Raw genomic sequence first — 72,089 nt, forward strand, 5'->3', positions numbered from 1 at the left:
CCAATGCAGCAAAGCACTTCCTAGTCACCACAGCTGTGCTGCTGATTGGGAGCAGAGTCTCAGAGTTAAAGAGGCAGGGGTAAAAATAGAGTTATCTCCTAATGGACCCAGCTTTGTGTACAACAACCTCCTCTTAAAGAGCATTGCAGGGTACACCACCCCTTCAGAGTGCTATACTGATAACGTTAGTGTGGTAGGCCAGGAACAGTCCTTGAAAACAGGGACTTGACCCCATGGCATTTATTGTGGTGTGGTTGCATATCTGCCTGTTACAGCCATATACAATATGCCTGGGTATTTTAGTGTTCTGTGACCCCTCCAAGTATAACAGAAAGGAAAATAGAATCTGTAACGACTGTAGCAAATCTCTGCGAAGTCCAGGGAGGCTTCGCTCCTAGAAAGCAGAGAGTAGGTTAGGGAGTGGAGAACAGCCATTCAAGTGACAGACTAAGGTCCTGAGCCTGCAAGCTCATATGTGTAGATGAACCATTGTGTCTCTATAGGGTCTCATGGACTTGGTGGGGTTCTGTGTAAGCAGAGGGGTCCACCCACATGTCTAAGATGGTTGGGTTGGAGCCCAGATTATTAGAGAGGAAGTATGGCCCAGTGGGTAGGGCATCTGACATGCGTTCTATTTCTAGTTCACAACTGGCCGGCTGTGTGATCTCAGACAAGTCACTTCATCTCTCTGTACCTCCCACTTTATATTTTGCCTATTGTCTATTTAAATGATAAAGTTTCTTATTATGTGTATGTACCGGGTCTCCACTATGCCTACACAAATAATAATCATAACCAATAAAAGGAGATCCTTCCTCCCATCCCAGTGTCTCACATCTCTTACTGCACCATGTTTGCCAATAAAACACCTTATTTTCATGTTCACCAGGCTGCTCTGAATTTGCTGTGTCATAGAATCACAGAAATGTAGAACTGGAAGGGACCTTGAAAGGTCAGATAGTCCAGTCCCCTGCACTGAAGCAGGACTAAATATTATCTAGACCATCCCTGAGAAGTGTTTGTCTAACTTATTCTTAAAAACCTTCCGTGATGGAGGATTTCCTGATGGCTCACCTAAATCTCCCTGGCTGCAATTTAAGCCCATTACTTTTTGTTGCATCTTGAGTGTTCAGCAGAACAATTTATCACCCTCTTCTGTATAACAACCTTTTACGTACTTGGAAACTCTTACCTGATTATGTCCCTCAGGTCACAGTGCATATTACTGGCGAATAAAACTGAAGATTGCCTCTGAGAAATGCCAACATTTACAATCACACACAGCCTTAGACACACAATGTTAATCACCCAGCTTCTAAAAATTCGGAGTTCATGTGTTGGGAAACCCATATTTCTAATTCCCAGGAGTGAGTGTCCGGCAGCACTACAATCCACCTTCTAGTCTGAAATCTCATTTCCACACCCAAGTCCCATTTACATCATCAGGAATTGCACAAGGACATGAAAGGCATTGGCATGAGTTCTGGAGGAGACTCCATAAGATTTGGAGACAAGGAACCTTACAAAATAGCAGCTGCACTAGCTAAGCAGATGTACGGATAGTCTATAGATAGACAGCACAGCATCAACCCATCTGGAAACGTTCCTAAATAAAAGCAGGGCCCCAATCCTGCAATTAGACCCATGATGATGGAGCCCTCCTGATTTTGATGGGACTCAGCCCTGGCATTGGTTCTGCCTGAGTGGATGCTAGGAATGGATCGCTAGTGTAGGGACCTGGCTCTATTCAGGCTTGGAGGCCAAGGCTATGTGTGATCTATTGCCATTTCTCTCATTCATTCAAATGCCCTTTGGGAGACGCGGCAGGGGAAGCCGAACAGACGATTTCTACCCTTTTTGCTGGCAAGGCAGGATGTCCAAGAGGCAGAGCACAACCCAAGAGCAAATGCTCCTCCAACAATAGGCAAAGCAGAGGCATGGGATGTACCCAGAGAAAGGGCAGCATGCATAACAACACAAGCAAGAGCAGCTTCCATCTAAGCACAGCCAGCTAGAAGGGCAGAATCCCCCTGGCTGCTGAACAAAAAGAGTCTTCTCATTCCAGTAACAGACCAGCTGGTGAGGTGTTGTTTTTCTCCTGTTTGTCCAAGGGACACGTGGCTAGGTGAAGGATGTGCACAGCTCACCAATAAAGTTGATGATATTCCACAACTTCTGCTTATTTAGCTGGCATGGGGAGAGAGGGGGTGGTGGAAGGGCATTGAGAATCGGCTTCAGCCACAGAGAGATGCAGAGAGAGTCTCTGCTCCTGCCATGCAAGGCTAGGAAGTGTTCTTGGTGGCACAGGAACAGAATGGCACAGACCTGGAATTTGAAAATCCCCAAAGGCAAAGCCCCAAAATGGTCAACTCGGGGTTTATTATTTATGTTACCATAGTGCAGACGAGACCCAGTGGTGGACCAGAACCCCATTGTGCTAGGTGCTGTACACACAGAACAAAAAGCTGGCCCCTGTCCCAGGGAGCTTACAAAAGGCCCTGCTGCAACGGTGGAATGAGGATACTTACGGAAAAGCTGCCTCCATTTGCCTGAATTAGGTTTTTAAACATCCATATTAATTATTATTTGTTGTGTTATTATTAAAGCTCGTTAGGATGTGGCAACATGGGCCCCACTTCCACAATTCAAATCTCATTTATGCTCCTATTCATAGGCAATGAGCTGAGCCACCCTTTCCACCCCCAACTCAGAGCCCTGGCCAGAGAACAGATAGACAGAAGAGAGGGGCACCATGTGCCATGCTATAAGGGTGGACAGAAGTCAGCTCTAACAGAGCCTCTGGCTGGCTGATCTTGTGATTAAAGCACTGCACCGGTGATCTAGGAGGCCACAAATTTCCAGGCACGTGGGGCCAAATCTTCAGTAGAACTCAGGATTCAGATTTTTCCAGCCCTCGGCACCCACATGTAGGGCCCAGTTTTGAAAAGGTCTCAGCAACCAGCAGCTTCCCATGGTGACACTGATGGGCTGATTTTCGTAAGAGTACAGTAAGTTGGGTGCTGAGCGCTGCTGAGAAGATGGCCACTTATGTTGGTGCCCAACTGGGTGTTGAGCCCTTTTGAAAATTTGGCCCCCCTTGTGGATGCTGAGCTCTGTGGATAGTTCTGGCTACAATATAAGCCAGAATTATAAGAATGGGATAATAATTCTCTACCTCTTGGACGGATTGTTAGGATTAACCCGTTCATGTTTGTGAGGGACTCAGATACTCTGATGGGGGCTAGATAAATAGAAGCCAGCTCCAGAGCCGCAGGCCCTCCACCACTGCCATATGAGATCAACCATTGGGACTGCCTGAGAGCAGCTTCTAGAGGGGGATGTAGGGAGAGTCTCAGAGATGATGAGGTCATGGGAAGCGTTCCTTGCCATGTAGCACCCTTGGATTGCTTTCCAAATACAGTTCATCACCAGTTCTGAGTCTCTCGCTAGCAGCAGCAAACTCCTTGCTGAGAAACGATGTCATTTGTTTCGCCAGCCTGGGAGCCCATGGCTGACAACCACAAATGATTTTCATTCTCTATCCCTGATCCATATGCAGACCCCTTATCCGTATGGTTCTCTGTCCCATAGTCTGCCCTCATCCCTTAAGCAGAACTCCCTTTGATGTGAACAGAAATCTGTGCCATGGAGACAAGATCCACCATGCAAACCAGAGGGAGGAATGGTGCTCATGTAACGCACACACCTCCTGGGTGCGGTGCTCTGTCCCCTCGAGCGGCACTGAGACCATTTAGAAATTAATGAATCTGCTTCAGCATTAGCTAGGTGCCATGCGGCTTTTAGCTCATGCAGTAGAGGCTCATGCACTGAGGTCCCAGGTTCAATCCTGCCTGCCAACAACTGGGTCTGTTGGTGTTACAAGTGGGGACTCGTCTGGGATTTCAACTGGGAAGTCTCTGAAGCTTGGGACACACTTCCTCAGGTAGGGGATGTATGTAAGGTGTGGTGTTCTCTCCCATCTAGTGGCATCGAGACCATTTAGAGATTAATGAGTCTGCTCGACAGCTTTAGCTAAGGGCCATGTGGCTTTTAGCTCATGCATTTAGCTCCAGAGGTCCCAGGTTCGATCCTGTCCTCCATCTGTCAGTGTTACACTCACATGGAAAAATCCTGCCCTCTTGCAGATGAACTGCTGGGCAACGTGGAGACTTGGAGAAACCATGCTGATGGATCACACCTTCTGTCCTGGATGGAGCCCAACTGTTGAACCAGGGTGGTTTGGGCCCAAAGAAGACCACTGGTATGTAGCTCCTCCACCCCTTTGCCACAGAGGTGGGCAAAGACCAGGAGGCTATTCCAACTCTAGCCATGGTGGTGGAGCAGCTCCACCTGTTCCATGATCTGGACAGAGGATTTCTAGCAGCTTCCTTCCCCCTTGGAGTTCCTCAATGCCCAATCAAGTTACACAGATGGGTGGAGGATTTGGGTGTGTACCATAAAGTGCCAAATTTTGCTCTCAGTTATACCAAAGCAAAGCAATCTCATTCATTACTCTGGGGTTCTACCCCCTAAACTCTCCTTATAGAAAGATTGTGATGAAACTAGAAACTGGTGAATAATTTATCTACCCTGATTGCTTGTATGATTGACCCAGGAACAATTTCCTCCCCCTATAACAAAGGTGTTTCTAAGGGTGGAAGGTCATCCCTCAGTTGTTTCCAATAGCGTCTACTTAAAAGTGCTGCAATTCTGTTATTAATAAACTAGGATAATTCTACAATTTCTGTTTTATTGCATGACGGCAAACAAGTCAAGTGATTTATGAAACTGACCACATCACTAAGACAGAAGACAAAAACTTATTTTTTTTATTTACACTTTCATTGTAAGGGGCTGTGAAATGGAACAGAATTCTATTTACAAAATGCTCTTCCCAATGCAATAAGCTAGAGCATTTCTCAATGAGTTTGTGGCACTCATGTATAAAAGACAAAAGGTTAAGCAACACTGCACTGCCCAGTGGACCATCTGGTGAACATTAGAACGGTCAATAAATCATGAAAGTACCAGTTCGTCAAGAAAATTCCACTTCAAACCACTGATGGGAAAAAAGGGGATGGGCAAAACTAACAAAATTGGTATTTTCAGCTTTTCTAAAAACAGAAGCATAACTTTAATCTAATTTCAATTGTTTTATTGGTTCTGTTCTGATGACCATATGGTTTCAGCACGCTGAATGCTAAGCTCTCTGTCCCCCATACAAAAGCACTGGGAAATAATGCAGCATAAGATCTCTTCAGAAGAGACGCTCATCCCCTCTTAGTCCTTCTCCTCACCATGGGTGATAACATAACAAAGGTTCTTATAGTCAAGATTACCGGAGACATCTGGAGGGAAAGCAGCAAACATCTGGCTGATCTGCAAAACAAACAGGAAATAAGCATTACAAATGCAGGACGGTAGGACAGGAACTTGTACTGATCTCTGTGACCTAGGGAAATCTTTGTGCCAACTGGCAGAGGGTACAAAGGTGCATAACGGTTACAGAAATCCCCTGGGTCTGGGATCCCCAAGCGAGTTGGCCAAAATGTGCCATATAAAGTGTCTGCTGAAAGCCTGTGTCACGCTGGTCATCATAATCATTGTGGGATGTACATATGGAAAATATGTGGGGAGTTATGTTTATATACCTGTTCTCTAGGTCTGGGCAAGTTAGGGCAGAACACCAAAAGGTGATCTACAGACACTGTCAGGCAGGGGGCAAGAGATGCTTCTCTCTCTCTGACTGGTCATGTGCAAACTAAGCATTGTATGGTTCACAATAGATGCCTGTTTACAGTCCAAGCAAATTGATTGGGGAGGGCTGCAGGAAAAAACAAAAGCAGCAAGGGTTATTCTGTGTAGGAGACAAAACGATGAACTTTTGGAACTATAACTTGGATGCAGATGAACCCCCACTTATCTTCAGGAAAGGGAGACAAGTTGCCAGCAGGGATGGGCTCATGAAAGAAGAGTCTCGGCCATCCTGGTGGGAAAATGCTCTGGGAAGGACTTAGGAGAAAGTAGGACCATATTAGATAAGAGGGCATCTTGTTAGTTGAGTGTAGGCTCTAGAAGGTGTGCTATGATTTTATTTTCTGTGTCACCATTTGTTTCCAATATTTTAGTTTGCTTCACATGAATCTCTATTCTTTGCTAAATAAACTTATATTCGCTTTCTCTGTAAACAAATCTAAGTCCTGTGTGTTAAGTGAAGCTGTCTTCTAAGGTGTAACTAGTGAGCTGGGATGAGCTATTCCTTTCAGAGGAGCCAAACTAAGAGTTCTGTGACCCTTCAGTGGAATGGGGGCTGGGCTCTTCAGAGGGATGCTTGGAGGAGTCAGGGGTTGGTGTGTGTCTACTGCTAACCTGCACCAGGGTCAGCGGTGCCCGCAAGGGGAGCGCTTGCGTTGCCTTTGGCTGGGAGAAGCAGAGAGTTGACCCCTGGCAGGCATGCTTCCTCATGCTGTGGGCAGGTTTTAGCAAGGTGCTCGCAACCCAGGGTACACAATCTCCATATGAATTCCAACCCAGTTCAGCTTCTCTGAAGCCTGGTCCAGAGCCCGCAATGGAAAATCCTCCATTGACTTCAATGGTTATTGGAACAGGAATCACAACACAGCTGACCTAGTTAACCCACTCCCATTGGAACCCAATACAGCCTTCTAATTAAAAGAAATCTCATCATCATCCAAGCTAGCCCCTCACCCAATAGAATTCCATTCAGTACTCCAGTCTAGCCCCTCAACTAACAGACTCTAGTTTGAACCTCCTCTCAGAGCCCTGCCTCTCAGCTGGCAGAACCCAGGCTAAGTCCCACACAAAGAAGAACTTTTGATAGATTAGTTCAGGAATCCAACAAGATTCCAAACAAGATAATTCCCACAGAAATGCAGCCCAGATCAATGTTCCAGCCCACACCCAACAGAACTTCATTGCCTAGCTCACTGCAGAACAGAACAGCTGACTATAGGTCAGTTTTACATCTCCATGGAAATCTGAGGAATGCTTTTTGTATGTGATGCTGGATTTAGCCATGAAATAACTTAGGGGAGGTTTTTTGTATAGTTCCTAATTACCAGAGCTAGCATGGATCTCTGTATCAATCTTGACATGAGCTGAATTCATAAGGCAAAAGAAGGGCAAATGCCCATTGCTGAATAGCAACTAGAGAGATACTCGTATTTCAAAGAAGGTAAAAGGTCCTTACCTCTTCTTGAGTGAATCGGTCTGCCTGTGTCATAAGCATTTCTTTGATGCTGTTCAAATAAAATGAAATTACCTGGTTAAAGGAAGATAACTGCAGATCACATCTCAGATTGCAAGCTGCTTTCTGAAAATGCGTGTGACTGCATAAATTAGAGCTGCTAATCCTCGAAAGATATTGTAAGAGATTTACTGTGATATCTTGGTTCCAAGAGCCTTTCCCCATCAATGTCACCACATGGTTCTGCCAAGTTATTTTGCTTTGTAACATTTTAAGATTGTTTCCAGTTATTATATTTGTAATATAGCCATTTTCAATGCTTATCTTACCCTAACATGGTGGTTTTCATGCTAGCTGTTTAAAAATGTGTGTAACTTAGCAAAACTGAAAAAAAGAGCATTTTTGTGACGTCTAAGGATGAAAGAAACAGAGCATGAAATGAGAAAGAGGACATGAGAAAGAAGATTTGAAAGAACTCCAGCAGCTATTCCAAATCACCATGAGTATCCTTTTTTTTTTTTTTTTGCAACCACTCATTCCCAGAGGAGATTGTGAACTGCTGTATTTCAAGGTAAAGTATCTTAATCTTGAACTATTGAACTTTAACACAGACCTTATACCACACACAAACTCCCTCCTATGCAATGACATCAAAGAGCGAAAATACTCTGGGCCAGAACCTTAGCTGGCCTATGCATTGTTTCTGTACTAGTATACATGTCAAATAGGGGTGTGATTTTTTTATTGAAATTCTCAGATTCATAGAGTTCTAAGCCAGAAGGGAGCCTTAAATCATCTCGTTTGACATCTTGTGTATCACGGGCCATTAAATTTCACTCATTTACCCCTATATTAAGCCCAATAGTTAAACCACTACAACCCCTAGTGTAGATGCAGTTATACCAGTATAACCGTACCTTATACTGGTTTAGCTTATTCCCCTCCAGTGCAGGAATAGCTGTATCAGTATAAAGAACCCGTGTCCACTCTAGGTGGGGTAGTACTACTTTAACTATACTGGTATAGTTAAAATAGTACAACTTAGTGTGTAGATAAGCCAAGATCACTTTTACTTTCAACCTTTCCGCATCCTTTATTCAATTATTAGAGCGCAAATTAAAGGCGTGTCTTTATTGTTGTTGTTACCAAAGGATACTTGTGCACTCTCAGAAAGTCCTAGAGGAAATAGATATAGACCTAAATCTAGAGGAAATAGATTATAAATTGGTGACAGTGGGTCACAGTTAGATATGTAAGGAGAATTTGAAACAAGAATTGAATCCAACGATTTCCATTTCAGTTTTACATTTTTGAAAATGGAACTGATTTTGAAAAGCATAAAAAATAGCCCTGTGCAATGTCATGGGTGCGTCTTCTGAAAATAGAACCCTTATGAAATGAAAAGTGCCAATGAATAATACAAAAATCAGAATTTCTTTATGATAGAAGTTGTTAGGATATAGATATTCAGGCCTGTCTGTAAAGGCCTATACTCTAAGAATTTAGGTGTATTCTTATCACTTAGGTAGTTATAGAGGTATAACAGAAAGAATCAAAATCACTGTCTGCCGGTGTAAGGTCCTTCTCTTACTGTGACAGCCTGAGGTCCTGTTCTTAGGCTAAGGTCTTTGGCTAAGCAGCAGAGGCAGCCATAAGCTGGGAAGCGACCGGTCACATCCTCACATTCCAACCTAGTCACACTGAAATAAGGTGCTATTGGGCTGTTAGGAATACAATCCTGTCCTGATAATGCCTATGGCCTCCAGAGAAAGGGAAGTGCCTAGAAGATGTAAAAGGAAACTTAGTTTGATAGCATCCTGTCTGGCAAGAACTCACTTATCAATAGCTGGGATGTGAAATCCTCACTTCTGTATTGTTTTGTCATTATAGTTCCCACTTTGCAATGGTTTGCATAATCTCTGTCTGGTTCTGTGATTGTTCCTGTCTGCTGTATAATTAATTTTGCTGGATGTAAACTAATTAAGGTGGTGAGATATAATTGGTGACATAATCATGTTACAATATTTTAGGATTGGTTAGTTAAATTTCAGGAAAATGATTGGTTAAGGTATAGCTAAGCAGAACTCAAGTTTTACTATATAGTCTGCAGTCAATCAGGAAGTGTGTGGGTGGGGGAAATGGGAACAGGGAATGGGGGTGGGGAACTGGAATCATGTTTTGTTAAGGGGGGGAAATGGGAACAGGGAATGGGGGTGGGAAATTGGAATCATGTTTTGCTAAGGGCGGGAATGGGAACAGGGACACAGGTGTAAGGCTCTGTGATGTCAGAGCTGGGAAGGGGGACACTAAGGAAGGAAACTGGAATCATGCTTGCTGGAAGTTCACCCCAATAAACATGGAATTGTTTGCACCTTTGGACTTCGGGTATCGTTGCTCTCTGTTCATACGAGAAGGACCAGGGAAGTAAGCGAGTGAAGGAATAAGCCCCCTAACAGAAGTCAATTTGCATACAATATATATACTTCTGAATGTGCATATTGTTGTTCTTATGTTCTTGCTGGAAAGGTGCCATTTTGTGAGAAATTTCAGAGTAACAGCCGTGTTAGTCTGTATTCACAAAAAAAAAAAAAAAGGAGTACTTGTGGCACCTCAGAGACTAACCAATTTATTTGAGCATGAGCTTTCATGAGCTACATCCGATGAAGTGAGCTGTAGCTCAGGAAAGCTTATGCTCAAATAAATTGGTTAGTCTCTAAGGTGCCACAAGCACTCCTTTTCTTTTTGTGAGAAATGAAATTTCTGGATTACCAATGGCGCCTGAGGAACAAAATAGTGAAAATATCCACGCAAAATTTCTGGAAAATATTTTCCACACAGCTCTATATTTTAATACAGCTCTAGTTACGTTACAGTAAATTTCCTCTATTCTTTTCCCACGGTCTTTATTTAGCAAAGTCATATAAAGACTTTCCTTGTCACTAATAATTTTTGTCTTCTTAACCAGACCATTTGTTACATGACCATTGCTTTTGCAATGTAATTATCACATGATCTGCTGCTGCCAGTAATTAAAAGCCAGCAAGATAGTTCTCATGGAAACACATTGATAATTGGATATTTGCACCCTATAAAAAATAGCAGTAGAAAAACATAAATAGGAGGGCGCTGGATACACCAAGCAGCTTGGTGAATGGGAAGAAGCACTTAAAACTACTTCTTGTGTTTTAGGGATCCCAAATAAACTTCCATCTCATACAGGCTTGAATTAGGAAGAGAGCTGGGTGCGATGTGTCCTCTGTTCACAGGCTTAGAGTGTTTTTGGAAAGAAAAAAAGAATGTCTAATTATAATCTTCTGATGCATAGCCCGGCCACCCTTGGCATTCTCACAAGTAAGGAGGACTGAGTTACGGACCTATGCACATTTTCCATTATTTATTTTACAGGGAAACAAACACTCACAATTTCCAAAACTAGAAGCTATGTACTTTTTTTTTTTTGCATAGTATTTTTTTCTCCAAAAAAAAAAATTAAAAAAAAATCAAAGCCTTGTGGTGACTTTACAGAAACCAGTCAGTGCCCATTTGCCTTGATGTGGCACACGAGATTATATCTGTTCTGGCTAATATCGACTGGTTCTAATATTTAAAATATTTTGGTTGTTCCTTTGATTTCCAAATAATTTTAGAAAATTACCTTTGAAATCCATGGAGCAAGTTGCTTTTTAACGGGAGGAGCCCATCACACAATGCAGTCTTGGAAAAAGCTATATGGGTTCATGTAAGCACTGGTCTAGATCATGGGAGAACATCCCCAATTCAGTCCTATCCAGTCGAGTCTCCAAAGGGCCAGAAAACATTGAAACTCAAAGAGCCAGCTCCTGAGTTGGTGCAAGTCAACATAGCTTCATTGACTTCATTATTAGAAGTGGCTGACATTGACCAGACTCAGTTCAATCAATGAGAATTGGGACTGAGTCATCTAACCTTTCCAAAAGCTATGCCAGTTTACACCAGCTGTGAATCTGGCCCGAAATATTTTCTCTTTTTGACGTCGTTGTATAAGAGGGAGTTTGTGTGTGGTTAAACGATGTGGAGAAACAAAGTTTGTCATGGAAATTGGAAGTCTGTTACAAACTCCTGGAGCTTTTGGAAAGGTTAGAAAAGTCCATCCCAGTTGCCATCGGATGGACTGAGTGAGTCATTTCCAGACAAGAGGTGAAAACATGCAGCGGGAAGAGACATAAAAATCTCCAGAAGGATGTTAACTATATGAACCTAAAAAATAAGTTCTGATTGAAAGGTCTATGTGACTGAGTTTGGGCGAGCCATCCCACTGTTTTTAATATGGAGGAGTATTATTTATTAAGATATTAACTGTCGTATTGAAAGGGTTGGGTGAGCCACTGTAAAAACGATTGCAAAACCTTCAAATGTCTAAAATTTGGAAGCATATGAATAGAAGTTAAACCTCAAAGACATTTATGGAATTGATTTAATGGTTTGTTCTGTAATGATCAACATTACCCTCGGGTCTAATAAGTAAACATTATGCTCTGTTGTGGTGATGAACTAAAACCATTGTCTAATGTTAGCTGTGCGGAGGAAGTGGGGAGGGTGACCTTCTCCGTCAAGGAAAAAAAAAGTATCATGCTCTCTTCTTCACTTTTGGAGTCATTCCTAATTGCTAATTTGCCCCAGACTTTAAGAGGCTTCATTTGGACCTTGGCGTGTGCAAAGACTGCAGGCTCAGGCATAGGAAGGGGAGCAGCATATTTGGTATACAATATGTTGCTAAAGATGGTGGTGGGAAAAATAACATTTCATGGTTCTGGTGCCATCAGAAGATCGTATTTCAAGGTTGTGATTTCACTACCATGTGATATGGCCTACTAAGCAATAGGATAAACTGTACTCTGATATGTTGAGTAACTTCAGGTGTCCCACTCCCACTGCCCAGGAAGGAGCTCTAACCCAAACTGTCTGGATAATATTAGCCTAAAAACAAACAGGAGGGCTCTTACCTCCAGTTCCTTCCAATTGTTAGCTACACCCACTTGATTAAATTGGGTTGTAGATTCTTTAGGGAAAGGGTTGTTTCTTAGGGCTCATCTCCATGAACACTTAGTTCGTGGCAAGCTGGGGGTGCTAGCCTGCCATTGACTAACTGTCTGCATGGATCCCGCTGATGTGTACTAACAATTCATTTATGCATTTTGATCTAGTCCTCTTTGAAACATGACTAGATCAAAGCACATTAACAAACTGCCGTGCATCAGCTGAGTGCACCGGGACAGTAGATTGTGGCAGGCAAGTTTAGGGGAGATTCACACCCCAGCTTGCTGCAAAACGAAATGCCCTTACTCTCTGTTTGTACAGTACCAAGCACAATGAGGCTCTGATACTGACTGGGGACTCAAGTGTAAGAGAAATGAGTAACAGTAAATAAAGAAGACATTGTACACTAATTTATTTTTTTTTAATTTACTTGCACTATCCATCAGTTACACCAAACACAGTCCACGAATACTCTGCTTCAGGCTACACATACACATCAGGGAGTCTGAAAGCAGCACAGATGGCTGGAGGTTCACTCACGTTATCACAGTGTTGACAGAACCCCTTGATGTGTCATCATTTTATAACTCATGGCTTCCTAATTAGTATCATTTACAAAATGGACATTGTGAAAGGCCCCAAAACTGGCTGTTATAGCATAAGTAATTAGGCCCTTATTCGCAAGGTATTTAAGCACGTCCAACTTCAACCATGTGAGCAGTCCCACTGAACTCATAGGTCAGAGTTCCTTAGCTATTTGCCCTCCTTTAAATAATTTATCTCTTGGGCCTGATTCTCATTTATATTAAGGCACCTTTATGCCACTTAATACCCACTTTCAAGCTCCTTTACACTGCCAGATTGGTGTAGAGAGGCCTATTGTATGTAAATAAAAATTGGGCCTCACATCTTTATATAAGCACAGTTGGGGAGCTGTATTTAAAATAATAAATACTACTACTGGTAATAATTAATGATGGGGCTTCCACAATGTCCATTGGTGATCTGGAAAGCTAGAGAAAATGATCATCTAGGAGTAGAGGGCTCAAATGGTAAACATTTAACAAGGGAAGATCCTTTCTCCAAAGCTGTCTCCCTGTATTAATTAAGCTGATTGCTCTATTTTTAAAAGAGGACTAGCCTTCCCCTTCAAGTCAAGCCCTCTTTGAGCGTTCTGCACCAGACACTCATTTTCATTTTACATATGGAGTTGATCTATAAAGAATGGGTCGTGTGTTGATTTATATCCAAACCTTGAAAAGAGGCTATCTAATGGCATGCATGTGATTACATTTCCGCTGCCTCTTGCAATGTCTAAAGACAATAACATCTCTTTTTGTGGGGATACAAGGACATTTATACAACTGTCTAGTCTTTTGACTATAGTTTACAAAGCTACATGCTTTTCTGCCTGCCAGCTCATCTGCCTCTTAGAATACTGTAGAATGTACATCCTTTAAACTGCCCCTTTAAGCAGTGCACTTATTTTTTTTAAGGATTATAAATAAACTTACTAGTCTGCCTTTATGTGGCCTTTTCCTTCTGGGTCGAAAATCTTAAAAGCATTCAGAATGGTCTCTTCTGGGTCCGTGCCTAAAAGAAAATGAAATATAATGTAGATGTCTCTGTGTGTGTGTGTGTATGTTTGTATGGCTGTCTAATATTTGCTAAATAATTGCATTCATCTGAAAATGGAGCAAAATGGAGAACCCAGCAGTCGTGGGTTTGAAGACAAAGGTTTCTTAAGTCTGCAGCATTTATCATGTCAGATAAACAATAAAGGTGAATAGTTCAGTGTTCAGAAGCTTAAAAATAATAACTCATATCTATTCTGTGTCTGCAGGAGAGAAAACTTCCAGGAACTGGTCTCCAATATCAGTACCCAGAGGATTAGCAGCTTTCAGAAATGAAAATATAACAAACTGTTTCCCTGGCTGGCTTCCTTTAATCTTGTACTGTACGTTCCTTGTAAAAACACTTTTTGATGTTACTTGTTCTCCACTATATAGAGGAGAGGTTATTTCCCTCGCCAAAGGAAATGGGGCTCGTCACCAAAACGAAGTGTCAATGAAATGCAATGGAAACAGGATGATCAATGTACAATAGTGAATTGTCCTTATGTTCTGTATTGTGTTTCCATCTGAGGATCTCAAAGCACCATATAACCCTCACTGACAGGCCTGGGAAGCAGATAAGTATCAGTTGGAGAAAAGAGACAGTCTTTTGGCTAATGCACTAGATTGGGACTCAGGGGACGTGGCTCCTCTTCTCAGATCAGCCTTTCTGCTTGACCTTGGGCAGGTCATTCAAACTCACTGTGTCCATAAAAGAGAAATAATACTCCTTCCTTTCTCCCACCCTGGGTCTGTCTCTTCTATTTAGACTGTAAGCTCTTGGGAACAGGGACTCTCTTACTATGTGTCTCTACAGTTCTTAGGACAATATTGGTTTGGGCTTGTGGGTGGTACCATAATACAAATAACCATTAACAACAGTAGTACAAAATCCAATGTTCCAACAAGTAAACTGAGCCACACAGATAATTTAAATTAATTGGAATGGTGAGTCTTTGAAGTGTAATTATAATAGGAAAATGTGCTCTCAATGTAGCAATGCCATTATGTCACACAATGTAACAGAGACAGAACCCAGGAGCCCTGACTCCCAGTTCTTTGCTCTGTCTATCAATCCACACTCCCTGACCACTCCCCAAGAAGTTTCTTTCTTGCTCAAGGTTTCACAAGGATATTTAGCACATGGCTGTGCAGTAGATGAACTGACAGGGTGGCCCATAACAGTTTGGTCAATGATCCATAAACTAGAGGACTTCTTTCTAGGCCTTTGTACCACTGGCCATGAGTATTCTTCTGCAAAATTCTGGACACTAATTTCAAACCGCAATGGCTATGCGTTCAATGCAGTGAGTGTTGGTATTTAATGTTTCGATTGTCCCATGCAGTGAAACTTATCCCAGCTCGGAGGAGGGGGTTGCCTTTTAAGCAGTCACCTCTGCGTGGGGGATTTTTTTCCTCTTAGTGCGTTTCACATTTTCTACTCTGTCATATCCTTGGACTTCAGCTTTGAAGAGAAGCAGTGCAGCAGGCATTCTTTATTGATTAGCTAGTAAATAAAGTGGTTTCTTTGATGTGAGGCATCTCTGTTTTCTGTACAAATTGCATTATTCCAAATCCCTGTAGAAACAGCTCCATGTGGTTGGCATTAACATAAACTGAGTTTTGTTAGCTGTTCATCTGGCATCATAATATCAATATACAAAGCTAAAGCTTGTCTCAAAAATCCCAGCTCCCCTTTTATGACAGAAATCAATTACAGCACAACAAATTTTACTTAGAAAGCACCTTTCACCAAACTCTCTGAGTGGTACTTAGATAATAAAAAGTGTTGCAAACTTGCCATATCCACTTCCTCCAGCCCATTCTCCCTTTATAATTGTACTACAAAGACTCTTCATCCCAATTAGTTTTGATTGGGAATGTGCAGTCTTTTCGCTCTCCTTATTTTGCATGACAAACCCAACTAGAAGGGCATGACAAGCACAGCTGTGATTTTCCCTTTGACAAATGGAAAGAAGAAGAAGAAAAAAAAGCTCTCCTGCTAATAACCAACAGGAAACCTGTGGACAAGAGGGGTACACTTCACCCATTTACCTTCCTGTGCTGTCTCTGTTTTCATGCCACACAGTTGGCAGGGCTGGAATCCCACCAGGCTTCAGCAATTGTGAGAGGCAAAGGACAGAAAGGAAAAGAGGCACCTTGCCAAGCGCTGTGTGATCATGGACATTACGAATAGGCAGGAGTCTACACTAGTGCACTCCAGAAGGGTGAATCAAGATATCCAGCAGATTCCAGCTAGAGCACTGTGAAGGAGGCTGAGTGTTACCTTCTGAGGGTATGCCGACGTTGTAATCACCAGGTGCGTGATGATATACCTGAACTAGCTTTAATGTAGCTAGCTATGGCAGTTTGGTGCAGGCTAGCCCCACAAGTAATTACCCAGAATACCAGACTTGTACAGCCATGGCTTCACCGCTCCAGTACCCAAACTAGCCAGATTAAAACTAGCTAGGGTATGTCTACACGAGTTGCAATCATGTCCTGTGATTGCAGGGCTGACATATCCTAAGGGTCTAAGGGTTTGTCTTAAATAAATAAAGATGCACATGCCACTGTGATGGGCAGATTAGAGAGAGAACGAGAGATCAGATAAACTTTAAGAGATATTACTGGTTCTACTGACCTAACTCATATTAAGTTCAAGTCCACCTCAAACCTTACCACTTTCTGTTCCAAGAACAAGGAGCACTTCTTTGACCTTGACTTCAATAATATAGACACACAACACAGCAAACATGAAATAAATAATTCAAAAATATGTTGTTATTTTTTCAAATCCCAACATAATATTCCCCCTTGAGAGGAAATGGGAGGAAAGAGAGAGACAGCAAACACTAGCTATAACGCTTAATGGACTTCGGAAGGTGTTCAGATTGTAAGGGGATGAAGGTGGTACAAGAACCTGAACAGAACAGAATAGAACAGAATTACCTTGATGCGAAGGCCAAAGCTTTCTCTCCTCATTAATATTTATTGAGAAGATGACTGGAGGTGCATCTTAGCCACTGGGATCTTTCTTCTACAATTCTTGGCCATGTACAATGCAAAAAATTGAACTAAATTACTGGCTTCTGGTTAGAATCTAGTATCTGTGGCAGAAATCTCTGTATTTTACATGACATTGGGCCAAATTCCCCTCTGTTATAACTCTAGTGAAGTCAACTGAGATTAAATCAGTTTACTTTGGCCACTAATCAGCAGTGTCTGGGCCAAATCTTGGTCACACTGAAGTCAATAGCAAAACTCCCATTGATATGAATCACACCAAGGTTGGGTCATCTGTCTCCAACCTGCAGGAAAAATGAAGAATGGCCATGTGGCTAAGGCACTCTATCAAGAGTCAGTTCTCAGCTCTGCCACAGATTCCCTGTGTGTCCTAGGGCATGTCACTTAGTCTCTCTGTGCCCTAATTCCCTGTTTGCAAAAATGGAGACAATTCCTCTCTACCTCACAGGGGTGTTTTCAAGATGCATAGATCGATGTTTGTGAGGTGCTGACGTATTACAACAAAAAATATAAGTACACTGATAGATACCTCTCTAACCCACCAATGGTACATACCTTTCAGTTTTTCACCAAACATAGTCAGGAAAATAGTGAAGTTAATGGCACCTGGAGCTTCCTGCACCATGGCTTCTAGCTCTTCATTCTTGACATTCAAACGACCTGTAGTAGCAGAGATAATTTTTCATAATAAATAATCATTTTATTTCAAGAAGTGATTCCACACTACCCCCTTCCCACAGTCGTGGTCTGGGCTCAGCAGAACAGTGTTAATGATGTGGTAAGACATAAGAACATAAAACCAGCCATACTGGGTCAGACCAATGATCCATCTAGCCCAGTATCCTGTCTTCTGACAGTGGCCAACGCCAGGTGCTTCAGAGGGAATGAACAGAGCAGGTCATCATCCAGTGACCCATCTCTGGTCACCCATTCCCAACTTCAGGTAGATGTCATTCAAAAAGTCACCATCATAAAACAAACTGAAGGAGTTGGCTACAGGATAAAAAGGCAAAAGAAGGAATGGGAGGGGAAAGTAATAGATATGGGGGCAATAATAGCCAACATGGGGAACCATTTCTGAAGAAACTGATTCTCTTTCCGCATGGGTGAAATCCAGAATTTCAGCCCTCGTCCTAGTACACAGTCACCCGACATGAGATGGTTTTGTGATGACAGAATCATAATAAGAATGGACAGATGACTTGGGTAACCCTGTTTGTTCCCTTTCTTCCCTGCAGGACCTTGACTAGAGTTGAGATTCTGATAGCCCTGCTCAAATTGAGTCGTACCTTGCTAAGTGTGCAGTACCATTGATTTCAGTGGGCCTAGCTGAAGGGTGAGATGCTATCTGGCATGAATTAAGGGTATCAGAAACTGGCCCTAGGAAATGAACATTCCAGAGTAACATTAGTTACAGTTGGCAATTTCCTCACTATCACTATAAAGATTTGGGTAGCTGCAGTATGGACTCTACTGAAGTCTGATTCCACCACAGGGAGCACTGTGGATTTTAATCATTAACTCCTCTTGATAATATCCAGATGGCAAAAGCCCAGACACCTACATTGCTGTTCAAGCCTCAAATGCTGCAAAAGGGATGTATCTCCAGGTTTGGGTTTATGAGCCTTTTGACCTTCCACTGCATGGGAAGGCCCGATGTTGTAAGGTGTTAAATGAGCTCTAGACTTATGACTTGAAAAAGGCATTTCTTAACCTCATGACACACACATTCCAATCTAGGTCAGGGCACAGAGGAACAGACCTTCACATGAAGTTCCCACGTTGGCGTGGGAAGGATGGCGGCTGGTCCATGACAGAAACATTAATTGGTAGATATTTACAGGACTCTTAGATGAAAAAGGTGCAGCTCAAGAAGCCCAGATAAAAAGGCAAATCAGAAATGCCTGGCACGGACCCCTACTTGGGTGGGCTAATTATGAAAGGGTTGATGGGGAGGGATCAGTCTCTTAGGAGAGGATGTCAGCTGCACCACTCTCTATCACCCGCCAACGAATCCCAGAATGGCCCTCATTTAGCCTTTGAAAGGGGCTGCTCAGTAAACTTCCCTGCTAGAGATAGACAGCCAAGATAGCAGCTACCAGCCATAGAGGAGAAGGATCAAATTGAGCAGGTTTGGCAGGTTTTCCCTTTGGCTCTCTGAGCCTCATGCATATCTTATGACTCATCCAGCTCTAATTTTAATATAATCCTTTCATATGCGCTTGAAATTTAAATTGCATTTAGAGTACTTTTATTTATTTATTTATTCACTCACCTAGTGCGGCAAATGTATCTCTCAGGTCTGCTTTGTCAATGAAGCCATCTCTATTCTGATCCATGATGGTAAAAGCCTATTAAGAGAAAAGGGGCATTATGTTACCATTGCCTCTTGATGGCCCATTGTAAATCTTGATACTCATCAATGTGGTATTATATTTGTGTTAGAAAGGGGAATATTTATCTTTCCTTTATTAATCCACAACGTACAGCGTTATTTTGCATTACTTACTTTCAACACGTTAATGTATCTTGGCAAGAGATTTAATTAAACCCACCCAAACTTCTTCTTACTAAATTAACACTCGGAGCAGCATCTAGTTGGGTCTATGCCAGTGCTGTCAGATCCAGCCATTCAGGCTTTAACCCGTGAAAGCTTGGATTAGGGAAGCTCTAGTCACAGCTGCCACAGAGGCTGTTACATGGGTTGTGTACCCCTGCCTATATCACATTGCCCTGTGAAGCTAGAACAAGCTGTAAGACAATTAACAACAGTGGCCATCACAAACTGATACTGAGTTAAAATCAAAGTTCTGTGGGGGGCTAACAGGAAAGTCTCATAGAGGAAATAAAAACACAAAAGTGAAGGAAGAAAACTCAGAAATCTCGACTTTGATGTGTTATTTATTCAACCCAGGCTTGTTGCCCTTTCCAACACACTGTGGTCCTTCAGGCTGTGGTCTAATTGTTCCCTGAATGATTGACCTAAAATATCTCCTGTCAAGCAATTCTTGATAGTTTGCAGAAAATACACTTGTTGTTTTGTAGTTTTTAGCCAACACACAATTTTGGAACTTTAACCTCTTCTCCATTCATCATTAAATATACCAATCTGCCTACCTACCTACCTACATACACACAAAGGTCATAATTTAAAATTTTCTTATATTTTGAAAGATTTTAATGATTTGAGAGATATTTTCCTGAGCTTACAATGGCAACATTGGAAGAACCAATAATATCTCTGAAAGTGGTATTTATCTATCTATCTATCCATCTCTCTATCTATCCATCCATCCATCCACCCATCCCAGGGACCTTCTACATGCTTCCCAAAGATACACAATCAAGGGAATTCAGGCAGACTCATAATATCTGGCTACAGCACTCTTACTGGAGGAAACTCAGTACTCAGAGAAAACATCCTCAAATCACTCAGCACACAACAGGCCAGCTTCCCCCAAGACACTACCAACTTTCTCCAGAAACGCCACATTAACACCTCCTCAAGAACACCATCCTTGCCACCACTGATGTCACCTCCTTCTACACCTACATCCCTTACCATGATGGCATTGCTGCCTGCCTCAAATGCTTACGGGATAATGTACAACACTCACATATCCCTCTAAATGCATCACCAAACTCATTGATTTCATCTTCGCTCACAACAGCGTCACACTTAACAACAAACACATTGTCCAAGCTATGGGAACAGCCATGGGTGCTAAGATGGCTCTCCAATATGCCAACCTCTTCATGGGGCACCTCAAAGAAGAATTTCAGGAAAAATGCACTGCAAACCAATGATATGCCTGACATACATCACGGATGTTTTCATTTCCACCATAACTTCAACAACCCATCCATCAAACTCATTCTAGAACACTCCACACCACCAACTTCCTGGACATCATGACTAGCTTCAGCAACGGAACCCTACAAAAGACCCAAGAAACCCACAGATCACCACACTTATCTCCACAAATGCACACCAGACACACAAAACCATCTAGAAAAGGAGTACTTGTGGCACCTTAGAGACTAACAAATTTATTTGAGCATAAGCTTTCGTGAGCTACAGCTCACTTCATCCGATGAAGTGAGCTGTAGCTCACGAAAGCTTATGCTCAAATAACTTTGTAAGTCTCTAAGGTGCCACAAGTACTCCTTTTCTTTTTGTGAATACAGACTAACACGGCTGCTACTCTAAAACAAAACAATCTGTTGTCCACACCAAGGCACGCAGATACCACAGAATTTGCTCTGAACAGGAAGTCTGGGATACACACCTAAACACACTTAAAACAGGCTTCACTAAACAAGGACAGTCTGCCAGTGAAGTAGATCATATCATGGAAAGAGACACCCAAATACCCTGGGAGAACATGCTTCAATCCAGGGGGGGAAGAAAAACATTGACTGCACACCCCTAGTTGTCACCTTACCACCTCAGACTGGAACATATATGAGGTATTATCAAACAATTACAACCACATGTTGGACGGGGCTCACATCCTGAAATAAATTTTTCCCAAACCCCTTCTTCTGGCCTTCAGATGATGCCCCAGTCTCACCAAGCTGATCATCAGAAGCAAGCTCCCCACAGACCAGGATCCACCAACTCAAAGTGGTACCACACCCTGCCAGAACAACAGATGCAAAACCTACAGACATATCTCCACTGCTACAATGATCAACATCTCCCAAAACACACCTTTCAAGGTTCATGTGTTCTACATGCCTATATAGGCATGAACATGTGATGTATCTCATCCAGGGCATCAAATGCCCCAACAACGACTATGTGGGTAAAACCAGACAATCACTGCACTCTCAAATGAACTTCCACATTAAAATGATAAAAGACAAAAACACCATTTCACCCCTGGGTGAACACTTTTCATGAAGCAATCGCTCCAGATCTGACCTCTTGGTACTCATCCTCAAAGGAAACCTGCACAACCCTTCAAAAAGCAAGCCTGGGAGCTTAAATTCATAACTCTGCTAGACACTCAAAACCATAGACTCAGAGACACTGGTTTTAAGGCTCATTACAACAATTTGTAACACACCCATTGCCTGCTTACCCTGAATTCCTCACTTCATTATAAGTAGTCTCCTACAGCATGTGTAAACCCTTATGCTTAATACTCTACCCCTGAATTGCCCACTTCATTTTAAGTGGTCTCCCACCACGTGTTAACTCCTTATCCTTAACTATTTGTCCCAACTTGTATTTAGCTCCAACACTCTGGTTTCCTTCCCCAGACCTGAAGAGAGCTCTGTGAAGCTCAAAAGCTTGTCCCTTCCACCAACAGAAGTCGGTTCAGTAAAAGACATTGTCTCACCCACCTTGTCTCTATCTTTCTACCTATCTTTTGTGCCCATTTCCATGGTACTGTATCTTTTACCAGCTCTGATGTCCTCTTGTTTATGGATATACATTGACTATAATGAGAGGTAACATCCACAGGTACATATAGCTAGCTCACTCTATCTGCCGACCATAATTTGTATAGATTTGTAGTCTACAGCTCTCTCAGGTGCAGCCCCTTCCGTGATTCTGTTTTATCATCAGATCTCTATGCAATCTCACCTCAATTTCTCATAAAACCTCAACATTCAAGCTCCAGTGTGCCTCTGTGATCATTTACAGCAGTGTACATTCACAATCATTGATTCCTATGCCGCACAACCATCCAACGATAAGTTTAAATCTACTTCCCCTGAGTTATTTTCACTCCTCTTGCAGGGCTGACTGTGTAGAACAAGTAGAACAGAAGAAATGTGAATAGAACAGCTCTACACACACACACACACACAGAAGAGAGGCAATAGATGATATAAATACTACGTGTGCTTCTTGACAAGTGGCATTTAAAGTAACATGATCATTGTGATGGTGAACAGTCCTTCTGTACCTGGAAATAGGTGCACAAATAAGGCAGTTCTCATGCACTAACAGAACAATAATGTGTTCTGGTTTGTAACTCTGCAAAGAATGGTTATATTTATAATAAACCCTGGGTTTTATTACTGATTTTTAAAAAGTCATGTTTCCGCTTTTAAACTATGGTATTAGTGCCCAATTCTGCAAGCGTCATCAAGTGTCTACGGCCAGGGCTTCACATTGGCTCCAACAGTGCACTGTGGCCTCATAGAATCATAGAATATCAGAGTTGGAAGGGACCTCTGGAGGTCATCTAGTCCAACCTCCTGCTCAAAGCAGGACCAACCCCAGCTAAATCATCCCAGCCAGGACTTTGTCAAGCCTGACCTTAAAAATATCTAAGGAAGGAGATTCCACCACCTCCCTAGGTAACGCATTCCAGTGCTTCACCACCACCTAGTGAAAAAGTTTTTACTAATATCCAACCTAAAACCTCCCCCACTGTAGTTTGAGACCATTACTCCTTGTTCTATCATCTGGTACCCGAGAACAATTTAGATCCACCCACTTTGGAACCCTCTTTTAGGTAGTTGAAAGCAGCTATCAAATCCCCCCTCACTCTTCTCTTCTGCAGACTAAATAATCCCAGTTCCCTCAGCCTCTTTTCATAGGTCATGCGCTCCAGCCCCCTGATCATTTTTGTTGCCCTCTGCTGGACTCTCTCCAATTTTTCCAGATCCTTCTTGCAGTGTGGGGCCCAAAACTGGACACAGGACTCCAGATGAGGCCTCACCAATGCCGAATAGAGGGGAACGATCATGTCCCCCGATCTGCTGGCAATGCCCCAACTTATACAGCCCCATTTGCCTTCTTGGCAACAAGGGCACACTGTTAACTCAGCAGGACTAACTCATAATGGTCTGTACTAAACTCAGTGCTAGTCCATGATTCAGGAAAGTAATTGAGAATGTGCCCAATCTGAAGCACGTGAATAGTTCCACTGAATAATCTTCTGAGCTGATTATAGCCAACAGGACTCTTTTCATTGATTTTAATGGGCTTCGGATCAGGCCAGAAGTGTATAGAGTTGGCTGAAATTTGGGGGAGGGTGTGAGACTCTTTTTGGTGAAAAATGGCTTTAATTTTTAATTTTAGTCAAAACTCCCCAGTTTTTCCACCAGAAACTGAAAACTTACCAAAAATGGTTTTAGGTTTTGAGTTTGAATAGGGAAAAGTAAAACTAAACTTCTGCAAGAAATATTTTTAAACAATCATTTAAAATACTTCACACAAAAATTGGCATTTTTGACCAGCTCTAGTTTGTGCAGTTGGGTTTTAGATTGCAACCCTTTAAGAAAGAAAATGGGGCATTGATTATGTTGCTGATAAAAGCTGGTTAAGTAGTGCTGAACACTTACTGTTAATTCCACAGAAAAGATCAACAGTTTCGATGAATTTTCTTTGGTCATGTTCACAATCTCTTGTGTGGGTTCCAATGGTCGTTCATAACACTGAGCTTCAATAACGTGAATTCTCATGGAAAGTGAATTTTAAAGCCACGTGTATGAAAATGAATTGTATATATTCACACACCCCAAGAGTCACTCTGGAAGTGCTTTTGTTCACTCGGGGAACAGACATGATAGGAAACATCTTATCTGACCATCCAGAGCTAATCAACACAGCTCAAAGAATGAACATACAAAACAACTTGCAGTCAATATACAAATTAACAAAAGTCATGGGGGAAGCAATGAATAATTTAAAATGACAAATCTGAGAAAACTCTGATGTGCTCATGGACATTCCAGAAGCAGGAAAATAGCCTAAATACATCAAATAAATTATCCATCATTAATTATTCATTCAGCTCTTATACCCAAGTCATTAGTTTTGACTCTACACAGGTAACTGATCAAGAAATCAACAATACATAGTTAACCCAGACTCTTCTTGAACTGCAGGAGCCTGAATTAGTTAACCTTATGTGCATTACTGTAAAGTTGTTATTTTTGTGGGCATTTGGGAAGAGGTAGGTTGAGGGTTTCGTGGGATTTGGTTTCTGGTTTGGGGGTTGGGTTGTTAGTAGGGTGACCAGATGTCCAGATTTTATATGGACAGTCCTGATTTTTGGGTCTTTTTCTTATATAGGCTCCTATTAGCCCCCTCCCGCTATGCCGATTTTTCACACTTGCTGTCTGGTCACCCTAGTTGTTAGAGAAAGGTGGGTATTACGGAACTATCCATTAATTAAAGCCCTAGTTCAGGAAAGTATTCCAGCATTGAAACACATGCTTAAAGTTAAGCATATGCTTAAATGATGTCTTGAATGTAAATAGCCTTAAGCATGTGATTTTCTGAGTGAATTGTATAGTAATTTTTTTTGTATTGAGCTTTGTAGGTTTTTAAATAACGTGTAATACCTAGATCTTGAGTCAAGAAAGAAAGAAAGAAAAATTCATAAAAGTGAACAAGCAAAATGAGTTATCAGCCAAAACCACTAAGATGATTCAGAAAACAACTGTGTATTCTATTAAAGCAGATGAACAAAGTAACGACTGCAAACTAATCCTAGGCAGTGATGAGAGATGTATAACATAGCCATACAGGATAACAAAGTTGGCCCACCTCTTTAAACTCCTGAATCTGGGTTTGATCGAACATGGAGAATACATTGGAACCACCTCCTTCTGTCTTCTTCTTTGCCTTTTTTGGAGACTATAAAAGAAATAAAGAGATCCGGTAGGTAATAAATAACACTTGGAACACCAGGTAAGACAACCACACTTATAATGAAAGGAAATATGCATGCACAAGTAGCATGAGAGGGTTGTATTTGGTTATATTTTCTCCCACGTTTGATTCAGTACTTAGTTGTGCAACAAATATATAAACACAGAAAAATGCTGTTTGGTTACAGAACACAGGGTGCATTTTTACCAAGGAGTTTTGTCGCCAGTGGCTTTCTGTGGCCTGGATTGTAACCTGATAATCCAGCCTGAGTAAGAGGCAGTACATGGTTACGTTGCCCCAGGAGCAGTGCAGGAACCAGACTTGGAGAGCCACAAGCTGGTCTTTGCTTCCTCCTTGCTTCTTGGGGGCAGTGGTCTCTGCCAGCCCATTTGCTAGTGCTGATTACTTTCCTCTCAGTGCTGGCTGAGTTATGCTGGCTGGCTGGTTAGGGGTGGAAGAAGCTAAGACTCTGACCTCTCCCCCCCAACATCTGATAGCACCCCACCAGCAGCTGCTCCCTCCCCCTTCCCTGCCAGCTCTGGCAATGCAAGTAGCTTGCACTGGGGAGTGAGGAAGCTCCTTATTTTACTTTACTCCCCTGAATGGCCAGGCAGCCAGGCTCAAAATTAAGCCCTATATGGGTCTGTCTACACTGCAGCTGGTAGCGAGCTTTCCAGTCTGGGTAGACAGACTTTCGTTAGCGAGGCTCGAGTGAGCACACTAGAAGTAACAGCATGGACATTGTGGCATGGGCTGGAGCTCAGGCTCTCAAGCCTGGCTCGCTCCGAGCTGCAGTGAAGACAGACCCTATAAGGCCTCTAATATGGAGCTGTGAAATGAAAACGTGCAGTACTGAGTGGACAGATCCTTCCAAGGTACAAACACTGTCTACGTTCAGAGGAAAGCACACGCCCTAAGTTCTGTTCCAGCAAAAGAGAGCCAGCTGACGTGTAGTCAGACATTACATTCGCTCCCTTCAGTACTTGCATGGCCCCCACGACTACAGTATCTGTGCGCCTCACCATCTTTAATGCATTTGTCCTCACAACATCGCAGTGAGGCAGGTCAGTGCTATTATCCCCATTTTAAAGATGGAGCCAAAGGCCCAAATCCTCAAAGGTATTTAGGGGCCTAACTTCCATTGATTTCAATACCTAAATACCTTTGCGGATCTGGGCCCACATGTCTTGCCCAAGGTTGAGGGTATGTCTACACAGGGAAAAAAACCTCATCAGTGAGTCCAGGTCAGCAGACTCAAGCTAAAAATAGCCCAGTCGATGCTCAGGCTCTGAAGCCCAGTAGGTTCAGAACCCAACTTAGAACACCTACTTTTAGTACATGCCCAAATCTGTAGACACAAGTTCTGAGACTCACTACCATAGGGTTTTTTGCTGTGTAGACAGACCCACAGGGAATCTGTGGCAAAGCAGAGAGCTGAACCTGGGCCTCCTGAGCAGTAGGTTAGTACTAACCAGTGGACCCATCCTTAACCCCATTTGTATTATAGTCCTGTCTGCCCCTTAAGTAATAGAAAACAAAGAAAAATTCTGTTCTGTTTGGACTATGCTGTATAGAACAGAAGGCAAATTTCTCCTCTCACCAAAATCTGCCAAGATTCAGATGAGATCCTGGGACTGAGAGCTGGTCAAAGACATTTTTCCATCTAGCACTGCTGGAAATATATAGTGTCCGGTCAACTTAACTTGCCATGCAGATTTCAGCATTCAGCCATCCTGGTGAGAATCTCATGTTATGGTATATACTCCACACACGTACACACATTGTACCTATCTTCTGGAACACAAACTTCTGTACTATGGGAAATGCATGAGAAAATGTATTTGCTGGGAAGAAAAACAAAGACAAAATGCCACCCAAGACGTGGAAAGATATGTGAACAAATGGAATGTTTAATTAATGTAGAAATATTGATTTTGGAAAATAAACAGATTCCTTCCTCCTCCTCACAAGGAATGAGTGTGGGTTTGAGCCAAAATGGGCAGCATTTCACACAATTTGAGGTGCCTGGTGGACATTTTCAGCATTTCTAGTTAAAATGGAAATCTAGGGACAACCCCACTTATGAACAGTGTATTCATTCCCCAAGGTAAAAAGAGAACAGATGTTAGCCCATTGAGTACACTGATACCCCTTTAGGGGCAAATGACTTCACAATGTAAGCAGTACCTGCAGGGCTGGCCTTAGATTCTGGGAGAGGGTCAGGAGGATGGCTTCATAAGGGCTCCTCAAACTTAGCTGATCCATCTGAAAGGGCAATTTGTGAGCCATCACTAGCTTTTTTTTGCTGCAAATAAGGGCAGCCCGGTTGCTCAGACCATGTATGATTTTTTTTATTCACCCTGATAAATTTTCCTCCCTAATAATCAATTTACTTTCTGAAGGTTAACACCACAATGAAAAGGGCTAGAATCCTACTCCTACTCCTCCCAGGGCAAGGCCTGATTACGCCATGCAACGGGTACTCCCTGGCTAATTTTGGTGAGTTGTCTATATAGACAGCTCAGAGTGCATACACAGTAGGGTCTTTAAGCAGGAGTTGCAGTTTTATGAAATGATGTGGTAAAACCCAGAGATATGGCACATTGCCAATACAAAGAAAAATCAGCTCACTTTTTTAAAAAAAGAATGTTAAAGCCCATAGAGACTGAAGCCTATTTATCCACAGAACAAGTACTGTACCGGGAAAATTCAAACCCTTAACCCCACCACATCAATGATTTGTTAATAGACTTCAATCCTGACCCCTCCAGGGTTGATAAAGGATTGTTCACTGCCAATATTGACCATTCTGTCTTTAATTTTTCTGCTTAAAGTCCATGTATGGGTCCCAGTTAACACCTTTTATGATGTGGTTACCCGTGGAATCAGACTGAGACCACCAAATCATGGCACAGAGGCCACCAAGTAGCTGTCAGATGGCAGTGCCTTTCCATCACTGGTTCCAAATTCAAACTGTTGGATCTAGGGCTCAAAAGATTATCATCAGTCCACTGGGCTATCCAGCCTCCCAAATCCTTGCTTATGGGTGGTGTGTGTTGAATTACCAGGAGATCCATATTCACAGAGCAGCTTGACTCAATCGTGGGAGAATGGGAACATGAGGCAGGCTGACGGGCTAACGGCAGTAGATGAGACTTCACCTTGGTGGTGGTGTAAGTGAAACCCAAAAGGCAAATAAAAGAGAGCAGAAATGCATCTGAGCTGCAGAGTTTGCGCTTGGATCGAAAACTCCCCGCAGTTCTGCAGCGATTAAACCAGGATTTTGTCTGAGGCTTATCACTCCAAAACAATCTAATATTTTACCTCACAGAACAGTGAGCAGGGCAGCAGATGGGGAAGCAGAACACCTCATTTTTATTCTTGGATATATCCGTGGTTTACTGCATGGCCTTTAGCAAATCACTTTGCCACCTCGTGCCTCAGTTTCCCCATTTGTTCAATGTGGCTAATAATAACTTTGCTAAGTGCTTTGAGATCTACTACTGAAAAGTGTTAGATACGACTGTTAAGAGCTATGAGGAGGTGCAGGTTCCCCAAGCTGAGATTCCAAGGCCTCTGACAGAAAAGAGCCTGGAAGAATGTTGGGATGCCTGAACATGTCTGATACACTTCCAGCCTGGGTGTATTTATCACCCCAGTGTGAAGAGGACAACAGTTCCTTTTCAAAGGGAACCTCAGAGCCATCACACATCGCTGGATTATATCACCCGTGCTAATGCTCTCTCAGCTGGCTTGCGTTTCTAAGGATCTTTTTGATAATTTTTAGATGCTTTAAATAAAACCAGAATATGAAAAACCCTGACCATGAGACAGCTCAGGCTAGCCCAGCGCTTGCTGTGTTCTGGGTTTCCTTCACTGAGATTCTTTACATTTCTCCTGTCTGGTAGGGCCTGGGAGTCTGAGAGAACAAGGTTAGTGCACTGACAAAGACAGACAGAAACAGTAAGTCAGCGTCACCTCCGCCTCTCTGGGTGCAAGGTAAGAACAGGGATCGGGGGAGGGGGGGTTGGGGGGGTGGGCGGGAGAGGGTGTGTGTTTGTGTCTACAGGCAAAGAATTTCTTCTGCTGCTTTAAAGGTGACCTACACACACAAGCAACTTAATAACTGCGGTGGCTGTATGCCAACGTAAGTTAGGTCAATGTAATTTTGTAGTGTAGACTTGGCCCGTCCATTTCACACAATCTGGATCCTCTCAGTGGCAGGTGAGCCACACACAACCCATCAAAATGCAGGTCTTGCAAGGAATGATCTATTCTAGAGGAGTAAGCAGCATAAGCTGCTCTGAGAGCCACAATTCGCATTTCAAGCAGGCCACACAACAGGCTCTGAGAACTCAAATAAAAACCTGAACTATCAGAGCAGAGAAACACAGGATCTTTTCATCACCCCCTCTACGCTCACAAACAAATCCCTCCACTCACATCCCCACACACATCTTACACACAGTCCCTGACTCCCTCCATGATCCCTTCTATATCCCTTGAACTCCATCCCCCACACATCACACCAACAAACAATCTGTCCTGTTCCCTACAAAATCCCTTACTGTAGCTATCCCACTCTCTCTTTCATAAACACACACACACACACGCACACACACAGAGTCCACTGGCTTCCATCACACACACACCCACACCCACCCCGCTGTCTCCACGACAACCTGTTCAAACCCTGTGCCCCCAAATCTCCTCTGTGGTCCCCTTGCGCTACATAAGCACACAATACCTTTTCTCCTCTGGCAAGTATACACATAAACAGCCTCCTCTCAAGCACACAGAAATGAACAGCTCACCCCCTCCAACACAAAGTCCCCTACACCTACACACACACTTCCAAAGGAAAGCCACGGGCCAGATCCCCAGCTGGTGTAACTCGACCTGGCTCTATTGCGGTCAATATTTTTTAGTACAGGTGGTACATTCTAGGCAGTCTAGCAAGCTGCAAAACACATTTCATCAGAATGCGATCTATTTTTGGGTATATGATTCCCTTAGGCACACACAATTCGCTACAAAGTGTCACCGAGCTGAACGAACACAGGAATGTTGTTGGAATATGTAAAAGGTCTCTCTCGCTCACATATAGAGACATCACAGATCCAACTTGACTGAAAATTCCCTGGTATTAACTGGGACCTACAGACACACAGTTCTCAGAATTCCTTCCTGTAACACTTGTGTGGTCTGCTTCTTCTTAGAAAAATTATCTCCCTGAACCCTGCCATTCTCATTCTCTTCAATCCTGTATGTCAGAATCTAGTAGCACTGGCTGACTTCTAATTATTTTTTACTGTGTTGCTTTGTCTGCACTAATCCTTTGAAAGTAGCTTTACTGAACATCTGAAATATTATGATGCTATAAAACCTCTGTAATATTTATAAATCCCTTAAGACATCATAAAGGGGGAAAAACCCTCCTCACAGACTGCATCTTGCATAATTACATATACATTTCCCTCTGATTAATAAAAAATGATCTCTTCCTTATGTAAAGATATTCTCAGCTTTCTTTCATTAAGACAATTTTTTCTTTCAATTTTAAATCTGTTTCATGTGTCCATGAATTGTAAGGTGCCTCAGAAGATGGTTTCCCAGAGCAAAAGGCACAGTGAAAAGACACATCACGGACAATCTTCAGTAGCAATGAGGCTTTGGGGACATGTTTTGCCACATTCTGAGATCCACAGCATTGGCCAGTTTGGCCACAGATAGTCTTGGAATAATTATTCCAAAAGGCAGAGAACATTTTGGGAAAGGAGTTAATTCATCAGAATGAGAGGGAGGGAGAGAAAGACACCTAAAGGGGTGAAAAAAAAAAAAGTCAAGACCCAACACATGCCACCAGATAAATGGTTGGCTTAGGTTCTAGAGAAATCCATTAAAGTGTAGTCTATATATCTGAGGTCCCAGCTGGAAAATCGGGACAAATACACTCTCCTCTAAACCAATAGTGAACATGGTTTGGTTGCTGGCGTGTACAGGGCCAATCCATTTTCACTATGCGCAAGCTGATGTTACAACCTGGTCTTGAGCATGGTTTTTAGAAATTGTTTTGATTGTGGTTTGGTCCTGTTCAGAACAGTGGTTGGGCCACATTCATCTCCTGCTTAAAGGGAGCCGGGTTTGAACCATGCTTCAACAAGGGTGTTCAAACATAGGACTCTGGTGTCAATAGGCTCCAGATAGCAGTCACAGGTGCCAGGGGGAAATGCTACACTGAGGGAGCCTGAAAGGAGGCAAGAGAAGGAGAAAAATAAAGAAAAAGAGCTGAAAGCAAATAATTAAAGGCACAGTATTCCTTTCCCTCCTGTGCAGATAGGGAAACATCTAGCGCTCCAGCACTTGATTAATGATGTTTTAATAATTCCAGTGAAATTGCAGAAGGCAAGCGCAGAGCCAGCTACACAGATTCCATCTTGGGCTGAAATTCTGCCCTTGCTCTTTGGAACCACATAGGCTGGGACAATAGTGCAGAGGTAGCCATGCAGCAGGTCCCGGAGCCATCCTGCCAGCACAGGGCAGGATGCCCCAAGTGGGGCTGGGAGGGCAGGGAGTAGGCTATGGAGACTACAATCTCTGTAGTGCTCCTTGCCTCTTCTTCCATGTGTCAATGACAACATAGTCACAAATCTGCCTCGGCCACAGCAGATTATTTATCTTCGGGCTACTCAGCACTGCTAGCTACATTAGTTGCTGCCCCAGTGAAGCACCCAAGGTGAGACTAGGTTGGAAAAGAGACTCCCAGCAAGCTATTTCCCCCCTCTGGTGAATCCATGCTGCATGGGCAAGAGTTTACTCTGACTGTCTCCAGACCAAGCACATTTATTAATAGAGTGCAAAAGGGTGCTCTGAAAGTCACAGCTCATCCAGTGTCCCCAGTGCTGGCTATCTCCTCAGTCTGAGTGTGATTCTCTTTAAGAATGAGATCTGACATTGTTATTATCATTGCTCCTGTTAAAGTAGCTATGGAAAGAAAGAAAGAAAGAAAGAAAGAAAGAAAGAAAGAAAGAAAGAAAGAAAGAAAGAAAGAAAGAAAGAAAGAAAGAAAGAAAGAATAACTCCTACCATGGTGTTGCTGTTCCTTCTGCCCCTTCTGTGCCAACTAGCCAGCCAGCATACACAATGCCAATTGTTCCTTTATATACTGTCACCGAGGAGTAAAAATATGCCTGCTCCAAGTTTAGACAATAGATGTAAGATTGGAAAAGTGCAGTAATTGGATCCCAATACCATTCCAAGCATCTGTTCCACGCAGGGCTTTTGCTTTCACATAAATACTGCAGCAGATAAGTAGATAGGCAGTTGGGATACAATTGTACAGACCTTGCAATCAGCCAGAGCTGAAGGGGCTTCCCATGTGCTTCTAAACAGTGAATATAAGCACTCACTAAAAAGGATTGTAAATTGTCAAGGCTTCCTGGAAAGAGGGAAGCCCTGAGACTTCTTGAGAGTCTCGGAGAAGAAACTAGCAGTGATTTGTGGCCATCAAGTCTGCTCAGAACTAGAGAGAGGGGCTGGAACTGAACCATCACAGCCCTTCCTAGTGATACCCACAGGGAGACAAAGAATGTCAGCCACAGCCCAACCGTGTCATCAACCCGAACACCATTGTGGCAGTTATCTGATGCTCTATGTGTGGCCCATTTGAGAGTGGGAAAGTAACCAGTTTATAGGAAACTTACCTTTTGCATGACATGGACAACCCTGTATAGTTAAACCCCATTATTAATCATTATTTATATTTAACTTACATTTGTTTAAATTGAGACCTCGGTCCTGCCATGTGTAGCACATGGCAGGCTGCTGCCCCTGCCCAGACCTCCAGTAAGGTCAATGAGGCTCCCTGCAGATACAGCAGTAATTGGGGTAAACACTCGAAGATCATTTTATTGAAGGATGGCAACCGTTGTGATTTTCCTATTACTTCCACCAGTGCAAATAAAGGCATCCATGGGCCAGATCCTCAGCTAGTGTGAATCGATGGCAATGCATGAACTTCAAAGCATGGAACGCTAGGCACAGGTAGCAGGCTAAATATAATGTTGTGCCAGGACTTCCCTGGTTTATCTCAGGGGCCTTGTTGTAGATTCACTGCTTTGTTTAACTGAAATGCACAAATTGTTAGAAAGCAGGAAACAAAAGTACAAAATGTATCTCATGTTCTGTACAGTGCGTGGCACAATGGGTCCCCAGTCCATGACTGGGTGCCTCTTGGTGCTGCAACAACACAAATAAAAATAAAATAAAATAATTTTAAGGAAAAAATTATCTTCTGGCTATTGAAGGTTACTATAAATCCAGTGAGGCTAGAAATTCAAAAAATACATAGAGCCAAATTCTGCTTTCTTTTATACTAGTGAAAATCCAGAGTAAATCAAAGGATTTCAGTGGAGTTACTCTGGATTTACATCAATGTAACTGAGAGCAGAGTCTGACACATTAGCTACAATCTCCATTCATGGAAAATGATTCTAGCGATTTCACAGAGATTTCCATTATCATTTCCATATAGATCCCCCCACAAAAAACTATTTTTATTATTAATTGTTCTCTTTATTTATTGTAGTGCTTAGGAGCCCCAGTCATTGTCCAGGGCTCCATTGTGCTAGATGCTGTACAGACACTAAACAAAAGATGGCCCCTGTCACAAAGAGCTTACATGTAGTATCTAGAAGTATCTGTTTAGACAAATCCAGAGATATAATACTTTCATTAGAGGTGACACATATGTATCTGTAAATGCCAAAAGCCCAGTGTCAAACTATGATTGAGTACATCTCTCATTGCACACACACACACAAGTTCAATCCAACAACTCGTCAATTATTTTTGACTCTGTTAAAATGGGTCAGATCCTCAGTTCGTGTAAATTGGTATAATTTTATTCAAGTCAATGAGGTACAACTGTTGCCACTACCTGAAAATCTGGTATGTATATATGAAAATACTTCATGTTTCCCGTTCTGTATTAGAGCAGAACCTAGACTAAAGAGCAGTGAAATATACAAAGAATGAGGACAAATTCACCGCTGTGATCCATTTAACAATGATTCCTATGCTTGGAACCTACTTGTTGATCCTGTGTTCTATAGTCTCCCTTCCTTTACATCTCTTCTCACAACTCACTTCTTCAAGAAGGTTTACATAGTGCAGCTTCATATACCAGATACCACAATAATGGAAACAATATAAATGCCTAGGATAAAGTAGAAAATGCATTTTTTTAAAACCATGCTTTTTAGTCATGTGCGTTTGTCTCCCAAGTAGCTGTACAGTGCAATCTCATTGGCCCTGATTCAACAAGGTGTTTAAGCAAACTGAAGTCAGACAAACCTAAAGTTAGGTGTGTGCTTATGTACTTTGCTGAATCGAGTCCTTTGTCCTTCCCGGTGTCCAACCCTTTGCTGCGTGATCCACCTGCTGTTTGTATCTTAACTTTGATGGCAAGCTCTTCAGCCGCTGTGTTTAAAATACTGTGAACAGCTACAGTGATAACTAAGCAACAATGAGCAACGAACAATAAGTAAAGTAATGAATAATTAAAAACATAATAAATAATTATAATTCCATTGGCTTTAGTGAAATTGTCCTGGTTGCAAGTCCAAATTTAGGACAGCATGCATTATCCTGACTTGAGTGAAGTTACACCAGTGTAAACCCAATGTAGAATCAGACCCATGCAGTCCATACCCCTGCAGCTGCTTGGTAGACAGCAGTCCGGTGTCTATACTGTAGACTGAGTTCATTCAACTGAAAATTCAGAATAAGGCATTTGAGGATAAACTAATAGGATTTCAAAAGTTTACTGTGGTTGATGAGATAAAGGCTCTTTTTATTCAACATGTCACCCACTGATTTACGCCCCCATCCGGCAAAGCAGTTAAGCATGTGCTTAACATTAGGCAGTGAGCAGTCCTACTGAAGTCAGTGTAATTGCTCATGTACTTAAGTTAAGCACATGCTTAAGTGCTTTGCCAGGCCTGAGCTTGGCCTTAATCATAACAATAATGATACACTGGCAGTTTTGCCCTTGACTTCAGTAGTCAGGATTTCACCCTGCCTATTTTGATCTCTTTTGCAGGAATATTTGCCTTTGCCATTTAACCGTTGTGTGTACTTGTTAGCACTTGCATGACCAGAATTGTTTGTATTTTATTTTATTGTGATTTTTAGGGTGTTATGATGTATTATTATTTATTTATTATTATCATCATCATCAATTTGTGACATTGCTTACTATGTTGATCTTCAGGTTTCTTTCTATATTGCTTATTTTTCCTGCATTGATCTTTGGTTTTTCATGAGAGTTTCTACATTTAATTAATTCTTTCAAGCCAGTTTTTCAGGGTTTTTTAAATAAAAAAGACACATTAGACTAAAACCCACCCTGCATTATGTTTGTTACATGTGTGTAGTGAGAGCACAAGCTCACCAGGTTCCTCTCTGCTTCGTCTATAAAATAAATCCACAGAGGAATTCGGAGAGACATACGTCTTGGCTTTAAAGGTTTGCTTGCCTCTTGCAACTGCCTCCAAATTAGAGAAAGGCTCCAGACTGGAAAGGGGAGGGAGAAGAGGGGGATAACATGAGGTCTGAAAAAGGAAGGCTTGAATTTAATTGCCCTAAAAATTTCAAGCGTTCAATCTGGTAATTAGAGAGCTGGCTGATTCAGAAGGCAATTTCCTTTGGAAAAAAAAAAAAACAAAGATAATTGATGCTAAGTGAGTATTGTACCTGAAAAATTAAATACCAAACTTAAGTCTGCCTCTAGGGCCCTTTGTATTGCCCTTTTTTGATCTGTCTTTCTCCTTCTTTGTATTTTTCCCCTCATGTGGCTCATCAGAACAGGACACTCCTTTAGAGAGTCAGATTGTCACAGGGGCAGGTTTGATTTATTAGAAAATAAAATAATAACAGGAGTTCTCTGGTGATCCATTCTGGCTGACATTCTTCTGTTGTAAAGTCCCCATGTCTCCTTGTCCTTAAGGATGGTTTGATGTGCTACCAAGGTAATGATTTTCCTTACAATCTTCGAAATTCTTGCCAGACTGTCTCATGTTTAATAACACAGCCTCTGATGCTCCAAGATGATTCATGTAGGTAGACCCTTGCATGCAAGTGACTACTTGAATCTGCCTGCAGGATGGGGGTCTCAGCAGGTTTGCAGGGTACAGTTCAAAAACTGTAACTGTTTAGCTCTTCAATGCTCTAATGCTCAATAGTATAATAAATCAGAATACACAGCACTTCACACTGGCCTCTAAGGGAAGACAACCTGGAAAGAAGGAAGTTTCCATTCAATTTACAAATGCAGAAATTCATGCAGAGGGAAGTCAGGTGACTTCTCCAAAGTCATATGATGAGTCAGTGGCAAAATTCAGGAGTTCTGATGCAGTGTCCTCTCTACATAGGCGCTGGAACTAGGGATGCGGGGTGTGCTGCAGCACCCCCTGGCTTGAAGGGGTTTCCATTATATACAGGGTTTACACTTTGGTTCAGTGGCTCTCAGGACCCCCACTCTACACATTGTTCCAGCTCCCCGCCTCTCTAACCACTAGATAATGCTTCCTCTTTCCACAAAACCACCCCCCCTTCCCTGAAGTGTGGTCATGCTCTTAAAAATATCCTTTAAAAGGGGCTTCCATGTTCATTCCCTCTCAGTGAGACCATATCAAATGTCTTTGGCTGACAATGCCACTCTGTCAACTCAGCACTAGAATCTCATAACCTTGGTCCTTTTTTGCTTCTGATACCATCACCACCCGCACAGATCAAGTAACTAGAAGTTAGCCAGCAATCCTTTTTGGTGATCTGGGAGGCAGAATGGAAGCCAGAGCCCTTTCCCAGTTCTCTGGGCCCTCAGCATGAATAGAAATAACACTAAAACTGTGTGTGCTATATAGAAAATATGTGCATGTGAAAGAAATTTTGAGATCAACAAATCTGAAAACTGAAACCTTCCCTCCTTGATCTATAGAACCCAAGGCACATTCAGTGATGTGGGCTTCCTTACAACATTTTGCCCTTCTAATGCACCTCAACCCTGAACTGGTAGGACCAGCTCTAGCAAGAGAGAATTTTAGTCTTTATGCACCAGTCAGACCTTGGTCCCTGTGGGGGAAATTTAGCCTTGTACAGAAAGTCCTATGCATCACCTCAAGTTCAGGCTTAAATGGGCTGCATGTTGATTCTCTGAAGAGGGGTGAGTTACTGCCATTATCTGGTGGCATGATCTTGCTATCTTTAGTAACTATATGGTTACCCATCGCTGTAGTATCTGAGCACCTCACAATATGCTCTGTGAAGTATCCCCAGTTTACAGATGGGAAACTGAGGCACAAGGATGCTACATGCTTTGCCCTAGGTCACACAGGACATCTGGGGCAGAGCAAGGAATTGAATCCAAGTCTCCTAGGTCCCAGGCTAGTGTTCTAACAACTGGACCATCTTTAAACCCCTTGCTAGGAGGAACCAGACTGAGGGCTTGTCTATATGGAGAGCTAGTGCGCAGCAACCTAAGGTATAAATGTACAATACTCTAGTGTGCCACGTGCTAACTCACCATGTGGACCCTACTACTGTGCACTAAAGGTTCCAAAGGTCAAAGCGCACCATGGAACTTTTTGTGTGAGGTAGCAGTGTCCGCGAGATAACTTAGTGCGCAGCATGCTAGAGCACTGTACATTTACGTGGCAGCTTGCTGTGCACTATCCCTTTGTACAGCCATGCCCGGAGAACACGGACTCATTTCACCTAAGCCAACAATTGCTAATTCCTTAGTCACCACTGCCAACCAGAGCTGGAATTTCAAACGAGAAGTGAAAGACACTGACTTCCCCTGAGCCATCTACTCTTCCTCAATTAGCTTAAATTAATTAGGGTCTCTCTTTCCTTTCAGAGACAAGATGGCCCCCTTTTCCTCCTCCTCCTTCTTCAGCAGTTGGCAGCTGATTAACCCCCTGCTAAAATTACACACTGAAGCTCAGAAAACCCATTGGTGACTCTTGATCTGATTACTAAATTTCAAAGACTAGCAATGAGTCTCAGTGATGTTAATCTTACATGTACTGTAACTGGGACTGCCGACACCAAAGAAAGAGCTATTACAGATACCACTGCGAGCTTTTTAATACATTTAACAACTATGAGTTCCACTGAGAATTCGCTTCTCTTCTTCTATTGAGCAGGGATGTGTAGACCTATTTGGAAACAGCCAAAGCAGCTGGGTTTCTGCAGTTTTAATTTAAGTTCTGTGCAGCTGATGTTCAGTGCAATGAAATGGACCTTTCTCTCTCTGAGAATTTATAGCCACTATCCAATCTGACAAAAACTGTGTTCTTTTTTATACCAGGAGGTCATTTTATGTTACTTACAGTGTGTTGCACTGTGTCAAGTGGCATAACATAACATAATGAAAAGCAGACTAATGTAACTCAACCTGACAAGAGTGACATACTGTGATGTGACCATAGAAGAATGCACTGTTGTCATTGTTTTGTATTTCATCTGATACCCACCTACGCGTCAGACACTGGGCATTTGGGTGGAATTCTGATGGATAGTTTGTAGACTGAAGTCTGATTCCCCTCTTGCTCAGTTTCCTGTTCATGTAACTCCCTGAGTTCACTGGGTTACTCAGGATTTATATTAGGGCAAATCAGGCCCTAGATATTTATTCCTTACAAATAAAATGACATTAAAAGAACATCAAAGCTGGAAAGTGAAGCAGTCAAAAGTCAGGAAATTCCAATAGTACTGGTTTCAGAGGAGCAGCCGTGTTAGTCTGTATTCGCAAAAAGAACAAGGAGGACTTGTGGCACCTTAGAGACTAACCAATTTATTTGAGCATAAGCTTTCATGAGCTACAGCTCACTGCATTGGATGCCTAGTACTGTAGCTCCTGCACCCTTAAGTCTGCCTGGTTGGGGGTACGCTTTACAGTCTCTTTTCTGCAGGACCCAGCCTCATTCAGTGCACAGGATGGTGCTCAGCAAACAAAGCAGCTGTCCACTATTTCTTTTTATAATCAACGTCTAGTGTATGGTCCCATGCCTCATTTACTGCACACCATCCAAATCATTGTCTGAGTAAAGGTTTGCCCCCCTTATCTTTATAGGCTCTTGTATTGCACTAATTTCCATAGTATCTGAGCTGCTCAAGAATAATAATGAAGTTATCTTCACAACACACCTATGAGGTTGAGGAGCATGGCTGTCCCCATGTTACAGATGGGGAACTCAGGCACAGAAAAAGTGTCTTGCTGAAGATCACAAAGGAACTCTGGGACAGAGGCAGGAATAGGTCCCACCCCAGTGCCATAACCCCAAAAAAACATTCTTCCTCTCCCACAGACCCGTCCCTACACCACACACTAGCCAACCTCCACAGTGAATGAAACAGATACCAGCTCATTTCATACCACCTCATACAACTGCAAGCAAAGCAGGACCCCAAACCAATTCACTACACAACCCTGCTTTGTTCTCCACTCAACAGACCCAAAGAACATGCCAAAGGGTGTAGAAAATAAATATATGGCAAATGTCTAAGGGCTGTACCATAAGGCATACGCAGAATGGAGGAGAGCTAAGGTAATGCAAGTATCTACCTTCATACAAATTCCTGGTTGAATTTTTTCATGTGGTTCCTTACTAGTTCAAGCAGGTGACTATGTCTGGAATGGAACAAGGGATTCATTGGTTTATTGGTCCCTTAGCCTACTATTCCCCCAGTAGAAACCAAGAGAGACCAATAAAAACTAAGAGACTAGTTGATGGATTACAATGGAGTCTACTGGGTTTTGTAGAGTCATAGTCATAGAATTAAGGGTCTGAAGGGACCATTATGATCATCTAGCTTCACCTCCTGCATAATACATGCCACAGAATCTCCGATAGTAATTCCTGCACCAAGCCCATACCTTGTGTTTGAGCTAGAGCATAGTTTCGAAAGCCATCCAAACTAGATTTAAAGACCTCAAGGGATGGAGAATCTACCACATTACTTGGTAAGCTGTAGCAGTGGTTAATTGCCCTAACTGTCAAAAATCTGCACCTTGTAGTCATTGGATCTTGTTGTGCCTTTGTCTGCTAGATTAAAAGGTATTTCTCTAAATTAATCTAATCTATTTACAATTTCTGTTTGTGCACATATACCATTTCTGAAAAGTTTGGAATACCTGCAGCATGGTGGCTTCTAACTTTTTCGGGAAAACAGTATCAACTCACCAGGCTAAGACCTCAGCTGTGCTTGCATTTATACCTCTTCTGTCAGAGAGCCAGGGCTGCAAAAATCTAGGGTCACAAAAAAATTTTGTTTACAAAAAATAATATAGGAATATAGACCCAGTGACTAAACTCATGCCATGCATTTTGTGGTTTAATTGTAGATGAATCCCAGAATGTGTGGATCACTTGAGACTGAGGTTTGGAGTGGCTTCTGTTCCATTGCGGGCTAGAGCAAACATGCAACTAAATGTGGGGTAGGCAATAATAGCACAACAGGGCCCAGCGCAGATCTGGGGCTGCGTGGTCATAAGGATGTTTGCAATAGGGACTGTGCTAAGTGAGTGGCAATCCACCAACCAAGTCCAGTGACAAAAGCTAGTTATACTAGTCCGCTTGGTTGGAGACCCCTGGTTTACCAACCTAAGACTTGTTTCCAGATACTGTCAGTAGGACACAGTAACAGGGTGGTTATTCCATCAGCACAGTAGCTGTAAAATCTGGGAACCACAAAGAAATTTTGCCGTTTCCTTTGGAAATGCCACCCACCCCTAATTCAATCCTTAGGCACTCTTCTCACACATCATTATGGGAGCAACAAAAGCAAACCCTCCTGTTTGTACTAAAGAGGCGACCACACTCACCTCCTAACCTTTAAATAGCAGGACAAGCATAAGGAGCATGACACAGAAGCAATGGGCCAGATTCTGAGCTCTTGTCACACAAGTGTAAATCCAGAATAACCTCATGGAATTAGTAGAGTGACTCAGGATTTGCTGGGGCATGAGAGATCAGAATCTGGCTCAATAGCGCTTGTTTTTCTGTAGATGATAGCACTAGACATTGAGGCCTTGTATCTGAGCCCAGGGCCTGTCTGTGAGATGTGTCGTAGAGGGACGGAGTGAGAGTGCATTTTACAAGACTGGGGCAGCTCAGCTGTGATACAGGAGGACATTGCTTCTTACAGGTGTGAGACATGATGGAGGGCCCAATCCTGCTAGGCACTGAGCTCTTCTGAGCTCACTGAGCTCTTCTCAACTTCCAACCTCTTGAAACGGGGCCCTGAGTCACCAGTGAAGGTCTTTGCTCAGAAACTGCCAGCCTTGGCACACTTCATGCTGAGCTGAGAGTTAATCAAGCTTCTTTTTTTAATCTAGGACCCCGCAAAACTAGCCTGACATTCTGTTGGATGGAGTATATCATTGTGATGTGCCATGCACCCAAGTCAGTTAGCTCACCTAGTCTGCATTCCACAAGCTTGAAAAGAGAGGCGCTATGTATGTATGCAGCCCATCCGGACATATTGAGAGGTGCCCACAAAGTCCCATGGATAACCTGGGAGCCTGCTGAACCAGGCACCCAAGGGCCAATTCAAACACAACATTCATATAAACCCCAGCATGGCCAATGCCAGTCATTCAAATATCATGTCAGCCCCCCAAAAAATCACAAGGTGGTCTAAACACACATGAGAATTTAAAAAAAATGTTTTTTCAGCTTCTTGATTTTAAGCCTTTACTGTTCATATGTTCAAGTTTTTCTCTGCAACCCTGAGAGCTAGAATCTTCCTTTTATTTTGGAGCGTGAGACTCACAAGACTCACAATGAAATCATGAGAGCTGGTAAAACTGAAATCCGCTGAATTCAGCGGGGTGAACCTGTGCATGAGAATCAAATGTCACTCTCAGAGCTCTCTTCAGTGGATGCAGGGCCCAGAAGCAGGAAGCGCAAAGTGGGGTGGGAGCAATCTGCTCACAATTCCCAATCTAGTAGGTGGCTATAGGCCCAGGTAAATGGGTTGGAGTCAGAGTACCCAGAGGACATGCTGATTCAGTGCAAGTCCTGGACAACCTCCACTGTTGTGACTCTTATGGAGATTAACATTGCTCCCCTGTGAGGGAACCACATGAAAGGATGGCACATATCTATCATATGTTGTCCCCTGACACCCAGGGTGAATCCTCCCTCTGAGGCAGCTGCCCCATTGGGTCAATGAACTCCCCTGCACCTGAGCATAGCCAGGTCACAATCTGGCCCAGCCCAAAATGAGAGATGAAGGTTGATTCAAATATTGCAGGGCACCACTCAGAAGAATCATTTGGCATTGCACGTACGCTGGATGTAAAAGAAACATGCAACAGCAACAACAACGAGGAATGGAGAACAGTAAGACCAGGGACAGAAGTATATCCTTCCTCTTAGCCACCTTCCTGTGAGAAATCCAACGTACGAGGTTGACACACTTATTGCAAATGATCTTAGGCACCAAACCCCAAAGCAAAGGAACGTAAGAGGCTCCAGCTCAATACAGACAGAAGTGGTTTCTGATTAAACTGATGGCTTATTGAGCTGTCTGCATGGCTATTACTATAACCTACAAATTAACCTGACCTGGCTCTCTGGGAGTTGCTGAATGAGTGTCTCAATCGTTGAAATGGCAGATCCTGTGGTAGATGTTCTGCTACCACATCATGCAATCAATACCTTCCTGATTTCTTCAGCAGGGAAGCCCTTTAGGCACTATCACAATACAAAGAATAAATAATAGCAATAATTCTAATAGAGGTGTGAATTCTTTGACCAAATTACACTCCTGATCCCTGATGCCTAACCCACCCTCTCCATTTCCCCCTTGCCTTCTTATGCCCACTCTGCCCCTGTGTGTTATCCTACTGAGACTTGAGAAAAGGCCCAGGAATCCTGCCGGGGGGAATACTTCACCCTACCACCCTAAGGATGAAGTCGCTTGTCTCCAGTCTCTCTCCAGCTTTCTTTCCCTTGTTGCTCTAGCCCCACCTCCCTCCCTGCCTTTCCCTTTCCCCAACCTCTCTATACCTCCCATGACCTGTAGAGAATGAATCAATAGCTGTTCTCCTAGCCAGAGGGTGGAGAACCTCCTGGTCTCTCCCCATCTGACCTCCTTCAATGGCTAGTCTCCGAGCACAGAGTTACTGTGGGCTCTGTGCCATTTTTGCCTGCAACTCTCCTCCTGCTGCTTCCCTGCATTGGGAAGCCATAGGACTGGCAGCAGAAACAGGTTGAGGAATGGAAAGGGAGCAAGTCTTAGAAGCAGGATAGGTGAAGAGGGGACTTATTTCCAGCCTGGGAGAGATGGAGTGGGACAATCTCTACCCATGAATCCAAAGCCAGCCATGCCTTCTTTGGTGACAGCCCTTCCCAATTCCTTATCACAGTGCCCCCTGCAGGCTTCCACCTCTCTAAAGGAAACTTGAAACCTCCATATTGGCCAGTGTCCTAAAAGTGAAGCGTTCGACCTGCAACGGGGCTGCTCACGGGCTTAAGTTAAGCATGTGCTCAAATGGCTTGTTGGATGGAGCCAGAGCGCTTAGCACCTTGCAGGATCAAGCTATAAATGAGAAATCATTACGACACCTTCTACGACTCCACCATATTTAACAGCCATAAATGGCATGCCCTCCTCCATCTGTATCCATCTGTCATTTTGTCTTATATTGTCAGCTCTTTGGGGCAGGGTTTATCATTTTGCTCTGTGTTTGTACAGCACCTAGCACCATGGGGTCCTGGTCCATGACTGGGTGCTACTGAAAATACAAATAACAACAATAAATGATATCAGGACAGCCTAGTATGTGCCTATTGAGTTACTGAAACTAAGCATCAAATTCAGAGAGGTGCTAAACTCCCGCTTTTCCCACTGACTCCACTGGGAGCTCACTTGCTCAGAAGGCACTCGACATCCCTGATTTAGCCCAGGGTAGGTTTGCTTTCCCCTCCAGTGCGCAATGTGAGGAAGCCAGTAGTACAACTATGAAAACCTCATCCGCCAGCCAATTCTATCCTCAGCATTGAGTGAGTGAGCGAGCGACATTTTGCAGGGTACATGTTATCTTTCTCATACTGGTGCCACAGGGGGAATAAAAACAAAACACTGAGCTGAACGTATTTCTAGCCAACGGAAATTTCATATTGAGGGTTACAGGCGCCCTGTGCCTCTTAAAAGCTGGTAATAAAATGCTGCTCTGCGTTACAAATTATATTTACATTTCCAGCCTCCATATGGCTCATCTGGGGAAGGGGAGCTTTCAAATGCTTTAGCAGCACAACCATGTCGTGATTAGTTACAATTTTTGCTCTCTATAACAAAGCAATTAATGCCGAGATGACTCTCCCCCTGCTCTGCTCAGTCTTCTCATTTTCCTCTTAAACTTGGCTCTCGTTTGCCACTTCCAGGCCAGCTCAGTCAGTAGGTGCAACACTGCTCTTGGATGAAGCTATAATACAAACCAGCCTAGGAATGGCAACAAACTGCCTTCTCCAAAATATCCCCTCTAGGGTTCATAGGTGAGGCTGGAATTCACGACCAGATGACCCGCTTCCAGATGCGCTTATTAACATGACATCCGGGGTTGAATTTTTTGAAAAGGCAGAAAGACCCAATTGTGAAAGGCAAAAATGTGTGTCTCTGCATTTTCATGTGCAGTTAAGGTCAAATTCCCCCCGTGCAGAGACCCAGAATAAGGCCTATGCAAAGTCTTAAATGATACACGGGACTTGCGCTGATCCTCTGCACAGGGGAGAATTTCACCCTTGCAGCGCTCACGTATGCCAATCAGATAATGGACATGCAGCAGCCACTTGGATGACTACACACTTTCATGTGCAATTCCCTTATATGGATATGCAATCTCACCATAATACGCAAGTGTATTTACAGGCATATTTTCTGCACGTACACCTCAACTTGCCATTTTCAAAAATCTGGGTCCTAGTGAATTTACTCTCTAATTAAGAGAGTATTTCCCATCCCACAGATCCCTAAAGCTATGGACCATATCCGGCCAAGAATTCACATGTGTATACTCCCACTGACTTTTTGGAAGCTTGTATTCAGAACAACCTCAAGCTATGGTGCTATATCAGGAGCGTTTCCGATAGAAATTATCAGATCCAGTCCAGTTTTATTGAAAATTAGAGATGAGTCTGATTAAAAACCTTGATCTGAGTCTTGGGGAACCCTGGAGGTGGATGGGCATTTGGATATGAATTTGGTGGTTCCATCTCATTTCTCATCTCTTATTTCTAATCCATTTTTAGGTATAAAGCCAGGTCACTGGGCTGTATAGTGGCATATCTTCTTAAGGGGTATGAGTACTTAAGACATTGCATGGTGAGCATAGGTCGAGTGGCCTAACAGTAAAGTCCAATAGAACGAAATCTGTGAATCCCATGGTGTTTGCAAGCAGGCCTCAGGGCATGCAGTGACCGTGCCCTTCCCGTATTGCTAGATGGGATGGGAGGCCCAGATAGAAACGGGGTCCCAGTATGTAAAAGGTTGAGCACCACTGCAGTATTTTATAAGCACATCCTTTTCCCTCATTTGTCTCTGATGTGTCAGTTTGCCATGTATCCATGACAGGGTAATTTGAAAATATGGAGCCAGATCCATAGCTGGTGTAAATCAACATAGGGCCATTGCAAGCAAGGGAGCTAGATCAGCTTACACCAGTTGAGAACCTGGCCCACTTCAGCTCACCCAAAGTGCAGGGGATCAGTCAATACTCAAGGTTTTGATTCTGCAAAGACATACAAGTACTTAACCTTACACACTGTGGCTAAGTAGTCCCATTGAAATGAATGAGACTACTGACAGGGTCTGATCCACAGCTAATGGAAGTAAAAAATTTGGATTCAAGTCTTAGCGTTAAGTCACTAGGCAAGGTGCATGCGGTGATTTTACCCAACTGGCCCAGTGTACAATACCAGCATGTACGCTGGTTCGCTGTGTTTTCGTGAAGCAGGAACCCCTCTGCCTGTACTATTGCACTAGTGGGGAGTGCTGCCGTGGTGCTGAAATATAGAAAGCCAATGGCACGTTAACAGCATGTTACTGGAATACATCAGCGCAATTGTGCTCTCTCTGGTGCTGTATTACTTACTACATATCACTGCAGTAACGGTGCTCACTGTAATGCAGAGTGCTTGTGGGGAGGTGTGAGAGAGATGTCTTAATGGCAGACCTTGACATTTCTGCAGGATAATCTACATTCCTTCAGATCAACGGTGTTTGCACTAGCATAACTAGAGCTGTGCAAAACTTCCAATCATAATAAAAACTGAAACCAGACCAAACCTTGCTGTGTTGGGAGTTTCTGAAATCTCAGCAGGTTTTGGACCAGGTACACTTACGTCAGACTTGAGCTAGGTGCACTAAATCGTCCATCAGGATTTGTGAACCCTTTAAAAAAAAAACCATGACAGTATTCTACTGTAATGACCCAATGCCTAATGCTTACAATAATGCTACTGCAGGATTTGGGGCAATTACTTGCAAACCGTAAATTCTGTTGAAATCTATCATTTTAATTACTGTGAAACTCCTAGGGTATAAGATTGGTGCTATAAAATCTAAATAAGTTAACAAAGGCCTTTCAGCAAGCCCCAGGCAAATTTCAAGGGAGTCTGGGACTAAGGGCTTATCAACACACAAAAGTTAATTTGAATTAAGGGAGGTTGTAAATTTAAAATGCCATAACTCTTCCCAAATATAGCCACATGTGGACTCTCTTATTCTGGAATAAGATTAAGAATGTCCTCTTGAGAAGTTATCCAGCAATAATTATTCTTTCTGGAATAAATCCATGCGCAGACATGTAGTGTAGACACATGTAGACATATGTAGGCAAGCCTAAGGGCTTATCTACACAAGAAAGCTATACCAGTAGAATTTAAATCATTTTAAAACCTGAGGTGTCAATATTTTTCTTGCACTTTAAGGTCTGGTCTACACACAGTTTTTTGTATTGGCATATCTATGTCAGATAGGAGTGTGACTTTTACCAATAGGATTACCCCTGCACTAGACTATCCTTCCTCTCTAGCAACCTGCACCAAACCAATACAAGTCACTCTTAAACTGAAATAAGAATGTCTACATGGGGTTTGCACAGGTTTAACTAAATAAGTTTAAAAAAATATCATTAGTTGATACAAATCTGGGTACAAATTTTAGTTGGTAAACCTTTAGTTGGTACAATTCTGGGTATATACAAGGACTGAGTTTCAAGTTCCATAGAGGAATTTATGGTTTTATTCAAAACAAAAATGTGGGGGATTTGAATGAGTTTTGCTTTAAGATGAGGGATTTATCTGAACCTGAAACGCTCAAGGCTTGATTCTGTGTTGACTTATAACTTGACCAGTCATTTACACCTGCGCAAAATGGGTGTAAGATGCTCTCAAGTCAGAATGGAAGCATACCACACTTGACTTTCTGTGTCTAAATGACTATATAGGGTCAGCAGAGAATCAGGCATTAAAAACGAACCCCAGCAGGTCTGAATACAAGTGGAGAGAAACCAAAAAGGTTCACAGTCACCAAGCCACAAAACCACCAAGTTTTTCACAAGAATGCAGCCGGGATATCACCCTGAATCTTTGTGTATTTCCTACACAGTTCTGCAGAACATGAGCTCCCTCAGGTTCCATATTGAGTTCATGGTGAATTCAGAGAGCTCAGCACCTCACAGTAGGTGCCAAGCACCTTGCAGGATTTGGATCATTAGCATTGGCTGAACTTCCAGCTGTCTGGTTCAGACAGGTTTACCCAGATCTCAATGGGCTGGACATGTGATTAGAAATTTCATAATGGTTTTCCATATGTTCTGGTTCTGGCCAGGTTGAAAATACCACAAAAAAGATTTTGTAGTGATACTTTCACTTCCCAGACTAAAATCAAGGGGTTGTCTACACAGTGTGTTAGTCTGCACTAAACAGGTATAAATTCTAGTCTGCACTAGCATGTCATGCACTAACTGGCTCAGGGGGACCCTTCTGGTGCTCACTGAAAGTACCCCAATGTGCTTTAAGGTAGTACTGTTTGAAATGGGACTACATTACACTAGGGAATTTTTAGTGCATGCCACCAGGGTTCCCACGAGCCAGTTAGCACACAACATACTAGTACACACTAGAATTTGCACTCCTCTAATGCAAACTAACACAACGTGTAGACAAGCCACAAGAAGTGCAAAGAGGGGTAAATGCCCTTCAATAGTGCTTTAGAGTTTGGTTCAAGTTTTGGACAAATAATAATTACCACTATCTCTTCTACAGCACTTTTCATTTGTGGCTCTCACAGCCCTTTACAAAGGAGGTCAGTATCATTATCTCCATTTTTGCTGCTGGGGAAACTGAGGCACAGGGAGGGGATGTGACTTGCCCCAGGTCACCCAGCAAACCTGTGTCAGAGCTGGGAATTGAATCTATGTCTCATAAAATCACAGAATATCAGGGTTGGAAGGGACCTCAGGAGGTCATCTAGTCCAACCTGCTGCTCAAAGCAGGACCAATCCCCAATTTTTGCCCCAGATCCCAAATGGCCCCCTCAAGGATTGAACTCACAACCCTGGGTTTAGCAGGCCAATGCTCAAACCACTGAGCTATCCCTCCTCTCCTGAGTCCCTATCTACTAGTCCACACTGCTTCCCTATTATTTATTTCTATTATTATTGTTGTTGTTTATGGTCTTTTTAATTGCTTTGCCCATCACTTAATCACAGTTTGAGCCTCATCATTGTTGATGAGGTTAAGGATTATGAGCAGACATCTGGATATAACTTCCAGTTAAGGTTGTGCAAAATACTCCAAGAAAATCCACAAAGCTCGGAATTTGGGTTTTTTTGTGTTTCATTGGGATTTCATGAAGAAGTTGTGAATTTTTTAAAAAACAGCAAAATACCATGAGGTTTTATTTGTTTGCTTGTTTGTTTGTTGCTTTAAAATAAGTTGATTTTGGAGTGAAAAAATGGCCATCAAATAATCCCCTTCCTGATTGAAAAACTCATATTTTTCAAAATTTCACAGATTCATTCAGAAGATCAAATTTTGTACTGAACCATGCTAAAATGTGAATGTTCATATTTCAATGTTTAAAGAAATCTCGTGTAATTCTGCAAAGAACTGAGCACAAAATTGCCAGACACAAAACATGAAAACCTTGTCATGAAATATTTTCTGAATAAATGCTACAAACTTTTATACGATTGCTCCTGCTATGAAAACTGGGAAAGTAGTGGTGTAGATCTGTCTGGAAGCTGTAATGCAGCACTGGGACCCATGAGGGTGGAATGGAATTAGGAGTCCCTCACTGAGAAGTTAAAAATACCCAAATCACAGGAGAAGCAGCATAGACAAACAGAACTTGACAAAGATGCCAGTTCTCCCTGAAAAAAATTGCACCGTTACCTGCCAACTCCCCAAAACAGAGAAAGGGAGATGGTGATTTTTTTAAATATTGAAGGCTGCAAACCTTAAATGGCATGTTGCTATTTTATTATGTTGCAGGTTGTTCTTCTCTGTGATTTACAAGGCAATTCCCATCCACCCCCCAGCACACAGCAATGCGGTTATATTAGTTTAGATGATATCAGCCATATGTACTTAAACAGGCAGCCTGTGACTAATCCCTTCTGTGACCATGTTAGGTGTTAAATTAAGGTCTGATTAAGAGAATGTGGCTGCAGCTAAGGTCAAGGACTAAAGAACACAGGCTTTGTTTCATCTAATAACAATAGAGATTGACTGGTTGCCAAATACCCTTGTCAGACTGCTGTCCAGCTAGAGGGATCTGATTACACTGGTTTCCCTTTTTAAACCCAGCTTCTAAGAGGGCTTATGGTTATTTCATCTACATTAACTGCTACTGTGTTACCGGAACTATATGTTACATTCTATATGATCAAAGCAGAAATACAGGAAAGCTTATCCTGGTGTTAACATTGGACTGAGAGGGGAAAAAATACATTACTACAGGGTACCAGGTCATGCCACCAAAGTAAATACCCACAGCAGACAAGTTTAGAACATGACCCACTCCACGGTGAGTGTTTGGTTGGTGTAAATGCTGGGGCAACTCAGGGACTTGTCCCATCAGCAGTCACCAGCTCAGATGTGTTGAAAAGAATACAACAGAGATAAAAGCAAAGCAGAGAAGAAGAAAACAAGTAGCTTCTAAACTGTGGGATGAAGGAAAGAGGCAGTAATACCATGTTGTTCTCTCCTCATGAGACCATCTTGCCATCCTGCAAAGGTTCCACACCACTGGGCCATGAACCATCATCGGTGTGGTTCTTCATAACTGGACAATGTCATTCCAATTTCAACAAAGTGCTCCTGCAAAAAGTGTCCCCATGAGCCTGCACTGAACCCAGTGTACAGGGATGTGCGCACTTGCTGAGAGGAAAGATAAGTGGATTGGAGAATCTATATGTTTAAATAAAAATGCTCTCTCCGAACCATAACCAATTATTTCATCTCTTGTTTCTACAGTCTTGGTCCAGTTCCAGGAAAGTGACTGCTTCCTGTGGCCAGGACGCCCTCTTCTGTTGATGGTCAGTTTCATTGTTTCAGTGTAAGGTACTTGTCAAGGGAGGTCATAGTCACAGGGAGAGAGAGAGATTTCTCTTCAACGGTCATCTGAAGCATCTGGCGCTGTCCATTGTCACATACAAATTATTGGAGTAGATGAAGCACTATTCTGAGCTGGTATGACAATTCCTATGTTCTCAGAGCCTGCCCTTATCCCATCTCACAGGTTATATTGAAGCCATTACTTGCTGTGACAGATCTTTACAAATTACATTGGGGATGATTTAAAAAGCGCTATGTTTCTCTATAGAGCCTCCATGCCTTGATTTCAGGAACTTGGGATATAACTTCCCTCCTTATAATTAGCAGAGGGTGAATCCCATAAGGTTGAGTAGCTCAATTCATTGTGGATGAGATTCCAAAACTTTGGTCTAGTCATTGGGCTGGAAAACCCAGTGGAACACAATTTCCTGTGGTTTGGGGTTTGGTCAGAAATATAGAAAAGTCAACAATTGCCAGTAGTTACAACATTCATTGCAAACATTCATGGACACATGCTCTGCATAATAGCCCGACCCAGCACCCACTGAAGTCAATGGCAAAGCTCCCAATGACTTCAACAGGAGCAGGATCCACTCATTATTTCCCATTTTAAATAAAGGAAAATACAGTGGTATTGCCAATACAATGGTGTGATATCTCCTGATAAAGGCTGCCTTTTTAATGCCTATGTCAAAGAACAAGCTTTCCTTGTGATATTTTAATTTTCAAAACTCAAACTGAGAAATAAAAAAAAAAAGGTAATTTTTTTCTTAAAAATTGCAATAAAAGTTCAGGTTTGGTTCTGTTCAAGCTCTAAGCAACAGTTCAGTACAGGTTTCTAACTTATATGAACCAGATAGCCCATCCTCTCTTATTAACCATAGAAACAAATATTGTGTGGAGGAGACCTTAGTATTTCTATACTATATACCAAAACCAAAATTTTCAAACTTAGGTGCTTACAATTAGGCACCTAAACCCATATTTAAGTAAACAACAATGACCTGATTTTCAAAGGTGCTCGCAATCACAACTCCTGTTAAAGTCAAAGGGAGCGGACAGGTGCTCCTCAGCTTTGAAAATTTAGCCACGGTTGTTTAGGTACCTAAATATGGATTTAGGTGTCTACATTTAGGCATTTCAGTTTTGGCCCATATTCTATATAGCAGATACTAATAGTGATAACTAACTTAGATAACTTTCCAGCTTTGCCTTAGATAACTGGTTTACATTACCTCAATATTTGCAGTATTTCCAATACTTCTCTGCAGGAGAAGTACTTGTACAGGATGGATCATTGCACATACTGTGGAAATGTCATTAATTCACCTTAGGTAACAGCAACATTTAAGGGCAACCACCTACTTTACTTATTGCGGAGATTCTAACCTAATACAGTATATAACACCTGCACACTGGACAGGCAGAGAGAAAAAGCCCTTATATTCCTTCCTTATTGCAATTTATGACTGCAACTTGAATAGTTCCTAGTGACTTCCTAAGACTAATGTTAATTTTCTGATCTGAGTTTTCCCTCTGGGGCTTTATACAGGTTGTGAGCATTCACTTAATTTAATGTACACTTGGGAGCAAGTCTGGTGGTTCCAGAAATATTTGTAGTTGGAAATCACAGTGATTTTTCATTAGGTTCAATGCCAAAGAAATCACAAATTGTAAGTCAGCCATAGTATAGTTACTGCTACTTGGCTTTTGAATTTCTCTCTATTTATGTGCAAAGTGTAATATTATTCTTTAGTTGTACCACAGTGTAGAGTTACAAAATGTATATTGTTTATCTCTTCTTTAGAATTTCTCATGGAACTGGAGATTTTGACTAGCTGACTTGGGATTCCTAGGGATTTTATGGACTTCCTGTGTGAATCTAAATCTGCCCATGGGGTATGCTCTGTATCACAGCTGGTGTTTCTGAACCTTCGTCTGGAGTAGAAATTCATCCCTGATTTTTTTGGCTGGATTGACTGTTTAGTCTAGGAACTCTCAAGTACAGTTTGTAGGTGCTGGAATTCCTCTTTCTCTTCAGTCAGCAGCTGATGTGGTACGGTGTACATCGGGTATATATTCCAAAGTGAGCAAAGATTTATGCTCTTCCTCACTCCCGTTGATGTTAATGAGTATTACAGACGTGTCCCATGGAGCAAGATGAGAACATATCCCAGTCTATGTGTGGAGTTTGCCATTAGGGCATCCACACTGCTAAAAACAATACAGAGATCCCAAGGGTAGGAAAGTAATTGGACCTTTACCCTTTTTCTTACAACTTGAATGTAAGAGATACATTTTAAAGTCTCTCTCATTTCTTTCCCTCTCCTACCAGCACCTGTATTAATTTTGGGTTATGAGTGACCTCACAGAAGAATTGATTGCCATTTTTGAAGGTGTTTCCAAAGGTAATATTCATAATATTTTACTGTCAGACATTGTTTTTGCTACTAAGTATGGTCTAATGTCTAAAGCACACAGACTTGGAGTCAGGATTACTGGGGTTTATTCCCTGCTCTACCAATGTCTCATTTGTCATTTCACCACTATGTCTCAGTTGTACAGTGGGTATAATAATAATCTGTTTCATGCGAGTTTTGTAAGACTTCAATAACTAATATTTGTTGTATTATGAGCCTTTAGAGTCAGTGAACACTGATTGCTGTCATGTGACAGGGGTATTAACCTTTTGTAAGCCCAGTTAATACCAGATGACTAGAGTCGGGCAATATGAGGCCAGAACTTACTAGTTGGGAATTTTTCTATTAAAGGTTTTTTCATTTGAAAATGCTGATTAGTCAAAAGTTAAACTGTTCATGGGAAAAGGTTGGTTTCAATGAATTTCCCATTTTTTAAAAAAATGCAAAACATTTCAAAATTGTCAAAAATATCAAAAATTGTCAACATTTTCTCAATGAAAAAGTTCCTTTTTAGATTCAAAACATCTTTTTGTTCCAAATTTTACATTAATTTGTTTATTTTTTTTAAAAAAATATAGGTTAAAAGGTTTAAATATTTCAAAATTATCTAAATGAAACATTCTAACTGACCTAATCCAAATTTTTTTTGGATTTTCAGTAGCCATGGGCAAGTACTTCACCTCTTTATTTCTTAGTTTTTCCATCTAAAATGGAGGTAACTATCCTTATCCAGACGTATAAAGTGCTTTGAGATCTATAAATGAGAGGTGCTATTATCTGTAAGAGGTTTGAAATCTTTAGAAAAAATGTGCTCTATAAATGCATATGTATTATCATTGTTATTTCACAGACTAAGAACTCTTATGGCAGTTTGGATACAGAAGAAAAAGCAGATGTGGCAAAGAATAACTCATAAAAAGAAAACAGCATCCTTTAGAGGATCTAAAAAGTACAATAAAATGTTGCAAAAAGAAAAGGAGTACTTGTGGCACCTTAGAGACTAACCAATTTATTTGAGCATAAGCTTTCGTGAGCTACAGCTCACTTCATCGGATGCATACTATGGAAACTGCAGAAGACATTATATACACAGAGAACATGAAACAATACCTCCTCCCACCCCACTCTCCTGCTGGTAATAGCTTATCTAAAGTGATCACTCTCCTTACAATGTGTATGATAATCAAGGTGGGCCATTTCCAGCACAAATCCAGGTTTTCTCCCCCACACACACACACACAAACTCACTCTCCTGCTGGTAATAGCTCATCCAAACTGACCACTCTCCTTACAATGTGTATGATAATCAAGGTGGGCCATTTCCAGCATAAATCCAAGTTTCACCAGAACGTCGGGGGGGGGGGAGGGGGGAGGTAAAAACAAGGGGAAATAGGCTACTTTGTATAATGACTTAGCCACTCCCAGTCTCTATTTAAGCCTAAATTAATAGTATCCAATTTGCAAATGAATTCCAATTCAGCAGTTTCTCGCTGGAGTCTGGATTTGAAGTTTTTTTGTTGTAATATCACAACTTTCATGTCTGTAGTCGCGTGACCAGAGAGATTGAAGTGTTCTCCGACTGGTTTATGAATGTTATAATTCTTGACATCTGATTTATGTCCATTTATTCTTTTACGTAGAGACTGTCCAGTTTGACCAATGTACATGGCAGAGGGGCATTGCTGGCACATGATGGCATATATCACATTGGTGGATGTGCAGGTGAACGAGCCTCTGATAGTGTGGCTGATGTTATTAGGCCCTGTGATGGTGTCCCCTGAATAGATATGTGGGCACAGTTGGCAATGGGCTTTGTTGCGAGGATAGGTTCCTGGGTTAGTGGTTCTGTTGTGTGGTATGTGGTTGTTGGTGAGTATTTGCTTCAGGTTGGGGGGCTGTCTGTAGGCAAGGACTGGCCTGTCTCCCAAGATTTGTGAGAGTGTTGGGTCATCCTTCAGGATAGGTTGTAGATCCTTAATAATGCGTTGGAGGGTTTTAGTTGGGGGCTGAAGGTGATGGCTAGTGGCGTTCTGTTATTTTCTTTGTTAGGCCTGTCCTGTAGTAGGTGACTTCTGGGAACTCTTCTGGCTCTATCAATCTGTTTCTTCACTTCCGCAGGTGGGTATTGTAGTTGTAAGAATGCTTGATAGAGATCTTGTAGGTGTTTGTCTCTGTCTGAGGGGTTGGAGCAAATGTGGTTGTATCGCAGAGCTTGGCTGTAGACGATGGATCGTGTGGTGTGGTCAGGGTGAAATCTGGAGGCATGTAGGTAGGAATAGCGGTCAGTAGGTTTCCGGTATAGGGTGGTGTTTACGGGACCATTGTTTATTAGCACTGTAGTGTCCAGGAAGTGGATCTCTTGTGTGGACTGGACCAGGCTGAGGTTGATGGTGGGATGGAAATTGTTGAAATCATGGTGGAATTCCTCAAGGGCTTCTTTTCCATGGGTCCAGATGATGAAGATGTCATCAATATAGCTCAGGTAGAGTAGGGGCGTTAGGGGACGAGAGCTGAGGAAACGTTGTTCTAAACCAGCCATAAAAATGTTGGCATACTGTGGGGCCATGCGGGTACCCATAGCAGTGCCGCTGATCTGAAGGTATACATAGTTCCCAAATGTAAAATAGTTATGGGTAAGGACAAAGTCACAAAGTTCAGCCACCAGGTTAGCCGTGACATTATCGGGGTAGTGTTCTTGATGGCTTGTAGTCCATCTTTGTGTGGAATGTTGGTGTAGAGGGCTTCTACATCCATAGTGGCCAGGATGGCGTTATCAGAAAGATCACCGATGGATTGTAGTTTCCTCAGGAAGTCAGTGGTGTCTCGAAGGTAGCTGGGAGTGCTGGTAGCGTAGGGCCTGAGGAGGGAGTCTACATAGCCAGACAATCCTGCTGTCAGGGTGCCAAAGCCTGAGATAATGGGGCGCCCAGGATTTCCAGGTTTATGGATCTTGGGTAGTAGATAGAATATCCCAGGTCAGGGTTCCAGGGGTGTGTCTGTGCGGATTTGATCTTGTGCTTTTTCAGGAAGTTTCTTGAGCAAATGCTGTAGTTGCTTTTGGTAACTCTCAGTGGGATCATAGGGTAATGGCTATACAGTTCTGTGGTGACCTAGAATCCTATTTTCGACGTCTCCGACTCAAGGAATATTTCCAAAATACCTCTGAACAACATACTAATCCACAGAGGCCTCCCTACCAACATTACAAAAAGAAGGATTCTAGGTGGACTCCTTCTGAAGGTCGAAACAGCAGACTGAACTTCTACATAGAGTGCTTCCGCCGACGTGCACGGGCTGAAATTGTGGAAAAGCAGCATCACGTGCCCCATAACCTCAGCCGTGCAGAACACAATGCCATCCACAGCCTCAGAAACAACTCTGACATCATAATCAAAAAGGCTGACAAAGGAGGTGCTGTTGTCATCATGAATAGGTCGGAATATGAACAAGAGGCTGCTCGTCAGCTCTCCAACACCACTTTCTACAAGCTATTATCCATGACTTTGGATGAGCTATTACCAGCAGGAGAGTGAGTTTGTGTGTGTGTGTGTGTTTGGCGGGGGGGTGAGAAAACCTGGATTTGTGCTGGAAATGGCCCACCTTGATTTTCATACACATTGTAAGGAGAGTGGTCACTTTGGATAAGCTATTACCAGCAGGAGAGTGAGTTTGTGTGTGTGGTTTTTTGAAAAAAAAAAGGGGGGGGGATGAGAAAACCTGGATTTGTGCTGGAAATGGCCCAACATGATTATCATACGCATTGTAAAGAGAGTGGTCACTTTGGATGGGCTATTACCAGCAGGAGATTGAGTTTGGGGGGGGGGGGTCGGAGGGTGAGAAAACCTGGATTTGTGCTGGAAATGGCCCAGCTTGATTATCATACACATTGTGAGGAGAGTGATCACTTTAGATAAGCTATTACCAGCAGGAGAGTGGGGTGGGAGGAGGTATTGTTTCATGGTCTCTGTCTATATAATGTCTTCTGCAGTTTCCACAGTATGCATCCGATGAAGTGAGCTGTAGCTCACGAAAGCTTATGCTCAAATAAATTGGTTAGTCTCTAAGGTGCCACAAGTACTCCTTTTCTTTTTGCGAATACAGACTAACACGGCTGTTACTCTGAAATAAAATGTTGCACACTGGAGAATCCAGTTTGCCAATATATGTGCTACAATAATTACACCAATCTTGAAGATCAATTTTATCCCCCATCCCCAGCTGCATCCAGTTTATGGAATTGAAGCTTTTGGGGATATATACAGTTTAAGGCCCTGATCCTGCAAACTTTTACACATGTGCTTAATGCTAAGCCCCTGAATGGTCACACTGACTTCAACAGCACCACTCATGTATTTGCACAAGTGCTTGCATGATCAAAGCTTAAGACTGGTCAATGCAAAGATTGTTTTCAGAGGGACCCTGTAAAATCTACTTTTGCATGTAAGTGAATATTTTATTGTCATTCTGTAATGCTGTGCAGTGGCTTTGTAAACATTCTAATATTTTATGCACTGTAAAATGTTTCTGATAGTATTTTCCATTTATAACTCTTTGGGGGATAATTAAAACAAAATCTTTGTTAAATTTATTCATGGTTTGGTTCCTTGATGGCATAAGACGCCTGGTGTAAACACTAAAAAGCCAGGCAGCAGACAGACCCAGTCAAATATTAGATCCATTAGGACATTTTTATTTATAAATCTAAAATTGTTTTTGATGACCTCAAAAGAAGGAAATGTCAGGAAGTGCATATTACCTGTGAGCTCAGTAAGACTGTCATGGAAATGCCAAAATAACATGAAATATACAAATTTGAGTCCTCCAAAAATAAGCAACAAGGTCTGATTACAAGGGGCAAAACATATAATCAAAAGGAACTATCAAAAGGAAAGTGCAGGCTAGCTTCAGCAGCCAAGAGCAGATTCAATTTAAAAGCTATGTCCATAATGACCAATAAATTGTTAATTTGTACTCAGTTGACTGAATCGGTGACAACATTCCACTAAATCACTGGGGTCCCAATTCAAAAAAGCACTTAAGCGTGTGCTTAAGTCCATTCTTAGTCAGGAACAGAAGTTAAGCTGGTACCTTACTTTAAGCATGTGCTTAAGCCCCATTGACTTAAATGGATGGGATTTTCAAAAGTTCTCAGCACAGACTTAACTTTGCTCCCATCATATGCATGGTAAAATCCCATTGACTTTAGTGGGGGCATCTAGGCCAATTCTGAGCACTTGAAAACCCACCCAATGTGCTTACAGTTAAGCTTGTAATTAAACACGGTCTTGAACGGTCTTTCCAGAATCAAGGCCATAATAAATAGACAATGAGATGAGACAATAGTGTTCAGAGGAGGGATTTAGGCTTATTAGGAACTGGGGAACCATCTGGGAATGGAGGAGCCTACCCAGGAAGGATGGGCTTCACTTAAACCAAAACAGAACCAGATTGCCAGCATGTAAAATTAAAAAGGTCATAGAAGAGTTTTTAAATTAAGGGCTGGGGAAAGTTGACAGGTACGGAGCAGCACACAGTTTAGACAGAGACATCCTTTAGGGGAGGATTTATTAAAGGGGATTCTCTATATACCATAAACAGGAGAGGATGGAAGTTGATAAAGTACAAGTAGGAACAGAAGAGAAACAGCAAACAAAAAAGAATCCCATTCAATTACGCCACATGAAGGTGGACAACTAAATATTGACAAACTTTATAAATGCTTCTATACAAATGCTAGAAGTCTAAATATTAAGATGTCTACTAAATACTAGATACTAAGATGTCTAACTTAAGTGTCCGGTATTACAGTGAGAATATTGATATAGTAGGCATCACAGAAACTTGGTGGAACAATGATAATCAATGATAATCAATCAATGATAATCAAAAAAGTAATATCAATGTACAAAATATACAGGAATGATAGAGTTGATTATGCTAGTGGGGGAGTGGCACTATATGTGAAGGAAAGTACAGAGTCAAATTTAGTAAAAAATCTTAAATGAATGTACCACAGAATCTCTATGGACAGAAATTCCATGCTTGAATAAGAAGAGTATAGCAATAGGAATATACTACCGACCATCTGACCAGGATGTTGATGGCAATTGTGAAACATTCAGGGATATCAGACAGGCTAAAAAAAACCCAGAACACTCAGTAATAATGGGGGATTTTAGCTATTCCCATATTGAATGGGTACATATCACCTCCGGATGAGATGCAAACACAGATGCCAACTTTTCAAACTGCAGGGGGCTGCTTGACCCCCAGCTCGGCCCCAGGCCCTACCCCCACTGCACCCCTTCACCCAAAGCCAGCTCCGCCTCTTCCTGTCCCCGCTCCATCCTCACCTAGTTCTGTCCCCTCCCCTAAGCACGCCGCATCCCCGCTCCTTCCCCCCTCCCTCCCAGCCTCCCTGCTCACCATGAAACAGTTGTTCGTGGCAGGTGGGAGGTGCTGGGAGGGAGTGGTGAGGCACTGATCCGTGGGGCCGCTGGCAGGCAGGAGGCACCGGGGGCGGGGGGAGTGTAGGCAGAATCTGATGGGGGGCTGCCGTTGGGCACTCTGCACCCATCAGTTTTTCCCTGTGGGTGCTCCAGACCAGGAGCACCGATGGAGTCGGCACCTATGGATGCAAATATAAAATTCTGAGACACCATTAATGACTGCTTCTTGGAGCCACTAAGCTTAGAACCCACAATGGGAGAGACAATTCTTGATTTAGTCCTAAGTGGTGCACAGGCTCTGGTCCAAGAGGTGAATATAGCTGAACCACTTGGTAATAGCAACTAGAATGTAATTAAATGTACCATCTTTACAGGGGGAACCACCAAAGAAACCTACCACAGTAGCATTTAACTCCAAAAAGGGAAACTTCACAAAAATGAGGAAGCTAGTTAAACAAAAATTAAAAGTAGCAGTCACAACAATGAAATGCCTGTAAGCTGCATGAAAACTTTTTAAAAACACTGTAATAGAGGCTTTAAGAAAATGTACAACCAAATGAAACAGTAAAAGGACCAAAAAATGCCACCACGGCTAAACAGAGTAAAAGAGGAGGTTAGAGACAAAAAGGCATCCTTTAAAAATTGGAAGTCAAATCTGATTGAGGAAAATAGAAAGGTGCATAAACTCTGGCAAATCAAGTGTAAAAGTATAATTAGGTACGCCAAAAAAGGAATTTGAAGAGCTGCAAAAGACACAAAAACCAACAGCAAAAAAAAAAAAAGAAAGAAAAAAAGAAGTTTAAGTACATCAGAAGCAGGAAGCCTGCCAAACAATCAGTGGGGCCATTGGATGATCAACATGCTAAAGGAGCATGCAAGGAAGACAAGGCTGTTGCAGAGAAGTTAAGTTAATTCTTTGCATTGGTATTCATTGCAGAGGATGTGAGGGAGATTCCCGTGGTTTAGCCATTCTTTTTAGATGACAAATCGGAGGACCTGTCCCAGATTGAGGTATCAATAGAGGAGGTTTTGAAACAAATTGATACAGTAACAAGTCACAAGGGCCAGATGGTATTTTCCCAAAAGGTTCTGAAGGAACTCAATGATGAAATTGCAGAACTACTAACTGTGGAAGGTAACCTATTGCTTAAGTCAGCCTCTGTACCAGACCACTGGAGGATAGCTAATGTAAAACCAATTTTCCAAAAAGCTCCAGAGGCAACCCTGGCAATTACAGGCTGATAAGCCTAACTTCAGTACCAGGCAAACTGGTTGAAACTATAGTAAAGAACAGAATTATCAGACACTTAGATGAACACAATATGTTGGGGAACATGTTTTTTGAAGGGAAATCTTGCCTTACTAATCTATTAAAATTCTTTGAGGGGGGTCAACAAACATGTGGACAAGGGTGATCCATTGGATATAGTGTACTTGGACTTTTTCTGAAAGCCTTTGACAAAGTCCCTCACCAAAGGCTGTTAAACAAAGTAAGCAATCATAAGATAAAAGGGAAGGTCTTCTCATGAATCGGTAACTAATTAAAAAATAGGAAACAAAGAGTAGGAAGAAATGGTCAGTTTTCACAGTGGAGAGAGGTAAATAGTGGGGTCCCCCAAGGGTCTGTACTCAGATCAGTGGTGTTCAACATATTCATAAATGATCTAGGAAAAGCTGTAAACAGTGAGGTGGCAAAGTTTGCAGATGATAAAAAACACTCAAGATACTTAAGTCCAAAGCTGACTGTGAAGAGTTATAAAAGGATCTCACTAAACTGGGTGACACTAGGCAACAAAAATAGCAGATGAAATTCAATGCTGATAAATGCAAAGTAACACACATTGGCAAACATAATCCCAACTATACATACAAAATGATGGGGTCTAAATTAGCTGTTACCACTCAAGAAAGATCTTGGAGTCACAGTGAATAGTTCTCTGAAAATATCTGCTCAATGTGCAGCAGCTGTCAAAAAAGCGAACAGGATGCTAGGAACTATTAGGAATGGGATAGATAATAAGACAGAAAATATCATTATGCCATTATATAAATACATGGTATGCTCACACCTGAAATATGACTTGCAATTCTGGTCACCCCCACTTTAAAAAAAGTACAGAGAAAGGAAACAAAAATGATGAGGGGAATGGAACAGCTTCCATACAAGGAGAGATTAAAGAGGCAGGGACTGTTCAATTTAGAAAAGAGATGGCGAAGGGGGGATATGAGGGAGGTCTATAAAATCATGACTGGTGTGAAGACTGTGAATAGGAAAGTGTTCTTAACCCCTTCACATCACACAAGAACCAAGGGTTGCCCAATGAAATTAATAGGCAGCAAGTTTAAAATAAAATAAGGAAGTATTTCTTCACACAATGCACGGTCAACCTGTGGAACTCATTGCCAGGGGATGTTGTGAAGGCCAAAAGTATGACAGGGTTCAAAAAAGAATTAGACAAGTTCATGGAGGATAAGTCCATCAATGGCTATTAGACAAGATGGTCAGGGATGCGACCCCATGCTCTAGGTGTCCCTAGAACTCTGACTGCCAGAAGCTGGGTCTGGACGACACTCAACAAATTGCCCTGTCATCACTCAATAAATTGCCCTTTTTTGTTCGCTCCCTCTAAAGATCTGGCACTGGCCACTGTCGGAAGACAGGATACTGGGCTAGATGGACCTTTGGTCTGACCCAGTATGGTCGTTCTTACATTCTTATGACTAACACCACACGTGGGAAATAATAATGGCACAATTCTAGAGGAAGGGTACTACTAATATTAGTAAAGGTGGCAGAATCTAGTCCATTGGGTCTGTCATCCTGAAGCACTTTACAAACACTAGGATACACACAGATATCACTTCAAACATCACTGAAACCCCAGCATCTATGCGTGAAATATTGTAACTGTTGTACAGCGTACAGACACACTACACAACAATTTTGAGACAAACACTGAAGAAAAAAAACACATCTCCCTGCAATTACAAAAGGTAATTGCAGCAGATTTGAGCCTGAACCAAAACTTCACATTTGACCACCACCCAGCTCGTGTTGGGGAGAGGTCAAAATCCAGATCTGATCTAAATCACTGTCCAACTCTACAATGGACTGAACCAAAACCCCACTTCTGAAAAGTTAGGGGATTGAAAGAGGTGGTTTGCGCCCACAGAGATAAAGGCCTGTCAACCACAAAAATGACACTCACAATACTAACACCCACTTTCTAACTTAAAACCCCATCAAGCCCCCCAAAATGTTAACCCCCGCCCACGCAAAAAACCCCAATCCTGAAATAAATCAACCTAACCCATTTGTAAAGGTAAATATGTACAATCTAAGAAATCCAGAACAAAAATCATATGTCAAGCACAGTTTTTATCCCAAAAAGGGAGAACCACCACAGACTTCGAGAAGTCCACAAAGGCATAGGCACCAATTCCATGGGTGCTCTGAGGCTCAAACACCCACAGAAAAAAAATAGGGAGGGCTCACCACCCACCAGCCACCCACCCCTGCTCTGCTCCCTCCCCCATCCACCGCCACAGAGAGCAGCAAGGGGCGGGCGGGCGGCTTTGGGGCAGGGAGCGGAGCAGGGGTGTGAAGAGGCGGAGCGAGGGCAGGGCCTCGGGGGAGGGGTCAGAGCAGGAGGCGGGAAGGGACGAGGGCAAGGCCTCGGGGAGGGGGCAGAGCAGGGGGGAGAAGGGATGAGGGCAGGGCCTCAGGCGAGGGGATGGTGTGGGGTGTGCAGAGGCAGAGGGAGGGCAGGGCCTCGGGGAAGGGTCGGAGCAGGAGGCGGGAAGGGACAAGGACAGGGCCTCCGGGGAAGGGTCGGAGCGGGAGGCAGGAAGGGACGAGGACAGGGCCTCCGGGGAAGGGTCGGAGTGGGGGTTTGCGATGGCTATTGATTTCATGCGGAAGGCGCTCAGAGACGAGGGTGAGGCGAGGCAGTATAAAACTCCAAAACAGACACACGGAGTGTGATTGTTCAAACTGGGATGAACAGCCAGACCCAGCGTCCTCCTGCTTCCCACCTTTGTGTGGAGCCGCAGGGAGCAAGGTTAGGGAAAGCAGAACGGTGGCGTGCACAGGTGGGAAAGGAATTGTGGTGGGCTATACAGCCCCCACACGGACCAGGAAAGGTTAATGACAGGCTGTGGGCCCAATTAGCCCTGCCCCATTGCACCTGTGTGAAGTGTCAAGCCTAGAGGGAGGAGAGAACAGTGGAAAAGTCCCACTCAGCAGTGGCTTACTGGGAGAGGGAGCAGACATCTTAAGCTAGCCCTGTGAAGGAAGGTTTGGCTGGGGCCAGAGACTGCCTGGAAGGAAAGCCCAGAAACTTCAAAGCGTCAGAACCTCATTGGGGCAGGTAGGCCTGGTGCAGAACCTTTTTGCTCCTCATAACTAGTCTGGCTCCCCTTTGGTTTTGGGCTCTGCAGAAGAGTAAGCTGGGGAAGAGGGCGAGCAAGGCCTAGCGGCAGGCCATGGTAGGAAGCAGCCCAAAGATACAGCAAAGGGTCTGAACAAGTGGCCCTTATCTGCTTTGTACTGAGCTGGACTCTAAACTAGAGGGTGGGCCTCAGTTTTCCTGTTGGCCCATGGAGAGGAAGGTATGAAGACCCCAGACCAAAGGCTGGTAGGCCTACAAAGCCTGAGGCTTGGCCAAAGCTCTGGTGTGATGCTGCCAGACCATTGGCCTGTTGGACTTGGTTTTCCCTGGAAGGCATAGGACTAAAAGATACCTGACTGGAGGGCCACCTCACAGGAAGACCGACCACCTCAGGACCAGAGCGGCGTGTGGGCACAGGGTGAGACCAGCTAGACAGCGTGTGGGGGAGGAGTCAGGCCACATGCTGCATGTTTTCCCTAGAGAAACCCCCTACTTCGCCCAGCTCAGGAGAGGTTTTCACTCACAGCAGAGGGGCCTACAGCAACCGCAGCGCCAAACCATGGCGTCGCAGCAAAGAAAAAAGCCACCCAGTCAGTGCCGGGGAGGGAAGGGCAAGCCCATGGAAGTCTCAGGCTGAATCTAACCAATGGCGTCAAAGATTTTTTAATCTTATGACACTGCTGTGAGAGAAGCAGGGATTCCAGGTGGAGTTCTAGGCGTTGGCTATACCTGCAAAGCCCACAATGTCTTGGGGCCTGTCTTAGCGCCTTTGCCCTACTGATACACGGGCAGTCAAGCTGGGGCCACCTGGGTATGAGAGAGAGGAGCTTTCTCTACAAGGCAATTGGAATTAATTCCCCGGCACCATCTTTACACCTCCAGGGCACCCTGCTGGACCCATCTTTTCCCCCAGGCTTTTAGGGAGGGATAAAGGGCGGTGAAAAGGGGTGGTGTTGTGAGCATGATAGGATAGCCTTTGACTGAGCTCTTAAATTGGTGGTTTTCTGGTTTTGAGGAAGCTGGTAGTTTTTTTTTTTTAATGTATTTTTAATATTGTGTCAAAAGTGCCTGAATCCCGGGGCGAGGTGCTTTCTTCTTATCCTTATCAATACAAATAAATAAAATAGACCTTACTTTTACCTCCTGCGCCACCCTTTGAAAGATAGCACCATACTTTCTGGGACACGAGAAAGTGGGTTCAGTCCTGACTCTAAGGAAAGGGAGCCACCTACCGAATCACCAACACTACTTTCTGCAGGCTAGCATCTGTGTTTTCCTTGAAGGTGTGGGCTGACCCTTTTTAACTTATGGGATCCAAGTAGTAGGCTATTCAAACCTCCCAAGTTAAATGTTGCACAGTCTGCAGTGCTAAAGAAGTTTGAGGGTAAGGAGCTGCAGCCAGGAGACATAATTTCCAACACAGAAATGCTGTTTGCACTATAAAAATATACCTAAGAATTGTCTGGTCCAAGTTTTGAGCAAGAACTCAAGAAACAGGAACTCATCAGATTTAGCATGAGAACAGTTCCGGGGGGAGGCAGGGGACAGAGAAAGTAAACACACTGTAATTTCTAAATGACTCATTCCTCCCAGCCCTAGATGCCAGCCCTGGGATTTCAGAAGTCAGGTGACAATTGCCCACACAAACCTTTAACCTGCTTTTTACAAATGGATACATCACTCTTACAAAATACAGGCATGTGGAAGAGTCATGATGCAGTTTTCTCAGTGCAATTCCTCAAAGGAAGGCAAGGCCAATGATAAAGCAGAACTGGCACAAGGAAAAACACCCCATCGAAAAGGAGCCTTTTAATCTCTTTGCCACAATCTTTCTTCATCTCCCTGCTTTTTAATCCCCTGCCACATTTTACTTCTTTATGCTCATTCATTTTGTTTAATCAGCCTCACCAATCTCAAAAGTCAAAAGCAAAGGCAAACATTTTCAGATGCGGGATCTAAAGTCAGGCATCTAAATAAATGTTCTGATTTTTCAGAGGTGCTGAGCATCCACAGATCATGGTGACTTCAAAGGAATCTGTGGATAGGCCGCATCTTTAAAAATCACTTATTTACGTGCGTAAGTAGGGCCATAATCCAGAACAAACACATTGTGGGTAGCATTTTCAAAAGCACAGAGTGATTTAGGAACCTAGGATCTATTTTCAGAAGAGACTTAGGCTCCCATATGTTTAAATCACACTAAAATCAAAGCGATTTAGCATCTAAGTGCCTAAGTCTCTTTTTCAAATGGGATTTAGGCTCCTAAGTCAGTAATGTATTTTTTACAACCTTACTCGGTATTTCTCTTTCTCACAAACACACACACACACACCCCTATGGGTGATCACACCCATAACACTGTAGAGTTCAGATCAGCCCATATGCAGTTCAGGCCATGTTAATTGCCATGTATATTTCAACAGAAAATCTGTTGCCTGCAGACAGGCTAACCAGAAGCATTGAGCTCTGTAGCCACTTAACACCAGGAGGAAGGTCTCTCCTGCATTTTTCTAATGCTTCTGTTCAAAAGTTGGAGACCATCACGTGGGAACATTTTTTAGATTTTTCCCCTATTAGGGGGTTTTGGCCAAGGTTCAGTTTTCTCCTGGACATCTGTTTATCACTCAGCTAGTGATAGCCTCACGGCATCCAGAGTCTTGCCATGCAGCACGTGGCCTGCCAAAATGCTTAGAGAACAAAGAAGAGGTGCTTTTGTGGGTTTGTGGTGAGTGGGGACAAAGCCAGACAATCATGTCACAGTCTAAGCCTGCTGGCAGATATAGGAGGGTTGCAGCTGTCACAGGGAAAATGGATAAGGGGTCCAGAAAGATAAATTCACAACAGTGACAACTACAGGATGGGAAAAACATCTCACCACATGGCAGCGTTTTACTGACGAATTGTTGGCCTGCAGTTCAATTAGTATTGATCTAATGCACTGACCTTTAACAGTTGGATTCCTTGTGGTGTCAAATAAAGTCAGACAAGCCCCAGGCTTTAGCAATAAGGCTCTCAGAGTGTTGACTGATCAGTGTCACCAATAACAGGTCAAAAGTATCTTGCCAGTATTCCAAAGAAGCCCGGAGCTAAAGATTCACTCAACTCATATATTCTCTCTCTTTAGCTCCTTGGATACTTTTCCTGCCTCTAGGAAGTGGTGAAGAGCCTAGACATTGTATATATAACACAACTATTATGGGTTTTAATTAAGAAGCATCTCCAACAGGACAAAACAATCTGTGACAATGTCTTCCAGAGCCTGGGTCCTGCCAAATTTTGAATGGGCTTGGATCTGCTATCATCTAGAAATAGGGGGCTGATTCGCCTCTCATTTATACCAGTTTTACACCAGTGTGACTCTATTGACCATAGTGCTTTACACTGGAATGAGAGGAAAATTATTACCACTCTGATCTTTAAGAAGACTTATCTTACCAGTCTACCCCCACTACATACCACACAGTAGAATTTCTTTAGGACTACTACCTTGTGTGGAAGACCTGGGATTGGTGTTACAGTATTGCTCTCTACCTGCACTGTTGAGTCCTTCTTAGAGCTATCGAGGTCCCTCATCATTGTGGCATTGGAATCACTGAGGCTGATAGCGTGGCTGTCTTAAATGGATGTAAATCAGGGCTTCCCTTGGTCCCCTCGTGGATTGTGAGTGTTCAGTCCAAACAAGGGATGGTATCTGCCCATAACTGTCCATTTTTTATCTGGCCCATTATTTCTAATAACATCACTGATAGTGCTAGAGAGACTGAAGTAGATTTATAGAAGACTGAACTAGCTGTTATCCCTTTGGTCTGGAGCAATGGCAGGAAGTTCTCTGAAGAGAAAGGATGGCTTTGTGGTTAGAGAATTGCACTGGGAACCAGGAAATGAAGTTCATCTGCTGCCTCTGCCACAGACATCCTCTGTGGCCTTGAGCAACTCATGTAATCTGTGTGCCTCAGTTTCCCATCTGTAAAATGGGGGATAACAATACTTCCTTTCTCCCACTCTGTCTTTTCTTTTTTAGACTGTAAACTCTTTGGGGCAGGGATCATCCCTTACTAAGTCTACGCCTTGCATAGCACAATGGGACTCTGATATTGGTTGAGGCCTCTGGGTGCTATCATAAAACAAATCTCAGTCATCTCTAGGGGCAACTATCATTGGTTTTTTTCAGGATACTCTTCTAATTGCTGTACCCTGTGTCCAAATACAATCTTCTTCTGACTCCTCAGCCTACTATTGTCTCTCTGCCTCTAATCTCTTTGGGATGGTATTCCAGTTTACCTCTGAGTTGGAAGGCAATCATAGGAATTAGATAAGATTCCAGTGAAATACTTGATTTGTACAAATTCTTCCTTTGGGTTTCCTCTTATATACAAGACCCTTTCCTCTTCCCTCTTCTACAATATAAAATGTACCCTTCTAACATGTTCCCCATCTGACCATGTCTGGATAGATTTTTGTACCTCAACTGTTTCCTGGGCACAAAACACTGCTTGGAGCTCTCTTCTTGTAATAAGCTTTCCATGTAGTAGCTGTTCATCATAGCAATTTTATAGGCTCTCTTCAGCTGTTCATTCCATGAGTTGGCATAGCTGGCATGGGTATTATCCTCTTTGTTCTGTACAAAGTCAGAAAGAGCTGTGGATAACCTTGGAGACCACTCATACAGCAGCAAAAATGAGAGTGGCCAGTTTTTGTGCTTAGGGCAGTGATAACCATGCAATATTTGGGTTAGAGAGAGTCCTTCCAACTTGATTTAAGTTCCCCAGTCAAAGTTTGTAACTTTGCTAAAGTGAATCTCTCAAGCAGGTTTCCTTGTGGATGGTAGAGTGTGGAACTGGAGCGTTGTAACCTATTATATTTGCAAAGGCTTTTTTTTTTTTTTTTTAAACAGTTAATTCTCACATCCTGTATCTTGGTCCAGGTGGACAATTTCAGGAAACCCAAATGGCAGGAAAATGTCTCTGAATCAGCTGCTGTTTTGCCTGATTTATTGGTTGCTCGATATGCCTGTGAAAACTGATGGTGGTCTGTTATCATTCGTGTCTAAGAACAAAAACGAAAAAACCCCTCCCATTACTAATGTCTAAATGAAGGTCAGCTGGAAACAAGTGGTGATGGTAATTGTGCATGTTTGAAGGAGGGGGGTTGTTTAATATTAGATCCTTTCCATTTAACGCATAGGGTGTCTGCCAGTGATCTGCTGTGCGACCTTGGGCATATCACTTCCCATGTTTCCATTTCCTTCCCGCCATTTGTCTGTCCTGTCTCATTAGATTGTAAATAGTCTGGTATTTATCTCTTGTGATGTGTTTGCATAGTACCTTTTACAAGGGGATTGGGGCTTCTAGGTAAAAGTCCTGATGATGATATCCAGTCCAGGTAGAAGCAGAAGGATCAGCTGCACTATTGTTAGCAACTATCACCACTTTCAGAAGCCATAAGCAGCACTAATCCATCTAGCTCAAACTCTAAAGCTATGTGTACACTTAGAACACTACAGTGGCACAGACAACTGTAGCATTTCAGTGTACACACTCACTACAGCACCAGGAGGTGTTCTCCCATGATGGTAGTTAATTCACCTCCCTGAGTGGTGGTAGCTAGGCTGATGGAAGAATTCTTCCACTGACCTAGTGCTGTCTAAGTTGTCAGTTAGGTTAGTTTAACTATGATGCTCAGGGGTGTGGATTTTTCACACCCTTGAGCAACACAGCTAGTTCAACCTACCTTTTCAGTCCCGCCCAGCCCTGAGAAGCCCCAGAAAGTAAATGGCATGGAGGAGAGAAATTGCTTCCAACTTTAAAGTTATTTTCCCTATTACTTTATTATTAATAATAATAATAATGGTAACAACATTACCAATGAATGTAAGTCAATGAATGGCTACGCAGGTGGTGTCGGAAAGAAGGCTTTGGATTCTTTGACCATGGGATGGTGTTCCATGAAGGAGGAGTGCTGGGCAGAGACGGGCTCCATCTTACGAAGAGAGGGAAGAGCATCTTTGCCAGCAGGCTGGCTAACCTAGTGTGGAGGGCTTTAAACTAGGTTCACCGGGGGAAGGAGACCAAAGCCCTGAGGTAAGTGGGAAAGCGGGATACCGGGAGGAAGCACAGGCAGAAATGTCTGTGAGGGGAGGGCTCCTGCCTCATACTGGGAATGAGGGGCGATCAACAGGTTATCTCAAGTGCTTATATACGAATGCACAAAGCCTTGGAAACAAGCAGGGAGAACTGGAGGTCCTGGTGATGTCAAGGAACTATGATGTGATTGGAATCACAGAGACTTGGTGGGATAACTCACATGACTGGAGTACTGTCATGGATGGTTATAAACTGTTCAGAAAGGACAGGCAGGGCAGAAAAGGTGGGGGAGTAGCACTGTATGTAAGGGAGCAGTATGACTGCTCAGAGCTCCGGTACGAAACTGTAGAAAAACCTGAGTGTCTCTGGATTAAGTTTAGAAGTGTGTGTAACAAGAGTGATGTAGTGGTGGGAGTCTGCTATAGACCACCGGACCAGGGGGATGAGGTAGATGAGGCTTTCTTCCGGCAGCTCACGGAAGCTACTAGATCGCATGCCCTGATTCTCATGGGAGACTTTAATTTTCCTGATATCTGCTGGGAAAGCAATACTGCGGTGCATAGACAATCCAGGAAGTTTTTGGAAAGCGTAGGGGACAATTTCCTGGTGCAAGTGCTAGAGGAGCCAACTAGGGGGGGCGCTTTTCTTGACCTGCTGCTCACAAACCGGGTAGAATTAGTGGGGGAAGCAAAAGTGGATGGGAATCTGGGAGGCAGTGACCATGAGTTGGTTGAGTTCAGGATCCTGACGCAGGGAAGAAAGGTAAGCAGCAGGATACGGACCCTGGACTTCAGGAAAGCAGACTTCGACTCCCTCAGGGAACGGATGGCCAGGATCCCCTGGGGGACTAACTTGAAGGGGAAAGGAGTCCAGGAGAGCTGGCTGTATTTCAAGGAATCCCTGTTGAGGTTACAGGGACAAACCATCCCAATGAGTCGAAAGAATAGTAAATATGGCAGGCGACCAGCTTGGCTTAACGGTGAAATCCTAGTGGATCTTAAACATAAAAAAGAAGCTTACAAGAAGTGGAAGGTTGGACATATGACCAGGGAAGAGTATAAAAATATTGCTCGGGCATGTAGGAATGAAATCAGGAGGGCCAAATCGCACCTGGAGCTGCAGCTAGCGAGAGATGTCAAGAGTAACAAGAAGGGTTTCTTCAGGTATGTTGGCAACAAGAAGAAAGCCAAGGAAAGTGTGGGCCCCTTACTGAATGAGGGAGGCAACCTAGTGACAGAGGATGTGGAAAAAGCTAATGTACTCAATGCTTTTTTTGCCTCTGTTTTCACTAACAGGGTCAGCTCCCAGACTGCTACGCTGGGCATCACAAAATGGGGAAGAGATGGCCAGCCCTCTGTGGAGATAGAGGTGGTTAGGGACTATTTAGAAAAGCTGGACGTGCACAAGTCCATGGGGCCGGACGAGTTGCATCCGAGAGTGCTGAAGGAATTGGCGGCTGTGATTGCAGAGCCATTGGCCATTATCTTTGAAAACTCGTGGCGAACCGGGGAAGTCCCGGATGACTGGAAAAAGGCTAATGTAGTGCCAATCTTTAAAAAAGGGAAGAAGGAGGATCCTGGGAACTACAGGCCAGTCAGCCTCACCTCAGTCCCTGGAAAAATCATG

At 42.9% G+C, this 72,089-nt stretch overlaps 1 protein-coding gene across 1 annotated transcript; it reads right to left on the bottom strand.

The window, feature by feature from the left end:
- Positions 1-5,280: 5,280 nt before the first annotated feature.
- MYL10 (myosin light chain 10) lies at positions 5,281-25,771 on the bottom strand. The gene is made up of 7 exons (XM_077836568.1): positions 25,694-25,771; positions 25,382-25,471; positions 19,139-19,214; positions 17,419-17,523; positions 13,738-13,816; positions 7,211-7,259; positions 5,281-5,379 (listed from the first exon to the last, which is right to left on the bottom strand). The coding sequence occupies exons 1-7, from the start codon at positions 25,769-25,771 to the stop codon at positions 5,281-5,283; spliced, it is 576 nt and encodes a 191-aa protein (XP_077692694.1).
- Between the last annotated feature and the right edge of the window lie 46,318 nt (positions 25,772-72,089).

This window comes from Eretmochelys imbricata, chromosome 17 (assembly GCF_965152235.1).
Source record: "Eretmochelys imbricata isolate rEreImb1 chromosome 17, rEreImb1.hap1, whole genome shotgun sequence".
Lineage (NCBI taxonomy): Eukaryota > Metazoa > Chordata > Testudines > Cheloniidae > Eretmochelys > Eretmochelys imbricata.

What these genes read in the sequence shown, in the direction of transcription:
- MYL10 (XM_077836568.1), bottom strand. Translation starts at nt 25,771, where the DNA reads ATGTACTGCCTCTTACTCAGGCTGGATTATCAGGTTACAATCCAGGCC. An exon ending in AGATTCAGGAGTTTAAAGAG is followed by an intron (nt 19,215 to 25,381) that starts GTGGGCCAACTT and finishes TTCTCTTAATAG; the next exon opens with GCTTTTACCATCATGGATCA. An exon ending in GGCCACATAAAGGCAGACTA is followed by an intron (nt 7,260 to 13,737) that starts GTAAGTTTATTT and finishes TTATTTGAACAG; the next exon opens with CATCAAAGAAATGCTTATGA.